This window comes from Gymnogyps californianus, chromosome 1 (genome assembly GCF_018139145.2).
Source record: "Gymnogyps californianus isolate 813 chromosome 1, ASM1813914v2, whole genome shotgun sequence".
NCBI classification, from domain to species: Eukaryota; Metazoa; Chordata; class Aves; order Accipitriformes; family Cathartidae; genus Gymnogyps; species Gymnogyps californianus.
In genome coordinates, this window is record NC_059471.1 from 160,053,336 (window position 1) to 160,121,755 (window position 68,420).

At 49.3% G+C, this 68,420-nt stretch overlaps 4 protein-coding genes across 6 annotated transcripts in view; all 4 read left to right on the plus strand.

The window, feature by feature from the left end:
• Positions 1-5,799: 5,799 nt before the first annotated feature.
• Positions 5,800-18,873, plus strand: HMGXB4 (HMG-box containing 4). 2 transcript variants are annotated; one of them, XM_050897174.1, is made up of 11 exons: positions 5,800-5,939; positions 6,532-6,680; positions 8,020-8,095; positions 9,016-9,944; positions 10,173-10,196; positions 11,415-11,496; positions 12,005-12,069; positions 12,362-12,467; positions 13,029-13,198; positions 14,425-14,547; positions 16,504-18,873. In XM_050897174.1, exons 1-11 carry the CDS (start codon positions 5,801-5,803, stop codon positions 16,546-16,548), a joined length of 1,908 nt encoding a protein of 635 aa, XP_050753131.1. In that variant the 5' UTR covers position 5,800; the 3' UTR covers positions 16,549-18,873. The 2 variants fall into 2 exon arrangements, with proteins under 2 accessions (XP_050753131.1, XP_050753122.1); XM_050897165.1 differs by having other exon boundaries at positions 6,532-6,650; positions 9,016-10,196.
• A 733-nt stretch (positions 18,874-19,606) lies between these two features.
• TOM1 (target of myb1 membrane trafficking protein) lies at positions 19,607-40,591 on the plus strand. 2 transcript variants are annotated; one of them, XM_050911005.1, is made up of 15 exons: positions 19,607-19,691; positions 27,838-27,922; positions 29,632-29,710; positions 29,846-29,995; positions 30,108-30,242; positions 30,498-30,644; positions 31,668-31,784; positions 32,242-32,375; positions 33,064-33,097; positions 33,680-33,788; positions 34,829-34,949; positions 37,372-37,447; positions 39,640-39,699; positions 40,051-40,087; positions 40,192-40,591. In XM_050911005.1, exons 1-15 carry the CDS (start codon positions 19,640-19,642, stop codon positions 40,338-40,340), a joined length of 1,485 nt encoding a protein of 494 aa, XP_050766962.1. In that variant the 5' UTR covers positions 19,607-19,639; the 3' UTR covers positions 40,341-40,591. The 2 variants fall into 2 exon arrangements, with proteins under 2 accessions (XP_050766962.1, XP_050766972.1); XM_050911015.1 differs by lacking the exon at positions 30,108-30,242.
• Positions 40,592-52,636: 12,045 nt separating this feature from the next.
• On the plus strand, positions 52,637-59,111 carry HMOX1 (heme oxygenase 1). The gene is made up of 5 exons (XM_050902795.1): positions 52,637-52,808; positions 53,133-53,253; positions 55,654-56,145; positions 56,762-56,870; positions 58,369-59,111. The coding sequence occupies exons 1-5, from the start codon at positions 52,777-52,779 to the stop codon at positions 58,503-58,505; spliced, it is 891 nt and encodes a 296-aa protein (XP_050758752.1). The 5' UTR covers positions 52,637-52,776; the 3' UTR covers positions 58,506-59,111.
• A 2,545-nt stretch (positions 59,112-61,656) lies between these two features.
• MCM5 (minichromosome maintenance complex component 5) overlaps positions 61,657-68,420 on the plus strand; it is a 10,185-nt gene continuing 3,421 nt past the window's right edge. Inside the window, exons 1-11 of the mRNA XM_050903393.1 lie at positions 61,657-61,680; positions 61,915-62,097; positions 63,005-63,131; positions 63,243-63,371; positions 63,835-64,007; positions 65,314-65,469; positions 65,566-65,732; positions 66,342-66,513; positions 66,694-66,805; positions 67,563-67,706; positions 68,017-68,082. Coding sequence (XP_050759350.1) covers positions 61,931-62,097; positions 63,005-63,131; positions 63,243-63,371; positions 63,835-64,007; positions 65,314-65,469; positions 65,566-65,732; positions 66,342-66,513; positions 66,694-66,805; positions 67,563-67,706; positions 68,017-68,082 — 1,413 coding nt within the window. The 5' untranslated portion in view covers positions 61,657-61,680; positions 61,915-61,930. The remainder of the gene's footprint in view (positions 61,681-61,914; positions 62,098-63,004; positions 63,132-63,242; positions 63,372-63,834; positions 64,008-65,313; positions 65,470-65,565; positions 65,733-66,341; positions 66,514-66,693; positions 66,806-67,562; positions 67,707-68,016; positions 68,083-68,420) is intronic.

The window sequence follows — 68,420 nt, forward strand, 5'->3', positions numbered from 1 at the left end:
GGCAGGAGTGAAAAGAGATTTGTGAGTTGCAAACTATGACAGGGAGAATTGATAATTGTTCATACAGCTCTGAGTGCTGTATTTAATTCTGTACATAATTTGGTTGTGGGCTTGTGCTCATGTTACTATTCATTCCTCTTATACTCATTGCACTTGAAACCCTACTGAACTAAGTACTAAAAAAAATTAAACAAAAAGAGGGCTACTAAATCTAGGAACTTGCACCTTAATGCAGGCAGGAGAAAACAGGCAGACAGGGATAGATGGTGGATATAATGTGGGGAAAGCAAGAGCATATTGGGTGGCTTCATGGGTGGTAAGCCCTTAGCACACAACTAATCTTGCATTAAGCATAAGAAAGTACACACACATCCTAAAACGTTCTGCACTGGCAAGAGCATTTCATACAATATATATCTCACTGCCAAGAAGACACCTGAGGGAACATACCATGTACCCTTTTGCAGTTTCTCTCCCTGGCATGTAGGCAAAAGAATGCAAGATGCTCTGAACAAAAGGAATAAGCAATATTCTCACAATAGTCTGAGACTGACTGAAGCTGCACTTCAGGTCTTAAAAACTATGGGGACTGTTTGATTTTCCGATTCCCTCACTACGACCTCTTATATTCAAGAGTACAAAGAAACAATTCTGTCAGGTGTAAGGATTTGAAGGGATTGTGACTCTTATATTTGCTATCAGCATCCTGACATTTTCCCCACCTGACCTGTATAATCTAGGTGTACACTCTAAAGGGATCCCTGGAGTTTCTAGAAAAGGGAAAGGCTAAGCCATTTGAAAGCACCCAATAAATGTCCATAGTTTGTGCTGGCTGGTTCCCTTTATTAGCTCTGAAGGATGGGAATGATTGAAATGAGTTTTTCTGAGCACTTCTGCACTGATGAAAAGTGCAGTAGGAGGGACTACATATTGTTGTTGTTACTATTACAATTACTATTATTATTATTATGATTGTTCTGTGGGAGGAAAGGAGCATGGATAGATCTCACCAGGGGAAGTCTGAATGATTGGTGCTTCAGTGGCTTTATGTGCAAGTATCCTGCTATATGCTCATTTTTGCAAATTCACCTGCAAATTCATTCTCTCTCCTCCACACACAATCACTGACACAATCTAATACCTACGAACCATCCAGTACTAAAAACATTAAACTGCAGGGGAGCTAGAATCCTTCCTCATTCTAGGGTGCAGAATATTAAACATACCATCCCTACACATTTACAAGCTATCATTATCAAATGCTTGCCATCATCAAATACCAGGCTAATTTAGGCTTTCAATTTTCACAGCAATCTGTATCCCTGTTCCTTCAGGCTGCACCTAGCCACTCCCAACAATGCTAATGGCATATTCTGACCTGCTCCCATTCTGCCTCCACCTGAGCCGTAGGCCAAGTGCTCCCAGGAGTTAACTGATGTTTCCATACAGTCCGTAATATGAGCAAGAAAGCTCAAGACTGTAAAATCCTGGTGACAGGAGCTGTGTTTTTGTTGTACTGTGCATTGCCGAATGGGGTATGGATCCATCACAGGGACCCCTAGAAACATCATCAATAATCGGAGGTAAAGAGCAGGTCTCAGTGCATTCAACTCTGGCAAGGTCCTGGTCATAAATCTGCAGAGGCACTTGTCCACCTGGGTAACTCCTCCCTGGGTTATGGGTTGGAGGGCAAGGAGTGATTTTAGAGGGAGTTTCACCAGCAGCAGGCATGCATGTGTACATGCGTCAGAACATCTGCACAGGCCTTGTGCTCAGCCTAAGGGCTGGCGGGTTTTTACTCTGATGTGTTACAACTGCTGCACTCGCAGACATTGATCTGTGCATAGAGGCTGTACCCCTCACTTTGGATCAAACTACACTTTCACACAGCATAACAGGCATAGGCCTCTATCCTCTTCTAATTCCTCTAGGCCCTACTGTACCGCAGATAATTGTTGTCATCATTAGGTACTTGTTAGGACACAAAAGCATCAGCAGGACCAGAAGGTGGATCTGTAAGTACTGGGGAACCAGCATGTCTGTGATGGGTCAGGTTTAACCTCAGGCATGGCTGGGAATTGTAGTCTGCAGACAGCATGTGACTCTGAGCAGCCTCTGACAGAGAGTCATGTGAGTGTCTGCCGGCATCTAAATAAAAAGACGACTCCTGCATCAGTGGAGATGATGGGATTTAAGGTAAGAGTTAAATGAGGTTTGTTGAACAGGGACCTCCTGAGCATCAGAGTGAAGAAAGGCTAACCTGGTGGGAAAAAGACTTGTCTTTTCTGACCAGGCTGTTTCTTGAGCTTTTTTACCTCTGTCTTGAATCCTTTGCAGTAATGAATGAGCCCTTTAGAAGATGCTGGGGTAATTCGCCTTTCTCTTTCCTGCCACCTTTGGACAGTTGATGGGAAAGGGTGTGAGGGTTGCATGATGCCTTCACAGGCAGTAGCCCCGAGTGCTGTTCAGGCGTGCTATCTCGGCTCCGGCTGGCCCTGACTCTCTACCTGTGCAGTGCATCCACTCAATTCCTCAGGCAATCAGATAGGCTTACAGGAGATGTGCCTGTTCATGTGCACGCATGACTAATCTCATGGAAGTGCTGGCTCTGTAACCGCTTAGTAACAGGATTTCGCCCTTTCCCATTGACCCACCGTGGCAGGCACAAGCAGCCAACAACTAACCCACGCTGCAAGCCCAGCCAGCTCAGAGACTTGTCTCTTAAAGAAAGGGACGACGAGAGAGGGGGAGCTGTGCCACCACAGCACAGCACACGCACACACAAAGAAGAGGTTGTGCCGAAGACAGGGGGAAGGTGGCCACGTGCTCTACACGAGCTGGTCGGCGGCAGAGCCGGGGGCAAGTGCAGGCGCCCGGCGTGTGGCCCACTCGTGGCTCCCACGCCTCTGAAGGAGCCCATGGCACCCGGGGAACCACGCTGGGGTGCCTGGGGGCACGGTGGGTGGCCCAGCCCCCAGGGCGAGCAGCAGTGCGCTACGGCCCCTCACTCTGGCCCCAGCCCTGGGACCGTGCGCTTGCACCAGCGGGGCACCGGGCGGGCGAGGAGGGGGAGGCCCCAAGCCAGGCCCCGGGGCCAAGCCGCTGGGCAGGCCCCGGCGCACAGTATTCCGAACCCCACCCGCCGTAGTTGCGGCGGGCCGTGGCGGGGAAAGCTAAATGCGTGGCGCCTGCCGCCCCAAGGCCGTGCCGCCCGCTGCGGGGCGGCGGCACCCGCGGCCCGGCTCAGACCCCGGGGAACGGCGCTCCCCGCCAGGCCCGGCCATCGATGTGCTCGGCCATCCCCCACCCCGCCTTCTCCCCCGCCCCGCGGGTGCCACATTGGAGGTGCTCGGCGCTCGGCTGGCTGCCCCTGGCCCCGGCGCCGGGCGGGTGTCCCTTGTCTCCCTCTCCAAGATGGTGGCCGCGGGCGGCGGCGGCGGCGGCGCGGCGGGAAGCGGCAGTGCAGAGTGAGGCGGCCGCGGCGCCTCCCCACCCTGCGGCTCGGCGCCGGCGGGCCGGCAGGCCCTGTCGCCGCTGGGCGGCCCCGCCGCCGGGGCGCGCTCGGGCCTGCTGCAGGGGCGGAGCCGCGGGCTGGAGTGAGGCCGCAGCCCGCTCGGGTGAGAGGGCGCGCAGGCGGGAGCGGGGCGGCCGAGCCCGCTTCAAACGGAGGCGGCGGGAGGGGCGCGGGCGGGCGGCGGGGCCCGGGCCCTGAGGGTGTTGGCGCGCATGCGCGGGACTGGGCCGCGGGGTGCCCCGGGGGGCGCGGGACAGCGCGGCGGGCCCGGCCCCGTGTCTGCGGAGGGGCCGGTGCCGATGCTTGCCCCCTCCGCCGCGCTTGGCATTCCCGGCGGGGCCCGCCTGCCCCCGCGCCCTCGCGGCTCCTCCGGGTGGCTGGGAGTGCCGGCGGGAAATGCGGCGAGGGAGCCCGGCCCGAGCCGCCGCCGCCGCCCCTCCGCTCCCACCCACCGCGGTCTGTCGCCAGTGGGGTGTGCGGCCTGCCTTGGGGGACCGAAGTGCGGAGGTCCCGGTGGAGTCCGGGGGGCTGCAGAAGAGCAACGCTTGGCCTTGATCCTGCAAGTGTGTGCGTTAAGGAACGGGAGATGTGAAGAGAGAGCTTCTCCACTGAACCTGTGCAATTACTGCTGAAACCGAAGAATTTGAAGCAGGGGAACCCAATTAGGATTTATAGAACAAGACTAGTTAAAGATATGTTTTGTATTTGCAGGGTTAGAGGTCTAGGTTGTAAGCCCCTTTGGACAGTACCTACCATCCTTTATACCTGCCAAGCAGATAAGATTTAAAAAGAGAGCAAAAGGTATGCATGTAGCTATAAACAAATCTTAGTTTCTCCAAGTCATCCATTCATGAATGACTGTGTTCAGCTTTGTTTTGCTGAGCAGTACCTAGATTAGGCCCTTGTCCTCTTGAGCACAATGCTTCAGTATCATGTCTGTTCCCGCTGAAGTCTGTATGACAGCTGAACATCATGAAATGTTGACAAGATCTGGTTCAAGATTGTGAGCCCACAAGTGGCAAGATGCTCTTTTTTATTGCAAAGTGCGGTGCTCTAGCGCGTATACATATGCAGTGCTCTCGCATGTATACATAAATTCTGCCTACAAATTGCTGTGCTTGCTACCAACAATGTATAGTGGTCAGAATACTGACTTAAAGCATTTTGTGGCAGATGGTTTCCCAAAACCTAAAGAAATAACATGTATTCCTATGAATTTAAAGAAACATCTTCTGTGTACCTGCAAGCTTGATTTAGTTGGAACTTTGTTGTTTCACTTAAGTAACCGCTATAGGATGAATATGTTGTACATTCTCAGCCTCAGCCAATTATTTATAAAATTGAGGTACATGCAGGGATGTACAAGCACTGGTTCCCTACTCTCAAGGTATTCAAATGTAACTTCAGTGTGGCAAGATTACTGTGACAGCTAGAATGAACAAGCTGCATGGTCTTTGTGGTTGAATGCTTACACGTGTGCACATACACACAAAATCAGTTAGATGCAATTGGTTTAATCGCTTATGAGCAGAAGGTCAATCTTGTCATGTTAAGCTGGTTGCTGACTGAAGAACAAAAGCTGTTTACTCTGAGAGAACCGGAGTGCAGTTATTCCATAAGGGCACTGTCCTGCTATATGCCAGCAACTGTGGAACAGAATGATTCAGAGGAGGCCTGAAACCTGGGCACTGACAGGGGTTGGGGTGCTGCGGAAGGCCTAGTGAAAAGGAGTTCCCTCTCCCAGGCTGGCATTCAGAATGGCTGCAGTGGTAGTGTTGGGAAACATATCAGAAGGATGCACACCTTCACTACAAAATATGTGATCTTTTAGTTAAAAATATTTGAAATAATTCTTTTGTAGTACAATGATTTCTGCCTGGTTCCTTCTTTTCCTTCACTTCATCTGAGATTCAAGGGTTTGAAATCTCTCTTTAAACATCCCACCCCACTCTACAGTGTCTACTGACAAAAAATTACTTTGACACAAGTTTGGGTGCAGTTTTGTGTGTCATGAAAATCAAACTCGGCTGTCTTCTCACCCTCTTTCTATTTTTGTAAATAAACTACTTCAGTGATTTGGAGATTTTACAAGGAAAAGGTGGTCTTTTATATCTTTAAAATAATAGAACAACAACTTCCAATTTAATTTTAAAAAAATACTCTGTCAAGCCTGAAGAATGAGCATGAACTGACCAGAAGGTAGACTCCTTTCCTTTCCCACTGTCTTCCAGAGAATCTTCACTTGGTTCAGAGGAAGTTTCCCATTTTACATCGTGATTCTCCTTTATGGGAGGGTTATTTTCATTCTCTGTTTCTCAGACCTTTTCCTGTAGATGGGAACGGGGGAAGGAGCCCAGACGTGGCAACACATTCTCAGGCTCCTGCAGGACCACCATGGCTTATGATGACTCCAAGAAGAAAGAAGGTATGACTGCTTCATAATCTCAGAGGGAGTTGCCAAAAAAAAAAAGGGTACCCTCTGCAGCCCTTGCCAGGCCATGCAGTCAGAGTGGGAAAGGAAGCTAGTATGCTGTGGAGCCCTTAAATTTAACCTGGCCAAGTTGCTGGAGGATCCCAAGCCCTTGATTTCCAGGTGTAAAGTACTGGGATTAGAACTTGAGAGAAATGGGTGGTATTTCCTAATGCAAACACCTTGATGGGAAACTCTGCCACTGCAGCCTTTCTTCTCCCTGCCAGGTCAATGGAATGGGAGACCAAGGATAAGGATATGTTTAGTCATGGTAACGTTTCTAGATCCAGTTGTCTTTAGAAAGAAATATACAAGGGTTAGAAATGAAATCTTGAGTGATTGTGTTACAGCATTAGAGCACTGAGCTCCATCCCTGTGGTCAGAGAGTACAGATTGTTATCTTTTAGGCCCCTGTGCTTGTTGGGTTTTGTGCATCACTCTGTGCCAACGTCCGCTGTTATCTTATTTTGTGCATAGTCCACATGTCTATCATTCCTTAATGGGGTATTTCATTTCTTCCTTTTTTCCCATTTCACGTAAATCTTAGAGTTCCTAGAGAGTAACCGAAGTGTTGATGACGTGGGGCTGGCAACTGGCAGGATACAGCGAGAGAAAAAGCGCTCTTACAAGGATCTGCTGCAAGACGAAGACGAGATAGCAACTCAGGTCAGGAAGCCCTCAGAGAAAAGGTTGAAGGTGTAAGGATATGTGTGAAGCTAGTGATGGAATGGGATGGATGGGTTTCTTGTTCTTTTTTATATAGAAATGCATGTAGAAGACAGCAAGAGCAGCTAATCGTGTCCTGTATTGTTCAGTAACTTTCCTGGGGAAAAGGAGGGGGTCAATCCCAATTACAACTGATTCTGATTTTTCTGGCCTCAGAAAACAGGGTAGTAGGATGCTGTCCTAGTCTTGATGTAGAACCTTGCAAGTCATAAGATAGCATGAATAACTTTTTACAAAAAAAAAAAAAAATTTAGAATTTATGGTTGTATAAATAGCCAGCAAAGGATGAATATAATGTTAACTGATGCGCTGTTGTCTTCCTGATTCTGCAGACAGCCTGAAACGATAGCTCGAGAGGTATGAACTTGCCCTATTCACGTCTTTGGGGCCTTAACTCTGAAATCACGTAGTGACAACTTAAGTTTCTTCAAAACTTTCCTCTTTGAGCTAAAATTTCTGCTGTTAGCTCAAAGGTGACTATCTTGTGATTATTTTTATTTTTTTTTAATCTGGAGAAGAAGTTCTAGTTTAAAATTAAAATTTTCTTCTACCATGCAGACGGAATTCTGTACAGGAGCTTCATTTTCAGACCATAAATTGGTCAAGAGACAAATAATAATTGGGTGACATGACAGATTAAGGACAATTTTTTGGCCCATCATTTTAATTGTCACCTCTCTGTACCTCCTTTCACTTTTTTTATCTTTTTCAGCTTATTAAACATGAACTGCTCACCTTCATTTTCAAGGCTTGACAGCCTATGCATGCTTTGTTATTTCTTAGCTTTATTAGGAGGTAGATGTCTGTCTTTTATCAACTCATCAGCTGATCTCCAAGTGCTGGCTTTCATTGCCCATTTCTTAACACTTTCAAATGTGCTTTTTCAAGTTTTCTTGTGTTTTGTTCCTCTCAGTTGGGGGGGAGCTCCCTACAGAGATCTGTCTTTCAATTTCCTTATAGCCCTCTTGTGCTGCAATGCCTACAGAAAGCTTGATGCCAGTTAGGTGGCTGATGTGCTGAAACCAATTCTGACTAATACGATTTTTTGTATTCTCCCACCTATCCCTACCATGCTTTTTGTCTCTTACCTTAAACCTACACTGCGGGCTCTTGGGGACAGAGTATGTTTCCTTTGCTTGTTTTAGCACCTAGAATAATGATCCTGGTTCATACCTAGGGTTCCTTGATGTTACAGTAGTACATGTAAGCTCTTGATATTGCTTACAAATTACGATCTGTGTCAATAGTCCATGTGAATCTCATATTATTTCCCTCTTGTTTGTCAGCAACTTTTTTCTTCTTATTCTAGGACACTGAGCTTTTTCCGGGGACAGAACCTCACAAAAAGAAGAGAAAGCACTCCTCCGATGAGTTCTGCTACAGAGGTAAGGTAGTAATCAAGCAGGGGAAGGGGCTAACAGATCATGACTTTGAGGAAAGGATGCTGTTAAACCAGTGTCATCAAGCTTTGTGGTTAGCACTTTATGGGGGGAGAGTACATCAACCTGTCCTAGGACAAGTAATCAGAAACCTGATGCTGATCAGCACCAGACAGCAAAAGATTAGGTAATGATACTTTCAGAGTCTAGCTTAACAAGTTGCCATTGTTGGGGGTAGAGATCTTCCACCCCCTTTTCATTGATAAGTTGTAGTTTTCTAACCCATGCTTTCCCTTTTGGCATTTGCTTTTTTTTTTCCCCTTTTGCATTACAAACTGTGATTTTACTTGCAGATAGTATTACTTTTTCTGAATTTATAAAAATAGAATGCATCAGGGTGAAAAATAAATGCTTTTGGGTTCAGTTTAAATACAGAAACATTATTCTCACAATTAATCAGCTGGCCAGAAAATGACAATTCTGTTCATAAAAGCTTAACAGGTTTAAGATTTATTTTTGGCCCAATGAAAAGAGAAAACCAAGCTGAAATTTCATCAGAATCTGTTTTCAGAATGAAAAAGCTTGTATTTTCAGTTCATTGGTCTCACCTTGGCTAAAAATGTCACAAAAACCTTGCACTTGAGATGTGATTTCAGGCTCAATAAGATACATTTTCATCAAAATATGTTATTTCACTATAGAATACAGAGTTTGACAAAACTTCAAGAACCTTCCTACTCTATCTTCCTGCCTTAAATTATTTGACCAGCTCAGGCATTACAGCTCCTGAATTGTATCAGTAAGGCTGTGCTGAGCTGGCTACAAGCTTCAGAGATCTTCTGGATTCCCACTTCACTTCTTTGGGCTAGTGTAATGCTGTCTTTAAGGGAATCATCTTGAGGTACCTTTCTCTTGATCTTTTTCAGGTGTTTCGCCTTTGGATCTACCATCAAAGAAGAAGAAAAAAGCAGTTTCTAGCCCATCCTCAGCTGATACAACCATGGATTTACTCAAGGCTATCACCTCACCTTTGGCCACAAGCTCAAAGTCTTCAAAGAAGACGTCTGAAAAATCATCTTATTCTTCCTCTGGCCATTCTGAAAGCAAAAAAGAGCACCACAAGAAGAAGCTGAGTGGGAGCAGTGGGGAGCACTCAGTGGATGACGGCAGCTTCCACAAATCTAAAAAAATGAAACCTCTCTACGTGAATACAGAGACACTTACTCTTCGTGAACCTGATGGCTTGAAGATGAAGCTCATCCTTTCACCGAAAGAGAAAAGTAGTGCAGCAGATGATGATTCTTTCTCCTATTCTTCAGCACCAGCAGCTGCAAAGAAATCTTCAAAGAAATCAGCTCGAGATGAGCAAGGCTCATTCCTGCTGGGTCATGAACTGCAGAGCTTCCTGAAGTCATCCCGGAAGAAGCACAAACCACCTCCGGACTCACATCCACCTTCTGAGAGTTTTGGTGCTGACACCTCCCTTTTTTCAGAGGGCCATGGGAGCGAGTATGAGATTTCAGGTATGGAGGCACCGCCAGAATCTGGTTCCTCTTCTGGTGGGGAGTTGGAGGCTGGAGAGCTAGTGATAGATGACTCCTACCGGGAAATCAAGAAGAAGAAGAAGTCAAAAAAAAGTAAGAAAAAAAAAGACAAGGAGAAACACAGAGAGAAGAAACACTCTAAGTCTAAAAAGAGTTCTGGGCATGCTCCTGTGGCAGTAGCAGAAGTAACAGTGTCACCTCCACCTCCTCCCAGTACCCCCTACGTTCTTCCTCCACCTCCTCCTGCTGTTTTTCACTCAGATGGTCAAGGTGAGAAGAGGAGGAAAAAGGAAGACAAGGAGAAGGACAAAGCTGAGAAATGGGAAAAGGAAAAGGAAAGAGAAAAGGAAAAGGAAAGAGAAAAGGAAAAGGAAAGAGAAAAGGAAAAGGAAGGAGAAAAAGAAAAGGAAAGAGAAAAAGAAAAGGAAAGAGAAAAGGAAAAGGAAAGAGAAAAGGAAAAAGAAAAGGAAAAGGAAAGAGAAAAGGAAAAGGAAAGAGAAAAGGAAAAGGAAAGAGAAAGAGAAAAGGAAAGAGAAAAGGAAAAAGAAAGAGAAAGAGAAAAAGTAAGGAAAAATTGGAGGGAAAATAGAAATTGGGTGGTGGGTAATGGTGAATTAGGCACTCCATTACAAAGGCATGTTAAATTGAAACAGAAGGATAACTAATACCAGGATCAATGGTTTCACTGAAGCATGTTTGGAAGGATGTGTCAGCCACTGTGATTTCTGTTTGTAGCAAAAGGAATATATATTCTCATTTTGTGGCACAGGCTGTCTTTAGCTGGCAGAGGTTCTTTGAAAAGGTTATACTTAATTTGCTTGATACAGGTTATGTGCCAAGCACAACTGCACCATTTTCTAAGATAACCGGTTCTAGCTATTGCCAGGCAGACTTTTGGACTAGTGATCTAGTCCATCATCACAGATCCTGTAAAAAAGAATTGAGCTCTAACCTGAAAAGTGAAGATATTTACCCATTTGTTCCTGTATTCAAATGAAATTCTAATTCTTACAGACTACCACATTCCCGGTTTTGTCCTGTACTCATAAATTCAGTTTTCCATGGTTAGTGTATAAAAATATGAGTAGGAGAAACGGTAGCTAGCATATGAATGAATTTACAGGTGATATAACTGTAGCTGTGTAAGTATATAAATGGGGAAAAGCAGTTTCTGTATGTTCAGATAGACAAGAGTTGCTTTGTGTGAGGAAATGGGCAAACATAGCCCAGATTTGTTCAGCCATTATTCTGTTCTATTTGGTAAGTTTTCTCTGATCATAGCTCAGCAACTGGTTATACCTCTGCTGTCAATGTACTTATACTGTCTATTTTCCTGCCAATTTGAAGTGTTTTGTAAGGATGCAAGGAATGGAACAAAATGTTATGATGAGGACTGAATTGTTTTGGCATATCTATAATAGGTACAGTGAATAGTATGACAGATACTTTTTTTATTATTATTTTAAGTTTTAATACTGAGATATATTAACAGAGTTGTATGTTGATCCTGGATTTAGAATAGCAGGTTGTTGTAACTTATGAATGAAATGCATTGATAGAGTTGTTGCAAGATAAGCCTTGTACTAAGACTGGTTCTGGCTGGTTCCTGTGCTTCCATAAACACTAAATTCAGCCAGAACATGTAAAACACTGCTTTTTCAGGTTCCTGATCTAAGCACCACATCTTTCTTTAAGTCTTCAATAAATGTCAAATTCTTATTAAATTCAAGTAGGTCTCATCATAATTAAAAATCTTTGTTTCCTTTTCTTCTTCTGACTAGCCAAAGAAGAAAAACATGTCTGCCTATCAAGTGTTCTGTAAGGAATATCGTACAACTATTGTGTCTGAGCACCCTGGAATAGGTGAGAGAATAATCTAGCCTTCTCTTCTCTTGATTATACATCAGTCAGATTAATTAGCAGAACATACTGTCTCTGTTTCATACCACCCTCTTCATTTTGACAGAATGCAAAGAATCTGCCAATTTTCTTTGAATAAGAGGTGGCAAAGGGGACAGGAATTGATTTCATGATTTGATTTCATTGCATTTTAACCAAGCTGTGAATCTGGATAAAGAAATTGCTAGCTCTTTCTCTCTTTACTTAAAGAGTTACCTTCATTGTGTCACTTTCCTGTATCTACACGTGTGACTTTATATTCCTGGTATCAGCTTTTTTCATTTTAAACAATAATGGGAATGTACACCGGCAATCATTTTCAGGACAGTGTGGAGAGTTCCAGTTGTGGAATGGGTTGCTTCCTAAATGTGTATGCATGGGCCAGTAAATTTCCTATGTTCTCTCCATGATTTTGTGATTTCATTTATTTTAAAAATTTGTTTTAAACATTTTTCTTCTTTCCTTCTGCCAGATTTTGGAGAGCTAAGTAAAAAATTGGCAGAAGTGTGGAAGCAGCTACCTGAGAAGGATAAACTGGTAAGTGTGTGAGATGTTTTTGTAAAATGATTTCTGTGAACTAGGTGCTTAGGTCAGAACATGCTGGCACCATTGCCACCATACCTTGAAAAATGCTACCTATGTCCCCAAAGTATGTAAAGATGGAAAGTATGGAAACCTTGCCCTTGCGATCATAAAAGCATCCATTTTCTTCTCATGGTATTGCTTCACCAGCTAGCTGTGTAACACCATTCTGCCTCCAGGTCCTGGCATCAGGTAACAGAATTACCTAATGTTATGAATCTCTCTTTTCATACCATGGTAACTGCAGATCTGGAAACAGAAAGCTCAGTATCTCCAACACAAGCAGAATAAAGCAGAGGCCACCACTGTGAAGAGAAAGGCATCATCTTCAGATGGTGCACCAAAAATAAAAGGTAATTGTTGCCTTTACTTGCTGTGGTCTTTTTCCTTGGACAGAGAAGATGGTGTTGCCTGTGGAATAAGGAACAAAGGTCCTTTCCTGCTTCACACCCCTACCTGCTTTCTCACAAGGCTTGACATTTAAATCATTGTATTACTCCAAAACAATTTTTCTGTGAGAGTGAGAATGATGTCAGCATTTTTCAGAAAGATTTCCTTGTCTAATTCATAGAACAGTATTGTTTTTAGCAGTTTAGGGATTGAAATGTAAAATAAGAAGAGGCAGCAGGGAAGTTCTAGTGGGATTAGTTTGCTGCTAGATGAAAAAGGGTTGTTCTTGGCTTGGCATCTCTGTTTATCAAATCTCCCAAACCAAATCTCCCAAATTGCATTTAGCTGAGGTAGGTGCTTTGTACGTGTAGAAGGAAAGTTTTGACTCCAAAGACCACAGGACCAGGTCCACAGAACTATTTAAGCATCTCATGACTTTGAGATTTGAACTTTACTAAGTAAATAGGCTTGTAGGTAAAAGAATGAAAGAAGAGAATGTGGAATTTTAATCTGTGTGTTTCCAGCTTCTCCAACAGGAGTGATTTCCCCTCATAAGAAATCCCCCACCAGCACCGTGGTGGTGTCTTCCTCACCAGCCAAAGTCCCTGAGACAGATCCTATTGATGTAGCTGCACACTTACAGTTGCTGGGTGAATCTCTGAGCCTCATTGGACACAGACTGCAAGAAACAGAGGTGAGTCTGTAACCAGCGATTTCACAGTGATGTCATGTAATCTACACACAGGATTGGGGAGGATTATTATCTTATTTTACTTAAAAGTTTAACCAATGCTTTTCTGTTAGGAAGAGAAATTAGAGATGGTGTATCGTGTTTCTTTGATGCGTTGCTGTTTGTTTTCAGTGAAATAAAAAGCCTTGTTTCTAAGTCAACAGTAGGCATCAAAGACAGACAGGTCCTTTGCAGCTCTAGGTCCTTGAAGGCAATTCTTAGTTCAGCAGGCTCTTCAGTCTTTTCTTACTATATGTTCACCTTGGATCTGGTACTTCCTTACTATCTTTGCCAGTCTCTGGTCCAGTTTCTGTTACTGTCTCAAGCCTTCTTAGAAAATCATCAGCCTTTACCAAGATGCTTTTCACATGTCCTGTTGTTTTCTGGCAGTATTGTACTGCCAGTGCTTTGGATAGGGGCTACTGTTGTTTCAACTTACCTGGTAATGTAGAAGATGTCATATTTTAATGGTTTCCTACTGTTAGATCATAGTGATTCTATGCATGCGCACGTGCGCACACACACGCACACACTTTCAGAACTCAGCCCAACCTGTAAGGAGAACACATATTTGGCTCAAATAATATAATTGAATTTTATGGCTACCGTGATCATCTCCTCCCACTATGCTTGCTTGTTTTATTAGCAGTAAAATAAATGTTCTTGCATTTTGTTTCTGGTATGACCGATTGAGGTCATTCTTCAGAGGAACAACTGGAGTAAAATCTCCCCCTTTACAGAAAGGCACACAAACAAATTCCCTTTCCTGAAAGTATATCAATGACTAAAGCATTTGTTACAGACTTAGCATTTCTTTAGACTTCAATAATAAAACAACTGTTGTCTTCAGGACTCATGTAGTTAACAAAATAGATGGTACGAAATGGCAAAGACATTACAAAAAATTATGGAATTAAGTGTTTTATGCAACTGACAACTTTCTGACCTTTTCTGTTGTTCCCTACTTTTTTCCTACACCAGTATGTTGCCTACTGAATTCTTAAATTTTTTGAGCCAGCAGTCTCTCTGTGAAGCGCATGGCATAGTTTTGTTACTGTGTAAATAATGAAAGTGGACTAGAGGAGCTCAAGAGTGAACATACTGTATCTGCATGAGAATCAATACAGTTGTGAAAGAACCATAATTTCCACTGCTCATCCCTATCCAATTTTTTCTTTCCTTACTTCCAGGGAATGGTGGCTGTTTCAGGAAGTTTGTCAGTACTTCTAGATTCAATCATCTGTGCTTTAGGCCCATTAGCATGTCTGACCACGCAACTACCCGAGTTGAATGGCTGCCCTAAGCACGTTTTGGTGAGTTACTTGTGGTGATTTCCATTCTAGCACTGTTAAATTTCAGTAGAGTCCAGCTAGAGTTTTTTGATTAATCACTCTTATGTTGTGATTATAATTCCAGTGCAATAAGAAAATTGTCTTGGTCATACACTTTTATAGAGGAATATTTCTTGAAATTCTTTCAGATTTTACTGTTGTACAATGTTGTGCAACTTTTTTTCTCCCAGTGGCAACTGACCTAATATTTGTAGCATTGATAGCAGTGTGTGTAGGTCCTGTTTTAGCGACTGAATCAATCCATCTGAATCGAATAAAAGCGCCTGTACACATACCAGTATTGTTGAAAGTTCTAATTTTCCGTAAAAGGCACCTTCTAGCTGCTCTGTATCACACAACCTGTTTTTCCTTTAGTAGCATAAAAAATAACTTGTGATCTCAGGATTCATAATGTGATTGAGCAGGGCCTTTTACATGTGGCTGTAACCTTTTCCAAGGAATGAAAAATAGTCTCTGTTTTAAGGAACTGCATAACTACAGGTTCTTTTCCACTTTAAACTACACTTAATATTGAGCCCTGATTTAGCAAGAGCTTGTGGCATCTATGTAGTGTGATGTGGACATAGATTAAGGTGGTAGCGGTGTGAAAGGAATCAGGAGTCATACCTCAAATAGGAGACATGAATAAAGCACTGAAGGAGAGGAGCAGAAATGAAAAATAAATATATAGTCTGCAAAAGTTAAGAGATTAAAAACAAATCTGGCAGAGTGAACAACAAAAATGGGATATGAATTGGCATGTTATAATAGGGCAGCCCAAACATTGATTCATTCTGAGAACGGACTGTTAACAACAACAAAGTTGACAGCTTAGGCTGTGAGCTCCTGCAAACTGGCTGTCTGCACAAAAGCTGAGTCAGCGGGGTGTTCCCGTCCTAATCCATGGAAAAACATCCTATGCTTTTTTTCCTTCTTGCTTGCCAAGTACATTCAGAGCAATGACACCACATGACTAATGGTGCGTATATTGGAAACTTGATCAACTTACTGTTACAAGGAGCACTGGAGCTTTAGGTGGACTAAGGCACTTACCCTTTACTTCTGAAAACTGGTATTCAGACTTGATAGTAAATAAATTGTTCTGATTTTTACTATCAGATACATAACGGCAGGGGTGTTCTAAGACATGGATAAAATTGTCAGTGGTCATGTTGCATGTAGAATGCAATTTATCTTTTGAGTCAGTAGGTGGCATTGTTAAATTCTAGAATCACAGCTGGTGCAGATCCAGCTCCTCTGTCTTCAGCAATTAAAAGGTGGTATTCCTAAGGCCGTCTTCAGCCATCCAGCCACAGGCTTGAGCTTACTGAAATTCTGCATTTGAAGAACATACAGATAATATAGTCCTGGTTCTTGTTTTCTGATGTGCACGAGAAGGACTCTTACTCTCAGAATTCTATTACGTTTTGCAAGGAAAACTGGAGGGCACTTCTTTTTCCCATCTGACACCCTATTAGTGGGTGTGTTTAAGGGTTTTTCTCTTTATTTTTACACTACAGAATTTCATAAAGGACTTGTGAGTGTAATTTTTTTTTTAGATGCTACAACTTTGATCACTTTGCTCAAGTCCTTCATCACTAGTCTTTCCTGTGGTTGATGTGATATGGTCGATGTGGCTTGTTTCAAATTCAGAGATGGAGTATGGGGTTCATGAGGAGGAGGTCACTTGAGGAAAGCCTCAAGCATTTTCATTGTTTCCAGGCGCTTACAAATACTGAGGCTATGTTTAGTTAACTTACATTTCAAAAAATGCGAAAATAAGCCTAGCAGTGGTGGTGATGACTAGGCAGATTTGGTTGTCTCATCATATGATCACTTGTAAGGCAAGTGAACATGCTTAGTACTCTCGTCTGTGTCATTTTTTAAGGATTTTGAGTCATTACCTGCCACTAAAAACTATTGAATTTCTTTTCCCAGTCAAACACACTAGACAACATCGCCTACATCATGCCTGGACTTTGATGGGAAAGGATCCTGGGATGTACTCAGCCTCTGCGTAACTGACTTGTGTACATACGCACTACGCCGGCACTCCCGAAGGGCTCCGTGTGTAGAGTTTTAAAGTTTTATATCTGTATAGTATATACATAGGATTGTAACTATTTGACTTCTATTTTATGAAAAGTTGTGAAGTTAAGCTGAGAAAACCCTTTTGTGTTGGTGAGTGAAATGTCCTCCAATCTGAAAGTATTTTGTATGAAGAATTCAGAAAGCTTTTGAGATACTCGCCTTAAATTCAGATCCTTTAGTGGGGGAAGCAGCCAGAGAATGGACTTCTTGATATAAAGAAAAAAACGTCACCATGAGAGGGGTCATTGAAAGAGGTGGCCCAGAAAGGTTGTTGACTCTCCATCCTTGATGATACTCAAAAACTGAATGAGCAGCCTGCTCTATTTGGACTTTCTTTAAGCAGGGGGATGGACCAGGTGACCTCCTGATATCCCTTCCAGCCTAAAGTATTCTGATAATCTGTGGGCAGGTAGAGATGATAATATATTTTGGACCAAGGAATAGAACTGAACTCTTCACCAGCCCTATTTCTAACTGTTTTTCAGTTTAAAATCTGCTGCTTGAGGGGAAAGCTGGATAGCTGATCAAGATGCGGAGGTCTTTGCCTCTTCGTCACTTCTTCCAACCCCCCCCTTCAGTCAGTAATAACTGAAAGTTGTCAGCATCAGCTGGCTGGTCTGGTCGCTGGCATTTGAAGTAAAGTGGAAGATGATAACGAATTTAATCTTTTGTTGTGGACTTGCACCCAAATCGTCATTAGCACGATATATCAACCAACTGAATTGGCTTGAGAGCATGAACCTCCTGCTGATTTTTCCAGGGCATGGTCAGCCTGCTTTGATGGAGAGGAGCGTGGAAGCAGATGGGAAAAACTTGGATTGCTTCTGCCCATCTTGCATCTGTTTTGTGAACAGACAGCTCTGGTTTCTGAGATCGCTCATCCCCCATCCCTTTCACCAGCAGTATTGAAAGAGCCACGGTGCTGCTGTGAGGCAGTGACTAATGACCAGTTTGAAGCAGTTATGGCTGAGTAAGGCACATGCGGGTCGATTGGACTGATTCCCCTTCCTTCCAGCCACATACTTGGTGTTTGGTTTTCTGCTCCTCTAGAAGAGGAGCCGCAGGAGAGCATTTGATTCTCATATAGGCTTTTGTGTGTCTGTATGTACGTGTATGTGGTGTTCATATCATATGTATTTAACTTTTACCAATATCTGTAACAGATTTTAATTTATCCTGTATATTTCTGTGTGTGTGTATATATATATATATACATAATTTAAAAGCAAAAATCCCTCCCTCCACCAAGAGTGTGTGGAAAATATGAATCGTTTGCCTCACTCCACTTCCTGCAGGAATCAGTAGTAGTAAGCATTGGCATTGTATGGGGAAACACCAGGAAGATTTTAAGTGTTTGTAGAAACAGGCTATCTTGTGAAGGCAGTTAGAACAACTGAAATATAATTTGATTCTAGCCTTTCCAGCCTTATAACGTAGAAGTTTTAAAATGACAGAAGAGCACTTTTTTACTTCCAGTCTGAAGTCTAGCTTCTGTTTTTCAGGGCAATTGGAAGCGAGCTGTCCCTCCTTGTGGCTGAGCCCCAAATCACATTTAAATTAAATCCTCAGATGTGCAGGAGGGTTTTTCTCCCCATTCCTCTTTACCATGTGTTCCCCAGCTGTGCCCGTACAAGGTAGTCTGTCTCTAATGGAGCTTTTCTCAGTGCAGTGTTAGGTTTTTGTCAGTCAGTGGAGGAGGCAGAAGGTTCTCAGACCACCGTACAAAGTTCTCAACCCAAGCCTCAGGCCAGAACATACATGTTTTAACAATATATGACTAATCCCAGTGAGCCTGGAATTGGGAAGGGCCCAGGAGGGAAGCAGTCCGATCCCGCTTCGGATCCTGGCCCGTACTAAAGCATCTGCTGTTGGGAGCGGCACAAAATCACTGGCTCTTTCCAGCCAGTTGAGAGCATTGTGGTGAAGGGGTAGATCTGCTTTCTAAGGAACAGAAGGGGATCAGCGTTAGCTTTGTCGTCTGTACAATGGAAAACTCTTGAAGAGTGAATAACACACACAACCCTGGTGTATTGTATTTTTATTAAAATTTGTACACTTTGTATAATCTGTATCTTGTGGTATTTGGTACTAGAGGGAAAACTTTGGCAAGACTTAGCAGTTTTTATATTTTTGTTATTTCCTTGCTGTTTGATCCAGATTACAATTATACAAAGAAACTTTTTTGTACTGTACTTACAATATAATTTTTTTTTAACATTTGGAGTATTGTCATTCATTTCTGGCATGCACCGTGTTCTCTGCAGCTGTTAGTACTCGTATTCAGTGTCTCCCAGCAAAACACGTCCGATTCTAAGCTGGTTGAACGCACTCCGTTTGCAGGCAAGCTATACTACCTCCAGTAGCGCGGGTCATCCAAAACATCACCCAAAAGACGGGATGTCAGGCGTGGCGGTGCTCGATCGCGATTCGCCCCGGTTATTAACACGTCCCCGTTGCCAGGGTCTGAGCGTCGGCCGATTGCAGCCGGGGCTTGGGCGGGGCGATGGCTCCGGCCGGGAGCATGCTGCAGAGCGCGGTGCCTTACCGACCGGCCCCCGTCCCCTCTGCGGCTGCGCTCCAGCACGGGGTTCTGCAGAACTAAAAACCTGTCGCCACAGGCTCTCCTGGGTTTGGGCGCAAGCCTAGGTCGGGGTTTTTTCTGCAGGAGCCCAGAAGCGCAGCGCGGCTGCAGGAAGCGGTGGAGGCTCTCGGTGGCGGGAGCCTCTCGGCTCCTGCGGGCCCGGGCTACGGGCCGGCAACAACGCCCCCCCCCGCCTCGGCTGCTGCCGCCCCTCCCCGGCCGTGCTCGGGGGCCGCGTCGCTCCGTGCCTTAACCCCACGGCGGGGCCGGGCCGGGCCGCGCACCCCGCCCGGGCGGCGGCCGCTGGCGTCACAGCGGGGCCGAGGCGGGGGCCCGCCCCGGCCTGGCACGCGGGTCACGTGAGCGGCGGCGGCGGCGTCAGCTGATCGCGGCGCGGCGGCGATGGACTTTCTCCTGGGGAACCCCTTCAGCTCCCCCGTGGGGCAGCGCATCGGTGAGCCCCGCGGCCGCGCGCCCCCGCGCCCCTCCCCGCCCGCTCGCTGACCCTCCCCCGCGCCCCCGGGGGCGCTCGCCCGTCCGCCCGCCAGACCCCTTCCTCCGGGAAGCGGCGGCCCCCGCCTCCGCGGCGGGACGGGGAGGACGTCGTCCAATGAGAGGAGAGTTCCGCTCTGACTGACGGGCGCTGCCGCCCAATAGCGGACGCGCAGCCCGAGGCGGCTCCGTCGGCGGCCCCAACAGCCAATCCGGGCGCGAGGGGGTCTTGAGGTGGCGAGGCGAAGTTTCCTCACTTAAAGGGGCCGCAGGCCGGTGGTCCGAACCACGCCCCCCGGTAGAGCTGATTGGCTCGGGGCCATTCCCGCCCGCACCTCTCTGGGGGCTTTGTGGGAGGGGCGGGGTCTTACCGGGGGGCACAGCGGGAGTTGCCGATTGGCTGGGCTCCAGCTGCAGCAGCCTATCGCATTCTGGGTGGGAAGGGGCCGCGCTCTCCCTGAGGTGACAGGGCGGCCAGGGGCAGCCATCAGTGAGCTGGAGGCTGCTGGAGGACATGGGCGTCAGGCTGGCCTGGCCCTGGGGTGTCACAGCTCACCTAGTCGGATCGGTGTTCCCCACCTGAAGGATGAGCACTCTGGGCACCCCGGGGTTGGCTGCCCGCCCTGAACTTCCCAGCACAGAGGTCTGGGACAAGCAGGGCCTGGCAGGACCATGCTCTGACTCTGTGGAGATCACCTCCCCTGCGCCGCGGGCCTTCTCACAGGGCTGAGTACCAGCGCCAGCAATGAAATCAACGGCAGGAGTGTAGCGTCCACTCTGTGACCTTGCAGGCCCGCAGACACGCAGTCTCTCTTAGTCCCTGTGCTCAGGTCAACTAGATGAACACAGGAGAAGGACGTAGTCTGAGAAAGTGGAGCAAAGAGATGCTACAGTTAGAAAGAACAAGATCGTCAACAGACACACTGATCTCAAAACAGAGATGCAGTTCTTAAAATACTTAAAGATTCTTTTCTTCCCATGTTGTATTGTCTAAGTGCCTTCAAGTTGTGCTTGAAGGTTGATGTTGCCCATTTAAACTCTCCAGCTCATGCAATGGCCGTTGGTAAATTTATGCACTTGCTCAGTCTTGCTTTTTGTCACTTGTGCAGACCTTTATTCTTCACTGTGAACATCTGGTCCCTGATTCAGTAGGTTTTGGTGTGCTTGCATGGATGAATAGGCTGTTGTGGCTGGGGTGGGAAGGGAGCAAGCAGCTACTTTAGGTAATGCTTTTATAAGTGCTGCTTATTTTAGAGGCTACCCAAAGCACTGTCCGAATTATGTAGGTTGGCGGTACTGCAACGTGCCACTCTAGTGTTGGGCAAGATAGGTGAGACACGCTACAGCAAGGTGGGAGAAGGATCACCAGGGAAGGTTTTCTGTAACAAAAACCTCCAGATGATCTTTGATGTCTCCCCAGATGAATGTCACCTGTTGCATCACACTTTCCAGGAGAAGCCGTCTCCTGCCCTTTCCAGAATGAATACTCTCAGTGAGTGCATCAGATGATAGGTTTTTGTGTTTGGGTAGAGGCAGTCTGAAGTTATCTTTAGATATCACAGATCACTTCTTGCCCTCTGGATTTTCTGATCAGTATAGTAACCAAATTGTAAGTGGGTTCCCTCTGGGCTTTGCTTTGATTAAAGAAGGGATTTTCAAGCAACAAACCAACAGCAAAGAAGAGGAAAAAAGTATTTCAAGAGTGTTGTCAAACAGGAGTTTAGAGTCCTTAATACCAGAGGTGTGACAGTAGCGAGATCTTAATGACTGGGGTTGATTGGGGTTATGGGAGTCCAAAGGGGTGGAGGAATTGCAGTGTATGAGAAAAGAACTCAGTGTGGAGGACTTGAAAGGGCTGGTGGCTGAAAATACAAATGTTTTCTCCTTTTGAACATTGCCTATCAACATCCTGGGGACATGGATAAATGGTATCTTCCCTGTTTAATTTGAGACGCGAACATGACTTACCCAAACTTGTTTGGTAGCTCCGTGGCAGCTGCATGTTGAACCCGTGAGCCTGATCACCAAACCTGCATAGCGCTGCTGCTTTGGGCTGTCTGCAGAAAGCTAATACTGTGTCCTTGTAAATTACGTGGGCAAAGTCATGTATGCCTGATACAGCTTATAAAGTCTAAAATAGCTTTAGATGAAGGCTAAGGAATAAAAAAAAATCCTCTGTCGCACACTGCAGCGACGTTCTCAAATTCCTTCATTAATCTAGTAAATCCCATTTATTTTGCTGACAAGGAAAGCAATGCTCAGATAATCTCAGTGATCTGTCACAGAATGAGTCAGTTGCAGAGGAGTAGGTTTTCTAGCTTCTTACTCCCAGTCCTGAGATTTAGTCACAAAAGTTGCCTCTGTCCTGTTTTTGGACTGTGATGTCTCTTCCCAAGTAAGATGAATACAGACTTATTTGTTTGGTTTTTTTGGTATTTGTTTTTGTTGTGTGGGGGTTTTTTTTAAACACAATACTTGTGACCAGTGGGAAAATTTCCAGAGAGTGCTGAAGCATCGTAGTTTGGATTCGCCCCTCAAAAGGGATATCCACTGCACCTCCATCTAGGAGCGAAGAGAAACTTCAAAATGGAAAATATAATTTCAAGGAGGTGCTCTGAGTGAGAGAATGGAGAGGAAACCACCAATGCTCTCTCCTGACTCTGGAAGTCTGGAATAACTAGTAATTATAGCAATACCGAAAGGGACAGAGACAGGTTATTTCAGTGAGTGAGGGCAGGCAAGGGAGAGAAGTAACGGTGTAGCACAGAGATGAAGAGGATTTTTTATGGTAGCGGGTTGGATTAAGCATGAGAACCAGGAAAAGTTGAGACTGTAAAGAGGGAGCTGGTAAGAGAGGCTCATGGGTGAGGAAGAGGGGCAGATACAACACAATATGCCAGAAAAATCCCCCCAGCCATTTGGATCCCACCTTGCGGGTGTCCCTGTACCCCTCTGTGAGTTGGGACCTTGGGAGCTGGTGGGCAGCAGTTATCAGCTGTTGTCAGTAACACTCTCCTGTCAGAGCCAGATGGGTCCCTGCAAGGTAGTGCTTCTCAAAAAGGCGTTGCCTTGTCTTCTGTGCCCGCTCTGTCTGGAGGAGAAGGGGCAAAGGCAGCAGTTGAAGAGTCGTTTGATCCCTAAGGGTTCGAGCTGATTCACAGGAAAGGAGCAGGAGAAGTTCAGAGACCCAAATACCCACAGCACTATGTCAGCACAAGTCTGTGTCCATCACCATCCTTGAATTAGGTTTGGAGCCATCTCTCTGTTCTCTCTAGAAAGCGCATTGTCCCCTCCGTCTTCAGAGGAGCAGCTAAATGGTGGAGTCCTGACTGAGCTGGCGCTGAAGTCTCCTCAAGGGAAGCAAAAGCATGAGGCTTAGCAAGGAGACTTTGTACAGGATGCTGATTTGGGCCAGGGGTTTTATGAATTGAAGGGAGACTGGGAGAAAGGACTGTTGCGTTGCTTTCTGCTGAACCTACGCTGTCTCATGCAACGAAATGCTGGTGCCCTCAAACACCTGTTGAAATGGGTGAGAAGGTGCTTGATGCTTTGCTGAGGAATTTAAAGCCAGAGTGAGCACTGTAGGGAATGCTGGTTAAGGGCTTGACTTGGAGGAGGGGCACACAGTCTCTGACGAGCTATGGCAGAGCGTCACGGGCGAAGGGTTTCTGAACGGCGCCTGGCTGGTTATGGGAGCTTCAGATCTGCGACGGGGAGCAAAGGGGACAGGAGCCTGCACAGTATCTTCTGTCCCCAGCTCCTGTACTTCCCCGTGCCATTGACTGTACTGCTGGTGTGCTGCTGCAGGAGCAGCTGATCGCCAGCCCCACAGTGTGCTCTCCCCTGTCACGAGGGCAGAGACAATAAACTTGAAAGAAGCAAAGCTGTGAAATTTATTCATAGCACGAAGCAATGTACAGCTCTGTTGTGTCAGTTATGCCAAGCTCAGAATTCTTTCTTATCTGATGATTCTAGATAATTTTTACAACCTAGTTGCAGTCAGCAGGAGCACATCCAGGCAGGAAAAGAGTCGATGCTCTGGTTCAACACATACCACGGTCCTTAGCAGTTCTGCGTCGATCCGAGCAATTTGTGAGGCAGCAGGCTGGAATCAGACAAACCCCAATGCTGTCACACCCGGGAAGCCGGACTGGCTGCCAAAACAATGTGGCTTTGAAGCGGCCTGGTGAAGGGCCTCCTGTACATTGAACAGCCGGTTGGTTTCGGGCTTGCAGGGAGACAGCATTCATACACTCGCCGATAACCTCTGCCGGGGGGAATTCTCTGCGGCAGGTCGGGCTCTGCTCGTTAGCATGCAGAAGTAGATGCTGCCTGATGAGCCCTGCAAGGCAGAGCGCTGGGCAGGCGGCCGTTCCCTGCCTCCTGTGCTTGCTGTTTTTAGGGACTTGTCGCTGTCCCCAGCCATCCCGGGCTCAGATTTCATGAGGGGCAGACAGCTCATGTGCTAATTACGGCTCGTGAAACGGGGCCAGCCATCCTGATCCTTCATGTGACTAATGAATAGACTTTGTTTTCTTCCCTTCTGCAGGCTTTAGTAAAAGGGTAAAGTTCATGATTTCAGAGGAGACTCCAAAATATCTTACTAGGCTTGGACAGTCCCTTAGTGCTTGGAAACAAGCAGGAAGGATTAAAAGGGCATTAGCTCCAGCTCTCCCAAGGCCAGCTAGGCCAGGCCTTAATCTGTACTGGGTAAATTCAAGCGCTTTGTCCTTGGAAATGCCTCAAGGTCACGTTCCTGTTTTCCATATGCCCTAATACTGCTCTTCCAGCTTTGTATTTTTTGAGCCTATGTTGCATTTATGACAGGTTTGCTGCTTTCCTGCAGCTCTTCGTTGACCAGCATGTGAACGGGGGTGATGGTAGCAGGATGACCGCAGCGTTGTGGGGTAACAGTGGGGTGTTGCATGTCACTTCTGAGGAAGCCCCATTTTCCCATAAGTGGCCAGCCAGGTGAAGGAGCATGCACGGTTTGTTTGCGTTCCTGTCTGAAAAGCAAACCTGCTGCCCGACCTTGGCAGGATTGGTGCATTTGATGGAAAAGGGGGGGGGGGGGGGGGGGGGGGGGGGGGATGGGGAGCAGGTTACAGAGTGCCACTTGTTGTCATTTAACCCCAGCCAGCAACGAAGCACCACACAGCTGCTCGCTCACTCCCCCCATGTTGGGATGGGGGAAAGAATCGGAAGAGTAAAAGTGACAAAACTCATGGGTTGAGATAAAGACAGTTTAATAGGTAGAGCAAAAGCCGCGCATGCAAGCAAAGCAAAACAAGGAATTCATTCACCACTTCCCATCGGCAGGCAGGTGTTCAGCCATCTCCAGGAAAGCAGGGCTCCATGACGCATAACGGTTACTTGGGAAGACAAACGCCATCACTCTGAACGTCCTCCCCTTCCTTCTTCTTCCGCCAGCTTTATACGCTGAGCATGACATCATATGGTATGGAATATCCCTTTGGTCAGTTGGGGTCAGCTGGCCCACCTGTGTCCCCTCCCAACTTCTTGTGCGCCCCCAGCCTCCTCGCTGGTGGGGTGGTGTGAGAAGCAGAAAAGGCCTTGACTCTGTGTAAGCACTGCTCAGCGATAACGAAAACACCTCTGTATTATCAACACTGTTTTCAGCACAAATCCAAAGCATAGCCCCTTACTAGCTACTATGAAGAAAATTAACTCTATCCCAGCCAAAACCAGCACACCACCAAACATAGGGATGCGAGGGAAGGGCGTTTGCAGACTCAGTTCATGTTTGTGTACAGTGAAAATGAGGATAAGGAGGGCTGAGGAGACTTGAACAGCAAGGACTTGATGGTTAAAGGCAGTTTTCGTTTCATCCTTGGTTTCTTCTGTAGCTCAGAGCTTCCCAGCAGGCTCGGCCGTGTTCCTGAGTTGTAGTTTTTTTCCTTCCATGTGCAGTGCATTTCTTCAGGGGTGAGAAGAGTGGATGTGGACTCCCTTTCAGTAGAGCAACCCCTACTGTGTGATTGATTTGTGTGCTTCATTGCCAGAGGCAGCAAACAGTACAAAGAAACTTCTGGCTAGGCTGGGGTTCCAACCAGGGTGTGTCATGAGCAGGGGATGCCAGAGGAGAGTGCAAGTGAAGGGTGGCTTTGTGACCATGTGTGCCAAATCCATCAGACCGACCTGAGTTGCAGTCTGCCTGCCGGCAAGGCTGGCCGTGTGGTGTCCCAGAGCAGGAGGGAACCTGGAGCTCTGCCACTGTACTGAGTCCTGATCCCAAAAGAGCCCTGATGGAAAACATTTTTCCCCATGTATTACCACAGCTTCACCCATTCATTGGTATATGCCTTGGAGCACCAGACATGCTCCCCTGTAGCCCGCTGCCCTGGATATATTCTCCACCACATCACCCAATGCAATGCTACCTCCTGTGCCTCACTGAGGAAGCTTAGATCTGCAAGAGACCAGGATTCATATATAAAATTAATACTCAGAGTGACAAAAGGTCACCTGAATCAAGGGGCCTTCAGGATATTACAGTAGTAGCCAGACCTTCAGAAAGGTGGAAGAGCATCAAGAACGTTCTGCCACTCTCCTTCCCTTGTTTGCCCTCTTCCATTTGGCTGTGGCCACAATGTAATCAGCATAATCACAGCGTAATCAATACATTCTGCAGTCAACAGAAAAGGTGGTGGCTGGTTTGCGATAAGATACGGATAGGTAGCTTCACGCTGTGGTGTGTAAATCTGTGGGAGGGACACGTGTATAAGAGGCTGCATTGCACAGTGCCGTGAATAGCTCTCTGCCTGACCCTTAAAAACGGGACATCCCAAAACATGATGGATGTGCTTACCCAGGCAGGAGTTAAAAAATCTTCTTTTTCCTGTGTTATGGCCCTATCCCATTACTGTGTGAACAGGCATTTCATTTCATTTCATTCCCACAGAGGGATCATTAGCTGCTGGGTCAAAAGCAGAAAAAGGCAGCTCTGCAGAGGAAGGGCCTCTCCAAAGGGGTAGAGGACCCACAGCAGCAAGGGCCAGCTCCAGAATTTGCAAGGACAGCAATTTTGAAAATGCAGTCACTTCTCTAAGTACCTTGTTGGGTCTGAGGTCTCCTGAAGAGCACCTGGTAGGTGCTAAACCGGTCTGGCTAGTTTTAATTCTCTTGCCCCAGTGCTAAGTCAGGTGTTTTATAGGATGGGAGAGCTGGGAAGGATGATTCTTGTCCTCTGCTTGCCATCTGCTGCGTCTCTGTCTTTCCCTGTGGTCTGGAGAGTGCCTGGGTCCTGCCTGCCCCACTGGCGCTTCTCTTTCCCCTAGCCGCTGGTGGTGTCCCTGAAGGCATCAGTCAGTTGGCGCGGCTAGGACCAAGACATGGCTGATTATAGGGTGGAGACACTGGTGCTCTCAGTAATAGCTGCTCATTTCCCAAATCTCTGCCTTGAATAACATCAAGGCTGACTGAGGAATTCCTAATTAAAGGGGACACAATCAAAGCTGAAACAATATTGCTTCGACTTCAGCCTGCAGTCCACTTCTGTCCGTACTCCCCAGAGGCCAGAAGTTCAGGGGAGAGGTGTAAATGTTAAACAAGAGAGAGCCCTGCTTTGGCTGTTTATGTTTGCTTGTTTGTTTTTGTAGGACCCATGTAAAAAGAAGGGGGTTGATTCTTTTGTCTCCTTAATTTGGTGCAAACCAAGAGTGGTGCCATTGACATTAGATCCGTGTCAGTGTAAGCAGACCAAACTCATGGTTTCTGGCCCTGCAGCAACAAAGCAAGCCCCCTTTTCTCCAGCTGTGGAGCTGAAGTCACGCTGAGCCCTTTCCCTTCGTGTGCAGGACACCAGAGATCACACAGGGTGTGTTTGTGCGTTGGTAGCATGGGTGGCGTGGGCAAAGTTGAGCAACAACCCGTCCCAGCGCCAGCCAGCCATGTGCTTTGCCATGGTGACACCTAGCGGGGAGCACTTGGTGGCCTGGACTTTGCAGCGGGATTCGCCTCCTTGTGTGTTGTGGTGGAAGCCAGAGAGAAGGTGGCTGGCCTCTGGGCTGTCCTGACAGCTGAACAGCAGCCCATGAGAGTGCCAGGGCCGCTCTTAGCCTTGCCATGTCTTGGTTTTTGTTTTCCAGAGAGAGCTACCGATGGGTCCCTGCGGAGCGAGGATTGGGCTCTCAACATGGAGATCTGCGACATCATTAACGAGACTGAAGAAGGGTAAGGGAGCTGGCAAGGGTACACATCCAGCGGCAGGTCCCAGCACACCCTGTAACACTACATCCCTAGACTGCAGTGGTAGCATGCACTGGTGGAGGTAATAAGCTAGGCTTCCCAACAGTCCCTTAGACAAGACTCTGTAGGAGACCTAGAGACACAGCAAAGCTGTCAGAGCATCTGTTAGATGCTTCCCTGTAATCTGCGTGAGCGCTGGGAGCCATTCAAACGGGCCTTCAGGGTCCCCAGAGAAACCTCAATTCAAGTCAGGCTGCCTCCCATCTCCCAAAGGCATATTTGCAATTCTTCCACTTTGGTTTATTCCTTCTTCATACCCCTCCTTTCTCTCCTCTGGGAATGTAAAAATCTGCAGGCTGGTGACTGAGGAGAGAGGAAAATCTCAGGCTGCTATTCAGTCCTCTGACTGTGCAAGTCCTGCTGGGGTTCGCTTCTCAGGTATTTTCATGTACGGTCACTGAGACATGCGCAAAGTGGGTGGGGGAGCCCTTGTCTCCCTCTCCCTGCGGGGAGATGTTCAGAAATCTGCCAGACTTGTTAACTCTGAACCTGGGGATTTGCCAGTGAATTCAAGGGGGACTCCTCCTTCTCACAGTGGAGATGTCAAGAGCAGCATGTAAAAAAGAAGGTGCTACATGGAATAAAAAATGTAAATTTCACTCCTGCTGTCCTACCCCACAGGGATGCTGACAGAGGATTAGCAAGCCCAGTTTGCAGCTTCACAGTTGTATGAAAACAGTCAAACATCTCTACTCACAGATCTGTCACCACTTCTTTTCCATGCTATCCCCACGGTGCAAATACACCTGTCTCTGCCCACAGTTCTCACTCCCGAGCTGTGGCCACTTGGTGTTTCAGTTCTGGGCACCTGATAACTGTACTCTCGGCATGGCAGGCTCTCCCATTGCCCTGCTAATGCCCATCCGTTGCAGCCATGCTGCCCCACAGGCCAATACACTTCTGCCCTCCTCATTGCCTCAGTGTCTCCACCCTACTCTTCTCCTCCAGCACTGCTGCTCTTCCAGCCCAGCCTCTCTTCCTGTGCTCTGCCAGAGCATGTTGGTTCATTTGTGCCCTCTCACAAGACCACAGTGCGCTGAGACTGCAGTGCTTCCCCCCTCTGAGAATGGTTAAGGAGACCCTGCTATGCTGCTGCTCTCTTGCCCACCGGCAATATAGGCAAGATTTTTCCACTATATCTCCCCTGCTGCTTTTTAGCCTCTTTCCTCCAGGGAAATGTTGTTAAACAGCCTCTCTCTGAGCTAGGGCTGCTACACAAGATTTGCTACAGCTTGCTCTCTCCTTCCTGTTTCTAACCCATGCCAAGCTTTTTTGTGATCTCCTCCTCTTCAGCCTCTCTGCCATGGGATTTTGCTCTACCCCCAAGAAGTGCATTTCTAGCATTGCTTTTAGCCTGCTCTCTGTTGTGTCCTGTACACCTTGAGTTGTTGCAGACATCAGCACAGAGGCCTCCAATTTCAGTAACAGCATTCATGAGCAGGGGCCCGCTCCTTTTGCAGAACCACAGGAAGAAGCTGCTTTACCAGTCATTGCTTCAAGCCTCCCTGAAAACATGGTGGGGAAGGTCACCTGCTGAGTATGAGGCATCCAGAGCCAGTAGCTGTTTTGCTTTGCCTCTCTGTAGGTGGGTCTCAATCTTCTGATGATCTTTCTTCATCTGATTTCTCCTGCAGGCCCAAAGATGCCTTCCGAGCCATTAAGAAGAGAATTGTAGGGAATAAGAACTTCCATGAAGTTATGCTGGCTTTGACGGTGAGTGGTCAGGGCTCTTTCTCAGCTCTGTGATATCCTGCTGTAAAGCTTAGTCCCTCTGAAAAGACACGGGTACCTAAAGCCAATAAGGCAAAGGCAGAGAAAGCTATAGCTAATGCTTCATTGCCTTTGAAGGTCCTGGAGACGTGCGTCAAAAACTGCGGCCATCGCTTCCATGTCCTTGTGTCCAGTCAGGACTTTGTAGAAGGTGTCCTGGTGAGAACGATCCTGCCGAAGAACAATCCACCTGCCATAGTGCATGACAAGGTGCTGACCCTCATCCAGGTGAGCCAATAAGCGTGAGCATCTGCGCCAGTTCAGAGAGTGTTTGTCTTTAGGTGTTTGTACAGAAGACTACTGTAAATGATGATGGGCTGTACTGTCTCCTTCTCCCCAGTCCTGGGCGGACGCCTTCCGCAGCTCACCGGACTTGACTGGTGTCGTCGCTGTCTATGAAGACCTGAGACGGAAGGGCCTGGAGTTCCCCATGACTGATCTGGACATGCTGTCACCCATCCACACACCACAGAGGGTATGGGAGCATTGCTGAGTAGAAGGGTGTTGGGCAGCTGTCATTCTGCAGCTACGAGGAGACTTCAGGAACTCTAGCTTGCATTTAGAGGGCTTTTGGGGAGTGAGAAGCTCCAGGACAGCCTCTTTGCCAGAAGAGCTATTGAAAGCAGATGGGGAGTTGCCATCAACATTTCTCTCCTAATTGTACTGCCCTGTCAGCTGTGAGTGTCTAACATCTCCTTCTCTCTGTCACTTTTCTCACCTCTGTCTGTAGACTGTGTATAGCTCCGACTCCCAATCCGGACAGAATTCACCTGCGGTCAGCTCCCCTCAGCAGATAGAGTCCATCCTCCACCCTGTCACCCTGCCCACCGGGAGACGCACATCCAGCGACGCGCCCATCACACCCACACCAGAGCAGGTGAGTTGGACGCGAGCCCCGTGGTGCTGCTGACTCTCCCTGCGTTTGGGGGCAGTTTCACAAACACTGTTCTAGGACTGCTGTCCTGGTCCTTCCCCAGCCTCTGTCCTCAAGGAGCCGTTCCTCCAAAGCATAGTCCCTCGAAAACTCCCCAGAGCTCCGTTGTGGTCACAGTGATGAGCTGGGATACCACAAACACAGAGTGGTTGTGTTTTCCTAAGGCAGGGCTGCTTGCAGATAGAGGGAAGATGTCCTGGCTATAGGGAAGTGGGGAACTGAGACACAGAGGTTTTGAGTGAGGTCTTTGTAGCGCAGTACAGCAAAAGCTTGCTCAGTAGATGCCTCCTTATCATCTTTGTTTATCTTGCCTTGCTGGTGACTTTATATGAATCAACCCTGTCTGGCTATGTGGTTTCCAAAGGCCAGGTCTTTCTCACTTGTTTCCCCATCCTTTCTCCTTCCTCACCCTTACTTCATCTGACACCATGTTCAGCACCAATCCTCCAGCTGTCGGTAGGTTGCATCCCCTTGCAGAACAGAGGCTAGAAACTGTTCTCAGGAGGCTCGTTAGCAGCTTATGAAACCAGAGGGATAAAGCTTCAACTGCACACTTAGCCCAGGCTCGCCTTTTGAATGGGAATTCATTTTTTTCCCTCTCTTAAACTGCTTTGGAAATGAAACAATTTGAGTGGCTGCCACACAGGAGCTGCTAGCTGGGGAGAGATTTGAATCATAACAGCAGCCTGTGCTGGCTATTAAAAATCAAGGCTAGGCTAGTGGCCAAAGATCTCAGGTGAGGGCCTGGCATCTGTTACCAGCAAATGAACTTGATGGTAAGTAATAGAGCTTCCTTCTGCTGGGAGCTCCCGAGAGCCGAACTGAGCAGTGACAAATGAGCTCCTCAGTGGCTGTTCCCTTTGGCTCTGTGAACGCACACACACGCAATGCACTGCCATTCAGAGCTACCTCAGCTGTCTCCCCAGTCTTCCCAGGTGGAGCTGTCACTTCCCCTCCCTTTTGCAGATCGGGAAGCTGCGCAGTGAGCTGGAAGTGGTGAATGGGAACATGAAGGTCATGTCGGAGATGTTGACGGAGCTGGTGCCGACCCAGGCCGAGCCTTCCGACCTGGAGCTGCTGCAAGTAAGGAACACTGGCGGGGCGGAGGGCTGGCACACACAGCTCGATTTAGCAATGACTTGATGGACTGATGCATGACGCATGCGAGGTGTGGGGAGCAATTGTACTGGACAGTTTAGTGTGGGGCCTATCAGGGAGTGATGGGATAAGGGAGGCACAGGGAAGGTGGAGTTTCAACAGCCAAGGGAAGTTGCACTATTGAGGCTGGAATCATCTCACATGGGGACTTGTAGTCCCTGAGGGTCTTTCTTTCTGGGTGATGTGTTACACAAGAGGCATAAAATTATTGTCTGTAAAGCTCAGACTCAGTTTACCTCTCACACCAATATCTGTGGCCCATCAACCCTTGCTGAAAGACCCCAGTAGCCTCTGGGGTCTGTCTGTCCCAGTCAGACTTCCAAATCTGTGAGTGCTCAGCCTTAGCCTGACCTTTGTGGTAACTTCCCATTGCTGTGAGTAGGAGCTGAATCGGACATGCAGAGCAATGCAGCAGCGTGTGCTGGAGCTGATTCCCCGTGTCCTCCATGAGCAACTCACCGAGGAGCTGCTCCTCATCAATGACAACCTCAACAATGTGTTTCTGCGCCATGAGAGGTACCTCTCTCCTCCCTTCTCCGCCCTGCTCTTCCACAAGAGTTTACTGCCCCTTGAAGGCCTTCTGTCCCACCCTTTTGATCTGCCCATGAGTGTAATGCTCAAGAAGTATCAGCCTGTATCATCCATCTTTGAAAACAAAGCCAGTTCTCAGTTCTTGCTGATTTATTCCTGTCCCTTCAAAACTGCTGTGTACTGATGGAATATAAAGATGTCCCTGTGGCATAACCCAGAAGAAGAAGAAGGAGGGAACTGCATGGAAAGAGCTGGTTTTCTAGCTCTGAGGCAGATGGGGATAGAAAGGACTTGCCCAGGTGGGGTCAGCACCCCTTTTTTTTTTCTTCCATTTCATCAAACCCATCTCTTAAGCTAGGATGAAGTCTGGAGAATTTAGTCCCTGTGTCTGTACAGAAAGCTGGGTTTGAACCATTTGGGTTAGAAGTAGCTCTGGAGGATCACAAGAAGTTTCCTCACACCACCTCTCAGGAGACATCAGTTCTGTGGGCCTTGTTGTGGTGTCTTTGGTCTTGAGGGGGAATTGGGCCCTGAGCCATGGTCCCCCTTTCCTAGTATGTAGGAAAGGGCAGACTGTGCCAAGCCTTATAAGAAACCTCTTGGGCTGTGGGTGACGCTACTGAAATTTTTTGGGCACACACTACTGAAATGCATCCTGTCATCTTTCTTGCAGGTTCGAGCGTCTTCGGACGGGACAGCCTGTTAAGGTAACTCAGAGCTATTGCCCCTCTGTGCAGCTCAGTTTGCATCCTGCAGGTCCGGCAGTGTCCTGCTGAATTGGAGAGAGGTTCAGTCTGCCCCACTTACAAGCTGTAGGCTTTGCTCTCCCAGCCCAGCTGCACCAGGCCATGCTGGTGTGCAGGACACTCCAGTTCCCACTGCTAGCCTCTCCCTCCCTGCCAGTGGGAGCCTTCCACTCACGCAAAGAGCAAGAGTAGACCAGCAGCAGTTATGGTTTTCCGGTAATGAACATTTAGAGGACCAATTCCCATATGAGCCTCCCTTTGTCCTCTGAGCACTGCCCTGTCCTCTGAACCAGCACCTGCCCTACTTACTGACATCCAGCAGAGCTGGGAGGCTGGCTACCAAGGTGTATTCTGCCCTGAGACACTATTCCCAGCCAGTTCTCTGATCACTGTCCCCCTTCTCACAAGGAGAAGCTTCACAACTGATATCTTTCGATGGGTACAGAAGGACTTCCCTCCCCAGTGTTAATGAGCTAGGACTGAAGAATCAGGGTGTCCGGGCTTCAGAAACTCTTCACCATCTTCCTTTTTTTTCCTCCAAAGGCACCAAATGAGGCAGAGAACAGTTTGATTGACCTGGGACCCAGTACTCCTTCTGCAGTGAGACAGCCTGAAGTCACCAACAACCTCTCCTCTCAGCTGGCTGGAATGAGTATGTTGCCATGCAGTTTTCCCCTCAGTCCTTCTCCTGTGCTGCTCTGGGAATCCTTTCATGCCCTTGAATCACCTCCCAAAATTATTTAGTCACATTCATAAAGTAACCTAGACAAATAGGATGTATTGTCAACTAATAAACTCATGAAGAAACTTGTATATGCGCCAAGGCACACAAGCATATGTCTCAGCATCTACACCTCACGTTGTGCAGGAGGCGAACATGACTTAAGAAGGACCTCAGCATTAGGCTGTAGCTAAGGACTGGGCCTCCCAGCAGGGTAGGGGAGAAAGTTGCTTCCTCTGCAATGCCTAGCAGCAGTGCAGTTGCTTCTCTTGCTGTGTGGTGTCAGGCTGACCACTGAGGTCTGGGACAAGAAAAGCAGCTGAGCTGTCCTGCAAAGGCAGCCACGAGCATCTTGGGCTCAGGACCCAGGATTTGACAGGTTGTTTACTCAGAAAGCCTGAGAGGTCCTGAGGGTTCTTCAAGACATACCAACAGCCTACACAGCACTGCCTGAAGCTCTCGCTAGCTGTGAGCACATGCAGAACAGCTTGGATGCAGCTACAGAAAACTGGCAAGACTGTTTTTACAGACAAGCCAGTTGAGATATTTTTCAAGTCAGTGTTTTTCAGATGATGCCTGAGTCATGAAAATCCACTCATCTGTCTCAGAGGTGCTTGCCCAGAAGCACAGGTTATCCTCTTCCACAGGTTATGGAGTAATTCCCTCTGAGTTGTCTTAAATGGTCAGGAACATCTAGCCTTCAGCATCAGTGCAGTAAATTGATGCTGATGCTGCTGCCTGAGACTGAGCTAAAAATATCTGCTGAGCAGGCGAAGAAACCACTTCTGTTACTTCACCCACACCACTGCACACACGCATAGACTGTGCTGCAGCTGAGGGGCAGGATAGAGGAGTGGGCCTAGAGCAGTTTACCCTGTTCTGATGCTAGCTTTCCACCTAGCACCCTCCAAGCCCACGGCCCTCTGTTTACTGCGCTGTGCTGCCTGCTCACCCTGCTCTCTCTCTCACAGACCTGGGCTCGAGCAGCGTAAGCGCGGGGCTGCACTCCCTCGACACCTCTGGCAAGCTGGAAGAAGAGTTTGACATGTTTGCCCTGACCCGTGGCAGCTCGCTGGCTGAGCAGCGCCGAGAGTGAGTGTAGCAGCCCACTCTGTCCTGTCCTGCCTTCTTGCAAAGGGGGAGGGCTCAGGGCAACTGAGGCTGTGACCCCAGCCAGCAGCAGTTCCTGGGAGACAGTAGGATGCAATAGAAATGCACTCTTGTGATGCACAGTGTTTTTAGGATGACCTCTGTGTTCCCAGTCCTTCTTCCTGCTGCCGTCGTCTCCCCTTCATAGTGTCCTCCTGGGCATGGGGAGAAGGAAGTGGTCTCTGCGTGTGGGGACTGCAGTGCTGCATGTGCTGGGGAGACTCAGTTTCTGGAGATGAAGGTGTGGAGTGGGACTGACAGAGTTTTCTTGTCTGTCTCTGAACTCATGTGCCCTGGCTGGGGTGATGTTGAATTTGGGAATTGCTGAATATCGATGCAGCCTAATGGACAGAGTATTGAACTGGAGTGCAGGTAGTATGCAGTCAGTTGTGGCTTGCAAGGCAGGGCACTGCTCTGTGCCTCAGCTTCCCTGTTGGTAAGTGGGACTGATGTTTCTTCCTCCATAGTGTGTTTGAGACCTCCTGGTGTAAAGCACTAATTGTTGGGCCTCCATAGTACTCGCTGAACTGAAGAGGTCTCTTCTCTACTGCAAAGAGTGAATTCCTGAATCCTTGTTCTGGGAGGAGCCCGCAAGAGCTGTGCTGACCAGGCCCCTTTGGCTTGAGAGACTGTGGCTGATCTCACGCTGTTTTGCCAGTCAGAGTCATCCACTGCTCTCCATTGGTTACCAAGCAGTAGAGCCCACAGGCACATGGCTGCCGCCAGCCCTCAAAGACCTGTGCTCCTGACCTCCATCCACTGGAGTGCCTTGTTCTTCAGCTGGGCAGTAGCAAGTTAAGGTCTCTTAAGGATGTCTCCTTTCATTCCTCTGCCTCAGACTGCTTCTGGTAAAAGTGGTAGGGAAACCCATGGCCTACACACAACTTCATGTGTTTTGCCCATGGGTTTCCCCACCACTTTTACTGTGGGGTGTGCTGCCTGAGGACAGATGCAGTCCAGGACAAAAACAGTGGTGCTGAAATCTGAGCCACTGGTATGTGCTCAGTGCTGGAGGCTGGGGGAGATCTGGGCAGGGATGGAATCGTATCCTCTCCGCTGTGGCGCAATGCTTAACAGGCTGAGGCTTGTGATCTCTGCACAAGTAACGAGACATCTTCTATTTATTCCTCACTGCCCTCCATCTGCCTGCACTTGCACTCCTGCCAAGTAGCCTCTACTCTCACTGTCTCAGGCTTCACATTTCACTCACCAGCCTCTGCTCTCAGTGTCTCCCTCCGTCTGAACAGACCCATTGCCCTGCTGCTCCCAGACGGGACGTGCTGGCAGGAGACACAGGCAGGTCCACTGGGGTTTGTTCCTGACCTCCCCATGCTTCATGTGTGTCTCAGCGAAGCAGTGCTTGAAACACCTCAAGCCTTTTCTGCCGTTCTTCCTCATCAGTGGCATGATAGCAGCGTTGTACTTCATCCTTGATGCCATTGTCCACAGTGGCCCCTTCACTGATGAGCACTTCTTCGAGAAGTTTGAGCGCCAGTGGCCCAAGCCCCTGGCCCCCAACAAAAACAGCTCCACTTGATGGTCTGCTGGATCTGCGAAAAGGGGCCTGGGAGCAGCTGAAGAGGAGACTTGCAGAGAATTTCTGGGAGAGGCTTCATTCTCCCAGCATGGATGGACTGTTTTCCCCACTCTGCATGGATCAAATGGTGACGTGTGGCACTAGCATGTGTGGTAGCAGCCTAGAGGGGACACAGAAATGGGATGAGGGAGATTATGGGTGAGACGTGTCTGTGTGTGGAAAGAGGTTGCTGTAATGGAGCATTTGGAGACCTTGAAGCAATACTAGGCTCTTCTGATCATCCAGTCTCACCTCATATGTAGCATAGACCAGTGAGTCTCTGCCACCATCAGTTCTTGAGTGGTATCGGTTAAAGAGATGTTTTTGAGCAGTGTTTGTGTCTGTGAAGGTAGGTGAGTATGCAGGGGCATGTTGCTCGAATCCTTTCTAAAGTAGCTGTAATCTTCTGGTCAGTCTGTATTAGTTATCTCTCTTCTGTAGTCAGCCCCAGAGAAGATGAGTGTCATGGTTGATGCACCTAGCTCTGCAAGTCTGCGTATTGGTCTGTTGGATAGTTGTTTTCATATTATGGCTTGTCATCCTCCTGCCATGTGCCAGGGCTGTCCTGTGGTATCCCACAGTGATGCTGCAGTGAGGAGATTAGTCTGTTTTGTGGTGGGCTACACCTTTAGTAGGGGTTTTGCACACCTTTCTAGAAGCTTTTGGGAGCAGAATGACGAGAGATAAAAAGTTGTGCAGTCAGAAGCACTGAATATATGTTTAGGAGTTCCTGCTCTTCACTCTCAGGCATCTCATCAGCCTGTGTGTTATCTAACTTCATGCTTTCAGGGTAAAGTACGAGGATTCCCAAGCCTCCAAAGGACTCGCTGGTGCCCTGGATGCCCGGCAGCAGAACACAGGAACGGTAAGTGGCCACAGAGCTTTTAGTGCATCACCAGGAATAAGAGTATCCTCCTTGCTCACCAATGCAATAAATGTGCTGTCTGTTTGGAAAAAATCAAGTATTTAACATGACTGATGATAACTTCCAGTCTCCACCAACCTGCATTTCCTACCTGGGCTATATACCTCATTCTTTAAACCCCAGAGGTGGAGAACTATGGAAAATCTGGGGTTGACTCAGTCAGTAACAGGATGGCCTCCTTATATCTGCAGGGAAACTTCCACCTAGAAATGTATGTTTTATTCCTCTTTAGCAGGTTTCCAAGTCCAGTTGCCTTCTCTCTGCAACCAGAGAAGTAGGCCACCAGTACTAGTGTGTTCTTTCCCCCACCCTAAACCCACTGCCTCCCCTCTCCCTCACCCTCTGCAATAGCAGCTTTCAGTGCAGACTTTCTCTCGACCAGGGGGAGTCTGGTGCCTCCAGTGATGGAGCCCAACTGACTAAGTGGATGATGCGGCAAGGAATGGTGAGATTGTGGAGCACCAGCAGGGAGGAAGGAGGCTGGGGCTGCTGAACTAGAGGTGGCACTGGAACGTGAGGATGCACAGCAGACATCAGCAGAGACTGCAAATTGAAATGGAGCAACCCTGGTCTGGGGCCAGTAGTGGAGACCAGGGTTGGGAAGGAGGCAGGCAGAGTGTCAGTCCTTCCTCAAGTAAACATGTCTGTAGGAAGAAATCCGAGGAGCTCTGAGGCCAAGAGAGCATGTAGCACTCTATGAGCTAGAGGGTGGCCTGTTTTGGGGTGGGTGTCTGGGGCAGAGGCACTAGCTGGTGGCATCATGAGGAAGGCTGCCGCCATTCATTCCACCTGCAGCCTCTCCTGCTCAGCATGAGCTGCCCCATTTGGAGGAAAACACATTTCGGCTTTTACCCTGTTCAAGGCCTCCTCCTCTGGCTAAAGTGTTTGAGCCTTCAGGCTGTTGAATTTGGTCTTTTGGCAGCAGGAATTCCTGCAATTACATCCCCTCAGGCACACTGAGGCTGTGACACACTCCCAGGTCTGAAGCTTGTTAGCCTGTCTTCCTGAAATGGGCACTGCCCAGACTGATGTCTGCTCTAGGAAGTTTCCCCACATGCTGTCCAGTTGGCTTGAATGCAATTCTACCCAAAGAGTTCCTCTCTGGGTAGACAAAGCCAGTTCACTTTGAAACTTGCCTAATCTCACACATCCTCTTCCATCCCCATTCATCCATCTGCCAGCTGTGGTAACTATCTGCACTTGCTCTCTGGTTTGGGGAAATCTGCCTGTCCTTGGTAAGAAGGGGTTGCTCTTTTTCTTGGTCTTGCTTTTTCCTGAGAGCAAGGGAGCTATACATATTAGGAGACTAATAAATAAGTTCCCACAAGTACTCTCTCGCCCTTCTGCTTGTGGAGCCTCCAGCAAGGGCTGCTCCTTGCTCAGCTTTGTTCAGGAGCTCGTGACTGGAGAAAAGGATCTGGGGTTTTGAATCAGGCTTGGTTTCCTTCAAGGTTATCCCTGTCCACTAGGAAGGTGTCTCTTTGCTGCTTAAATTGGCCAGGGACATGAAGTCTTCTGAGCTAGCCTCATCCCTACTGGAAGTAAAATTTACTTTAATTGTAGAGGACTTTCTCTTTGATGGGTCTGTTTCTGTAGTTTGGTGAGATGTCAGATCCTCCTGTGCTCCATGATCCTACCAGGTAATCACTTCTTGGCAGGTGTCTTTCCTTCTTAATGTGGTGCCAAACCTGGCATATCTGATATCTTCAGCATCGCAGACTTTGACATCAGACCATCACTGGTTTGTAGGAGGAGAGAAAAGCACGTCTCTTGTTCTCTGGCTGCCTAACACAAGCAGCCAATTTCCACCTAGTGAGTCCTCACCAAAATGGAAAGCCTGGTCCAGTCCTAATACCCCAAAGCCAACCACCAAACCCCAGATGCTTTTAATGGCACGTATGCTGGAAACTATGCATGTCTGGCTGTGGATGGGGCAGAGTAAGCAGGTGAGTGGTGGCAATGGTAGCTGGGAGAGCTTTGCAGTGGCACTGACTGGATTTGGAAGGGCCTGAGCTGACTGAATGGTGGGGTGAGAGGGTTAGCTTTTGGGCTGGGCTTTCCTTTTGCAGAGTGGGCTTCCTGGAACATCTTCTCTTTTCTTGGCCTCATCCCTCTCTTTCCTTCCGTTCCAGGTGCCGGTTCCCCAAGCCAATTTCATGGAAGACATAGAAAAGTGGCTCTCCACTGATGTGGTAAGTGAGGGGCTGCTTTCCTGGAGCCAGCAGTCCTGCCAGAGTTGCCTGCGGGGCTGGATTTTAGGCAGTGTACAACAGCGCTGGCACTGCTGAATGTGTGGCACAGGCTGCTCGGAGGGAGCAGGGGAGGAAAAGCCAAGGACGCAGGGTTTGAGATACCACACCAGTATAATTAGCCTTCTGGGAGGCATAGCTAATGAACTGAGGCTCAGGGCCACTCTAACATGTCTGTACTGCAGAAGTGGGGGGAGCCCTATCCTGTCTCTCTCCGTGCAGACAAAGAATCACATCTGTGGAGGTGCCTTTGTCTACCTTGCTTCTAACTATGCCCTTCTCCTCCTTCCCTAGGGAGAGTCAGAGGATGCAAAAGGTGTCACCAGCGAAGGTAAGACTTGCCAGCCAACCCCTTTCTCCAGCTGTTCCTGGCAGCACTTTGGCTCTTACACAAACCTCCCTCCTTGCTAATGCTCTGCTCTTCTCTTGCCCCAGAGTTTGACAAGTTTCTGGAAGAGCGAGCAAAAGTTGCAGACCGGCTACCCACTTTGTCCAGCTCCTCAGCAGGGACGTCCGTCTCCCCTCCTGCTGCCAGCCATCATCGGAAGCAAGCAAAGGAAGATGATGCTATGTTTGCCTTGTGAATGCTATGGACTGGCATGCTGTCGAGCAAGAGGCTGTGTGTGCTGTTTTGCTTGCCTCCAGCCAGGGGCCAGCAGGGGAAGGACTCTGTCCCCTTCCTCCACTCTCTTCCTGTTTTCCCTTTGAGTTGTTCTTATTTTTAAGCTGCTTTCAGATTTCAGATAATCTTTGTTGTGTTTAGGGATGTCACACAATAGACTTGTGAAGGGGGTTTTCAAAGCTGCTAGAGAATGTGGGAGTTCAGTGGGCTTTTTTTTTTTTTGTGGTACAGTGTGGGCAAAGCGGAAGAAGCTCCCCATCCTCCTCTCCAGTGAGGTAGTTAGAGATCTTGCCCAAGAAACAGGAGAGGCTGCAGTTTGCTGCTGAAATCATTCCTGCCTGCCTCTTTCCTCGCCCCATCCCTAGAATGGATCTTCAGCCCTCTGCTTGCCAGTGTTAGACTGGAAAGCATGGGGATGCGAAGCGTTACGGGTGGCAGAGGAGGAACACTAATGGTAGAGGGGCCCTGTTGCTCTAGTCTCTCTCGCACAAGTGCTTGTGGCATGCAACACCTTCCCACTCACAACCCCTTCTCTTCCTCTTCCGTTCCTCCCCCTCCCCATCAGTTTATCCAGAATCCTACCCACAGCCCAAATGTTTCCGTTGCATGACAGCCAGTTACCAAAGCCCTTGGCTGCACACAGGGCTTCAGCTGCGAGCGGTACCCCAGGCTGAAGGGGCTGTCTGCTATGGGGTAGGATGTGCCTTCAGCAAACTCTTTGCAGTTAATTTAATTCTCCCATTATTATACTTTTCTCCCTTCTTTCCCCGATGCAATCCCACCTCCCTGTCTCACTTCCACTGATGCCTTCCACCACATCGTGCCGCAGTGTGGGGAGTCTCTCTGAGCCTCTGATCAGGCCAACGCTATAGACTCCCTCAGGGTAGCTGTGTGTGCTGGGGCCGAAGAGCCGTGTTCCCTAAAGCAGGAGGCCATTACATCGACATCGTTATACCAGCGAGAACATGATGTTGCTGGGGTAGCTTGTTCAGCTGGTGAGCACAGAGGTGAAGCGAGACATCAGTCATCTCATGCCAGCAAAGCAGCCCTGCAGCAGCCAGGAGCTCCTTTGCACATGGGGAGAAAAACCCTTCTGAGCAAACTGCGCATGCTGCCCAATTGTAAAAGGCAGCCAGGGAGGAGGGTGCCAAGCCTGGGGCTCCTGCTCGTGGGATTTCTTGTTAAGTGTGGGAGAGTTGCCTTTTTTTTATTGCACATTAAAGGAGCAAAGTCTTGAGCCTCCCTTGAAGATATGTGTGTGCTGGCATGTGGAGTGGAGGACCCTGGGGGGGAGAAGAGGGGTGCAACCGTGCAGCCACATTTGCTCTCCATGAGAAGGCAAGGGCACTGTGGTGCTGAGATGAGGCACAGCATGGGGGCTGAGGGTGCTGCGAGCCAAGGCAGGTGCTCGCTGCTTTTTAGCACAGTCTCCTGGGGAGGTGACTACAGCCCATCTCAAAATAGCAAGAGGGCAAGCTACCTCCTCTCCTTTCCCTCTCTGCCTTGTGACCAGATCCGAATACCCACCTCGCAGCCCATAAATCACTTAAAGACATGCAAGAAATACCGTTGCTACGAAGGGGCTCTCTGGTATCCACAGGACGTCCTCAGTTGTCCCCATGCCATCCCCTGGCGTCCAGCTGAGTGGGACCTGGGGGAAGGATTCTTAAAAGGAGGTTGAACAGGTTGAAAGTGTCATCTGAGCCCTAGACGTGTAGGATGGAGTTAAATTAGCTGAAGTTGTCCAAACTTCAGCACCTCCCTCTCCCTGTGCCTGCACTGCAGTCTCAGCTGTACCAAGCTCAGGCAGAGGCCTGGGGATTGAGAGCTGTGAGCAAAGATGGTCTGTAGCTGGTGGCAGCGGGGCTGGAAAAAGCAGGGTGCTGGGTTTCCTCCTCTGTAAGTAGTTGTGGGACAGGAGGAGGTTTTGTGTCTTCTTCAGTTTTCCAAGACGGACAGCACATACTATCCTTGGACAGTTTGTCCCTTGGAAAAATGAATCGCCATTTCCAATTCCATTGCATTCCCAATGCCTCTGGGAGGAGCTGGGGGAGACCCCCCTCCTTTCTGAACCAGGTGGTATTATATATTTAATATAACCCTCTTTGACCAGCAGTCCTCAAATCAGTGTGTGCATGCTATCTTCTGGAGGTGGTGGGGAGGGTAAAGCCCAGCCTAATGAGCCTAAAAGCTGCCCGTCTTGCCCCATCTTGCTGATAAGCCCGGTGGCTCTGCTGGAGGTTGCCTGAAGCTAAACGGTCGTGGCTTCATCTCTGAGCTACTCCCCCTCCCACAGCCAGTTCTGCAGCAGGACTTCACTGTGCCACAGGACCCCACGCTCCTCACGCAAGAAGGGCTTAGATCGAACGAAGCGTGCAAAGCACTTTCTCTCTGAAGAGCGCAGCCCAAGAGCTGCGGATTTCTGCCTTTACCAACGGCGTGAGCGTTTCATGCAGCAAATACAGGTAAAAGCTGGGGAGTGGCACAGCTACAGACCTCTATCAGAAGTCCATTTTCACCACACTCACAGCTTCCTGAAATCTCCTTCTTGGTTTTTTTTTAATCTCCAAAGCATCCTTGTCCCAGCAGATGCTAGAAGTGAAACCTGGGTGGAGAGGCTGGATTTGCCCACACAGCGCTGGCTTTGGCCTCTGCTGTCACCCCTGCAGCAAGCCCAGAGCCGAACTCAGCTCCCTGGCGAGCAACTCCCCCCCACCCCAGCCAGAGCACGCAGAGCTTGCACCAAAGGCTCTGTGCTGGGAGCGTGGCCTGCCGGAGGACACTCGAAGTCAAGGGACCCTGAGGGCCCATGAGCTACACACCAGTGCAGCATCCCCCCAGTGCTGCAGACCTGCAAGGGCAGGTCCCTCCAGCAAGACAGGACTCTGAGCTGAGATGCGAGGGTCTGAGAGCCCCGGCAGCTTCCCTCCTGCGAGCCTCAACAGAAAAACAGAACAAGGAGGAAAGGCAAAAGGGCCAAATGCTGAGCTTCCCCTCCTGGAGCTCCTGCAGGAGAGGAAGCAAGAGCAGAGGCATGATGGAGCCCAGGCTGGCGGGTTTTGCAACTGTGGAGCCAGAAGGGCCTCTGGAGCAAGGGGCCTGATGCCCAATCCCTCTTGCCAGTGCCTGCACTCAGGCTGCCTGGCTCTGCCAGGAAGGGAGGGCTTCTGGTGCCCAGTCAGCATTTGTGAAGGGCACCAGCCTGTTCACACCCGTGATGTTTTGAACACCGGTTTGTCCCTCAGTGAGCACTTAAAGCTCTCAGTGCCTCCAGATCCCTTGGTGTATTGCCTGCGGCTTCCCCTGAAAGAGAAATGAAGCCGTTCCCGAATGTATACGCCAAGCATGGGGAGTTCAAGCTCCTCCTTGCTGCCCCTGGGATGCCCTGAGCCCACCTCAGGGTAAGGACCCCTTCTCCACCTTCACCTTGTTTTCTTCCTCCCCAGACAGCCAGCACAGGAGCTGGCAAAGCCGAGAGGGGACCGTCCCCGAGGCAGACTTGAGTGCAGGGGAATTGGCTTGCCGCTATTTTTGTCATGGGGCGAACAGGTGGGAAGGGGTTTTGGTGGCTGACAAGTGGAGTCAGTTTGAAGCGATGACCAACAGGTGAAAATTTAGAGTGCTGCTTGTGGCCATCCAGGCGAGCCTGTCCCCTCCCCACCATGCAGCCAGCCGTGGTCACGGTGCTCTTCACTACAGGCCTCCCAGCACAGAGATTTATTCTACAGGGATGACGTATCTTTTTTTCAAGCAACTAAAAATACAAAGAATGGGGACGAGGGCATGGAATCTTTCCATGCCCAAATTAGTACTGTCGTACCTGTTATAGATTATACCAGTAACAGCTTGAATAATTTTGCAAGGTTTCTTTTGAGGAGGAACTTGGAAAAAAAACCTGCCAGGTCTGCAAGGGATCATTTTAAGTAGAGGCCAGGTGTTTTGCATTGGCAAAAACTGCTTTATGATTGTGAAAAAAAAAATGACACCACTATAAAGAATTCCTTTAAATGCCTTTCCCTTTTTAAAAGTGTTTTCTAATGTTGCTATTTTAAAAAGAAATAACGCTGCCTGCTTGCTTCTGACCACCAGATGGCTGTGGTCCCTCGCACACTCAGCCTGAGCTCCACCAACTGCAGAGGACAACCTCTCGCTTCGCAGTGACCTGCTTAGCAAGCTATGCAACCACTGGAAACAAAACAAAACAAAGTTTTTCCTTATTCTACGTATTATGCTGCAACCATTAGCCCAGCGCAGACTCACACAGTGACCACTCCAGAGCATGCATCCAGGCGTTGCGACTGCACGGGGGCTGGGAAGGAGCGCTTGCACTGTGTCTAAGCACCCATTAATAACCACACTGGGAACAGGATCCTGTCCTGGACAGGTATTTTGCATGACCCAGAACAGTTGTTTCTATGTAAGCTGAAGAAAGGCATAACTTCCTTGTACTGGGTTAGAGTTGCTCCACAGCTCTAAAAAACAAATATATGCTAAAAGTTAATGAGAATTGCCATGATGTTGGGTTGTGTGGTTCTTTGCATACCAGCGTCGCATTCATAGAGGCAAAAAAATACATGCTTCTCTTTTACCTACTACTAACCTCCAAATAGCATACGATTTTTTTTTTTTTAAGAGCAGTAACAAAAATATCTCCTGATTTCCCACAACATTGTCTCACAAATCAGCACAGAAGTGTTCTCCATCCCACAGGACTTTCATGTTGCTCTGCCATGTCAAAACTTCCTCAAAGCTTATTTTGGATAACAAAATTCCCCCTTCCTTCAATGAAAATAAAGCCACTTCCCCTTCCCTTCAGATCACTGTTAGTGGTGCTGCTTAGGGCAGATGGAGATGCTGGGAAGGGACGTACAGCGGGACCCGGTGGACAGCAGAGAGGGAGGTTGTGAGGAAGGGAAACATTTCTGTAGGTAACTCATTTTTATCTGTGTGGAGGCATAAGCAAATGGAAGCACATGAAGGAGGAAAGAGACAAAAAAAAGGAAGGAGGATACGAAAATGTACAAACACATGAGAGGAAAAGTAGGTGCCCCAATGCTCAGGAGCAAGGAAATGGAGGCGGCTGGTGGTCACGGGTGCAACACAAGGAGTTGTACTGGCAGCCAGTCTGGGTTTTTTTCTATTTCTCCTGAAGATATTTCACAAACCACACAGACAGAGGTGACTTCTTGCACCAGGGTGATGCCAAGGTGGTTGGTAGCCCTGAGGAGATTTCTCTTTCATTGACTTGCCTGCTCTCCCCTGGCTTTTAGGGCACCCAGAGCATCCCGCATGGCACCCGGCAGCTCTGCCGCGTGTTGGGTGAACAAGTGTCCCTGTTGCTTTGTGTCAGGGACTGGCGAAACCTGAGTGAGGGAACGGGGACTCAGGGGCATGGGCTCACAAGCAAAAGCTTCCTCTTCCCTATTTGGCATCGTCCTTGCAAAATGTTGTGTGTGTGAGGGTGCACAGGAACCGCAGCAGGTTCGAACTGCACAAGCAGGCAGATTCGCTTCCCCCTCCCGGGGGGTCGCCAGCAGTCAGAGGGATGGAGATGGGTGAAGGGGGGACAGGATTGCTCCCCATGAGTAGGAGAAGTTTGGTGCAGTACTGTCTCCAGCAGCATTTCTGCAGGGCTGGACCTTGGTCCTTGCCAGGAGCCGCTGGCTGGGGGGTGCAGGGGTGTTTGACTCTGCAACAGCGAGGCTGAGGGGCTCAGCCCTGGCGAGGAGACCCCCGGGGAGACGGGCTCTGCAGCACGGATTTTGTTGGGGGGGATCAGTAATTCCGTCCTGGCACAGAAAAGCCACATGTGCCAGTCTCCAGGCACTGTGTTTTCGTGGCTGATCTTGGCAGAAAAGCGTGGATCAGGCACAAGGTGAATTTGACGGTGGGGTGAGGCAAGGACACAGCTTTCCTGCAGCTTTATGGGAAGCTCTTTTACGAGCATAGAGCGGCAGGAAAATCTGTGTTAAGAAAAATTGCTGCGAGGCACTTCAGTGGTATTTTTAGCTCCTTGACCAAAAAAAAAAGGCCTTAAATACCAGACCAGTCTCAGTGGGAGATAGGTGCCAATTTCTCTGAGCTCCTTTGCACAATTTCAGTCCAAATAAAAAAAAAAAAAGAGAAAAAGAGCCAGAGTGTGGGTGATCTGCTGCCAGCAGTGCCCCTCTGCCCATCCCCGCTGCCTCCAGGCAGGGACACGTTTTGTGCAGCGATTCACACCATCAGCCACCAGCTCCAGCAGAGCAATAAGGGGGTGGCTCACCCCGTGCCAAGCACCTTTGGTCCCTCTCACCTCTGCCACACCGCACCCGACAACTGAACACTTTAATTCAAATCTCATGTTGCCCAGGTGCTCTTGTTAATGATTATTTAGCTTAAGAGCCGCAGCCACAGCCCCGAGGTCCTGCTGTGCTAGGCGCTGCACAGGGGAAGGGGGTCTCTGCCACACAGAGCCCACAGCCGCGGTGCCTGGGATGCTAGGGAAGGCCTCCCCAAAAAGGGGGATGTTCTTGCTCTTTTGCACTAGCAGCTGCAGTCCATAAGCATGGTGGTGCATGGGGCTCTCCAACGCTGAGCCCACTCTGCCCCTAAACGAAGGGCTTTGAAGAAATATCTGCCCTTGCTAACCCCTCTTTGGCTTATTTCTTCTTGTGAGCATGTAGCTGTCCCCCTTTCAAAACAGATAACAGCTTGGTGGGGTAAATAGAGTCTTGCCTGCCTGCCCTGGAGCGATCTTTGGTAATGAGTGAAGAAAAAGGGAGGGGGAAGGGGGGGGCACAGGCTATGCCACAGACACCCTGTGTAGCCTTGGGTAAAAGTCGCTTAAACTTGGCACGCCCCGCATGCCAGCCTCTAACATAAACTCATTCCCAGACCCCGTATCTCCTGGGTTTGGTGTTTTCCACTAGCACAGGCGAAGCCGCGTGCCCATCCAGCACCCCAGAGAGCAGTGTTCCCATGCCTTGATTCCCCCCATATGGAGCGGGGATTGTCCCAGTCCCAGGGCAGATGGACACAGCGTCCTCCGTGTCCCCGGGTCAGCGAGGTGTGCAGCTTTCCCAGCCTGGGACACCAGCTTTTCTGACCTTTCCCAGCCCACCCGGTGCAGCTGCAGAGGGCTGGGAAGCACAGCTCGAGGGGGAGCATTTCGTGGCTGCCAGTGAAGCCGCACGTCCTGCCGGGACTCCCCACTCTTGCGTGAGCCCCAAAACCCCGCAGCCTGCCTCCCACTAATGCTGACTCGCCCTTTCCCCAGCGTGGGCGTCTTGCTGAGTCAGGGTCAGGCCGGGCCGTCCTGTATTGCTGAGTAAAGGTTTCGGGCTGTGGTGGAGGGGCTCTTTTGCTGAGTCACGGTAGAGCAGAGTCCACGTGAGGCTGTTTATTAAGGGGCGGTTTCCTGTGCGCCGCCCTGAGATTGCAGCTGCTGCTCTTGGCCCCAGTCCCGCTTCTCGGGACAATCGGAGAAATCTCCAGAAACAGCCCCGTCTGCCTGCAGCCCATCGCCCCGCACAGGAGGACGACATGTGTCTCCTGTACCCAAGGGGCAGGGAACCACACAGGGGTGGTCTGGAAACCTTGAGGGGGGGTGTCTGGGTCTCACTCTCTTTGCAAAACTTGGTTTCCAGCTCCATCTCCTCCCCTCCCCTGAGAAAGGGATGTGAGCTGTGGCACAAGGTCCTCCTTGTTGCCTATGTGTGATTTCCAAATCCAGATTTTCACAGTTTGTCCTGTCTCACAGTCAGGGCACACTTTGTTTTTCACAGTTGTAGCACCGAAACAAAGGAGGCGCAGGGACTGAAATATTTGCACAAATGGGATTTTTATTTGCTAACTCTGCCCTGCTCCCTTCCACACCTCCCCTTTGCTCCCAAAGCAAAACCCCAGCAGGGCACAGGTCGATCCCCACCAGCACCAAGACTCTAAGGAGTATGGTCGGCTCTATGCACCCTCCCCCAAAATTTCAGCCCAGTGTACCCATAACCTGAAGACCTGCTTCACGCTTTAGGTCGCTGCCTGACCCTGGGTCTCTGGTCACAAAGCAGGCACATGCGTTGCAGGGTGCTTGTTCTGTTCTCTCTCCTCCTCCCTGCTCTGTTCCCAGGCAGCCCAGAGCTCTCTCCTTGCTCGTAGCCATGTGCTGGAGACGCCCATGCGCTGCAGCACACATATATCCATACATCTATAAAAATATGTATTGTAATCTGCATTTCCTATTTTTGTCATGCTGGTTCATTTATGTCTGAGAGATCTGCCTGCACCTCCGTCTCCCACCACATCGGTCTCCAGCATTCCTGTGTGTGGGGTTTGCCCAGTACAGCCATGTCCATCTATAGGACCCTCCCAAAGGTACTAGCAGTGCCAGTCCGGAGGACAGCTGCAGTGCCTGTGCTCCCCATGGGGATTTCCAGTGCATTGCACTCCTGACCTCCCTTTTTCTGCCTGTATCTTTGATCTAGACTTGGATTGTTCGATGCTGACGGTAGGGAGCACAGTCAGTTCTGCCAGGGCTGGGCTGGGCAGGGCAATCTCCCTTTGGTAAACACGAATTAACCCACAGAGTATCCCTGTATACTCCAGCACTGACTCCCTTCTTCACCAAGTCATTTTAAGTGGTTATCGCAACTTCTTTTTTTTTTTTCCCCTGCCATTACACAGCAAGTCCTGGTTACTGAGTCAGCTTTCGGGTGCAAACCAGGCATCTGCGTTTTGCTGTGTCATGGTCTGAGAGAGCCCATTAACCCCTCCAAGCTGGCAAAGGCTGGCTTTCACTGGGTGGTGCCTTCCAAGCCAAGCCGAGCTGAGCCGAGCTGCCGGGAGCTGCCTGCCAGAGCCCAGCATGGAACAGCGCTTCCCACACGGGTTCAGGAGAGCTTTTTTGCACTTCATGACTGCCTGTGTAACTAAACATTGCTGACCATAAATCTATTGAGATAACAGGCTGTTAAGTGTATAAAGAGGAGAAAATCCCCCACTTCCCTATCCCTGATGAAAACACCGACCCCTCAATAACTTTCTGTTGTTAACCATTCACCTAACCCATCTCTTGACTAAGCATTTTCTCAGGGGCTGGGCTGTGCAGACGGAGGCTTTTAAGCCCAGCAGGAACTATTACAAATGTCTTGCCTGAGGCTACTTGATTCATCTTTGCTAGAAGTCTCACGGGCCGTTTCACTGGTGCCCATGCACATCACCCTCACAGCAAGTAGCTCTGGCACCACCCAGCCGCTGCTCACTGGAAGAGTAGGAGACGACAGGACTTCTGGCAGGCATGGTGGAGACCACAGCTCTGACACTGTGATGAGGCCCAAGCAAAATCTCCTAGTGACCTGGCTGCGGGCCTGCCTCTGCTTTCCTGTGGCCCACTATGCCCAGACTGAGTTGCTCTGGGGGCCAGTTTGTTTCTTCTGCTAAAAGCACGCACCTCCTTCCTCGTGCATCACTCTCAAGTGTTGACTTCCCAAATTCTCTTCTAGGAAGAGATGGCCTCTCGTAGATTTCTGCCAGCGCATTGTCACACTCGGTGTCATTAACCTCCCCACACTGCATAGCAACAGCACAGCAGAATCCAAGTCCTCGCTGCAGAGCACGGGATGGGGCCAGAAATGCCCCAGGCCAGCGACTGCAAAGATGATGACACCCCACTTTCAGTTCTCCTTCCATCTTGCTGCAGGGCATCTGGGCCTTTCTGGAGAGCTGGGCCCGGTCTCACAGCTGCTCCATCCCAAATAACCCTGATCAGCTAGAGATCAGACAGCATAAATCAGTTATGGGGCATGGCTTGCTTGCCTGCACCTATGGAAAAGCTCACAGCGGAAGTGAACTGCAGTAGGGACCTTATCTCTTGTGACCAGCCCAGGAGAAGGTCAAGCCCCAAGATCCAGAAGGAGGTACACTGGCTCCATGTCCTGGGGCAGTGTGGTTGCGAGCCCAGACTTCTTCCTGGGAAGAAGTATCCTACCTGGAATGGCAGCGACATGACTAGACACCCTCTCTCTTCCTCCCAGTCTCACATCCACATCTACCACAACCCTGGATGAAAAGGAAGGAGGAGGACCTTTTGGATACATCCTTTAGAGTGCCTCCAAGCATGCAACCTCTTGGAAGAAGGCAAGCAGGCAGGGGACAAAAGCACTGGCCTGAAAGCAACCAGAAAGTCCTTGAGGAGGAACTGGGTGCATTACCAGAGCTGCAGAACAGAGGTGATAGGAGGGGCAGGGCTTGAGGGTTGGATTTTTTCCATATTATTTCATAAAATGAATAATATATTCATTTTCATATTCTCATATCTTTCCTACTTCCCTCCACCAGAACTACAGGTTCAATCTGTGCTCCAGCTTCCTGTGTCAGAATAGGACTCACTGAAAAGGACGGAAAATGTGAGCTTTAAGGAGCAATGCCAGAGGGAAATGCTCATTTCAGGGCCATCCCTGTGGCAAAATGGCATCAATGTTTTCAGGAGGGACTGGCTGTGCACCCTATGCTCCCATGGACTCTGCACAGGAGCCCTCTCTCAGGGGATGTTTGGGGCTTTGTCACACTTGCTTCAAAGATTCAGACATCCTGATACAGATATTTTACCTTACAGAAAAACAAGCAAGCCAGCAGCAAGTTGTCTGCAATGGCACAGGGGTAAGAGTGGAACGTGACAGCGTTTGCTAGCATGCACTGTTGCTTTAAAAGACAAAAGCAAGACAGGAAAAGTCTGGCTGAGTCAGGGTGGAAGCGCTGAGTAATCCTTCCTGAGCGCTGCGCAGCATGCCAGATGTCTGCCCAAGTCAAAAAACAAGCGTGGAAGCATATTTCCTCCAGGACATCTTTCTAACCTACAGCACCAAACCCAGCTGTGGCCAGGTGTAGGTGCAGTGACAAGGAGACATGCGAGGCAGGTGGCTTGGACAGCAGCACCTACCAGCAAAGCCCAGAGTGGAGTCACTAGAAGGAACAGACGGACACAAGATACCACAGTCCTTCCCCCTCCTCGCCAGGCTCTGCCTCCCTACCACCCTGCACACGACTGCAGCACAGGGCTTTCTCACCGCCACAGCAGCAGGGGAACGGTGGCTTTAAGTGCCCTGCTCTTTGGGTTGCGCACAAAATGTGTGCTTTTCCGAAGTACAGCTGGCTGATGCATCGTCTGTCCTGGCCAGCCCTGCTTCCAGCACAGCTACAGTTGGAAAAGAAGGGCCCCACTTCATCTGTTGGCTGCCTCATTGACCACTTCACCAGACAAAACAGCAGAGCAGCCAGCTACTGGCAGAAGCACCTTGTCCAACTCTCTTTTCCCAAATCAGAGAAACTGTTTGCCTTTGAAAGTCTCTGCAGACTTCCTCAGTTTCCCCCAAGTCTTGTATCACATCTTTTCAGTCCACCAGCTACCCTAGCCTTCTGGGCATCTAGGAGATAAGAGTGCTATTCTCCTAAATTGCCCTGCACACAGCTGTGGTAACAGCAGGGGCCAGTTGCCACACAAATCAGAATTTTTTCCATGCACAAGGGAGCGTGGAAAGGATTTCTCTGTGCATCACTGCAGGCACACCTGTGCTGGCTCTGTGCAAAGAGACAGGGTTTATTCCCCAGTGCCCAGCACTGTGCAAGGGCAGTTCTGGCGCTTGCAGACCAGAGCTGGTATATGCACGGGCCACAGCAGCTGGATTACCCCTGGTGACCAGGACTGGTACATACCCTAGGGTCCCTGCTGTGCTCCCTGCTGTGAAGGGGGTATGCTCCTAACCTGTAGTGCTGAGCTCCCCATCCCATGGCCCACAAGTACTGTGTTACCTGAAAGACTCTCTGAAGATGTGCACAGTCATGGGAAATAAAGAGTTTATACCTGAGTCGTGCTAGAGCAGATGAGGGCGGGTGCTGTATTAGCTCCCCAGGCAGGGTGCAGCCAGGACACAGACTGCAGTGTAGGGAGAGGAGGCTGCCCACCCTGCCCCAGGCACTAGCCCTGTAAATCTACCCCTCCTTGTCCAACCCCGCTGCCCCTAGCACAATGAGCACCTCTTGCAGCACCTGGGCTCTGCCTGCCATGGGCACTGCGCTGAAAGGGTTACAGAGCCAGGCACCCTTGAAGGAGAAGTTGCTGGACATCCTCTTGTTTGTGCTGAGTTATCAAGAAACATCAGGTGACTTCCTTCTGGTCCCTTCAGGCTGCAGGCGAGGAGAGGGTGACTGCCACACTGGGAAAGGAAGTGCAGTTGTGTTGCAAGAAGTTTGTACTCACACTGAGGTCAGCGGTTTGGCTGCTCACGTGGCCTGGCAATATAAAGCTGGATGCGGGAGCCGGGCTGCCCAGCTCAGAGCTTCACTGTCCTGGGAGCAGAAGGGAAGGAGGAAAGCACGAGCAAGAAAAAACAACAGGGAAGCGGAGGGGTGAAACGACGAGGAGAAACATGGAAACTTCCCAGACACACAGCTCCGAAAGGTGAGAGCAGGACGGGAACGAGAGGGAAATATTTTGCCAGGAGAGTATTGTGTTTCTCCCCTTGCTTTTAGGCATGCTGTTCCTGTTTCTGCTCTGCAGGGAACGGCATGCTCCTGCTTTCACTTCTGGATGGAGTCTGTCAGTCTTCCTCGCTCTGGACAGCATTTGGGATCCTGGTGCTCCCCAGTTCCCATCCGTGGCTCTCGGGAATGCTCTGCTCGTTTTCCTGCCATCCCAGGCTCCCCCTTTTTTCCTAGAGAGCTAAGATCCATTTTGCCAGAGAAGAGTGACAGCACTGACATTTGTTTTGCTGCTCTTCCCCAGCATGTCCAAGGACCTGTCAGAACTGATGAAGGAAGCTACCAAGGAGGTGCACGAGCAGGCAGAGAACACACCGTTCATGAAGAATTTCCAGAAGGGGCAGGTGTCGCTCCACGAGTTTAAGGTACTTCGTAGCAGCATTGCTTGGGGATGGGATTTCCTTGCCAGGAAATACACTGTTAGATCAGATGGGCTGCGTGGGGACTAAAGGGGGGAGGATGGGGACGGCACAAGGAAGGAGGTCCTTTGCATTACAGCTGTCTGGTATCAGCATCTCCTGTGCAAAACATGCTCTTCATCAAACTCCAGCACCCTAAGATCTTACCGGCTCCTCTTGCAGAAGGCAGGGCAGGACTGTGCATATCAGGATGGGCAGCCAAGCTTAAACAGGATAAAAAGACAAAGAGGTTGATGGGATTAATGCAATTGCTTTTCTCTTTCTTCATAAATGCCTGCATGTTAATAATTGGCAATGATAGTTAATGGAGATATGACTATGTGCAGACACTTGAGTGGCTGAAATGCCACTTAGAGTACTAAATTTACAACACTCTAAGCAGCTACAGCTAGAAATAATGATGGAATAGTGAGAAATTGAGGATGTGGGATCATCTCTGGCACTGAACTTTGCAATGTTTCAGTTGTTACTTGGGTTATACCAGAGCTGAGATCGTGAACAATAATAACTCAAAGGCAGACTGAGTTTGAGGAAGCCATGTCTGCCGCTAACAGGTAGGAGCCTGTTGCTTTTCTTAAGATAAAAGAGAAACATTTGCAGGTATTAGTCTGTACCTAACGTGGCTAGATACATGATTCCTGGGATCTGAGCCATGTAACAAAGCCATGAGCAAAAACAAAGCACACACCTGGGCCAGAAATTCCTGGGAGGCTACAGGATGTGACGCATGGGCTTGCAAATAACAGCTAGTGATCCAACCTGTGGTTTAATTACTTTGTTGTTGAATTGTTCCTTGGCAAATAAATCCACAAAAGTAGGAAAAAGACTACTTATTTCTGACAGGTTGCATTCAGGATACTTAGTGAAGCATAAATGTAATTTCAGGTGCTGACTTCGTGCTGTTAGAAATGCGGCACTGGTTAGGCAGTGAACTTTGAGACAGGCTGGCAATAACGTAAAAAGTCAGGCCTTCAGGAATACAGCTCAGTTTCTTAGAAGATATTTATGTGCTGTCAGGGGGAGTGAGATGTGACATGGGTTTTAAAAAGTAACGACAGTTTTGAAAAGCCACGTTTCCCATTAAACCACTACCTGCCTCTGAAAACAATCAATCAGTCAAGTTATATTTTCTTAATTTGTTAGGCAATGTTCCTGTATTTTGTTTCTTTTCCAGTAAGCTGGATAACAGGTTATTGTTTAAAAACCTCTATTTTTGTTTACTCTCTTGGCAAACCTATGTATCTGCCCTGACACGTAACTCCCCAGAATCTGAATATTTGTTTCCACGTCAAGCCACTGCACATGTGCTTATCAAAGTCCTATTTGCTGGCACAGTGGGGAAAAGTTGAAACGGCAACTCCTTTACTGCAGAACTGATTGCTTTGTGGGAGAGTAAACTGCTTTCTCTCCTGTCATCAGCGTAATGCCCCCTGCCCAAACCTGACTCACCTGCACTGCAATACCTTGATGTTTTACCCTTTGCTGCTGATAAGGGATTCCAGGGTAGGGAAGAGGTGGTGTAGGTGTAAATATGAATACAGCCTCTGAAAACAGAACGCCCGGGGAAGGAAAGAACACAGCTAGATTGTCTTACACCACGTGGAAAAGCTGGCAAATAGAAGAAAGTATCGCGTAAGCTGGGAAAAAGAACAATAACAATGGTTTCAAAATAGAGAGGAGAACACACAGCCTCGCAGCGCTCCTTCACAAAGGCATCTTTCAGAGGCAGGCTGTGCCTCCAGCCTCCTTTTATCTTGTCTCCTCGGGGCAACCAAGGAGGCAACCCCACTTGTAAGTCTGAATGAGGAGAGCAGTGGTGCCTCAGTTCCCAGGATGGTGGGATGCCAACAGAACGAATATGTTGAAAAATAAACAGGGTGTGTCATTGTCTCACAAGGCCCCACAAAGGGAAGCCACATCTTGAAGCATTCAGATTTGAACAATGCACCAGAAAATATACCTTTGGGAATACCCTCTCTATTGACCAAAGGAATGAGGAGAATAGACCAGGCATGATTTAATAGGGCTCCAGTTTCCATTACATCAAGCTGCAAGACCTTTAACTTGAAGGTGAAGGCAGCAGGTTTTAAGGGCAAGTAAGACCAATATCTGCTGGAAAGGGCTTAGGTCCTACCTGATGGTGCCTCAAGCAGAAGGGGAAGGGCTAAACGGTGTCTCACTGCACCTTGCAGCTGTTTTCCACATGGGAAACGTGCAGCATCACAGATGTGCATGACTCATACTGAGTGTGCCCATGAGTAACTTTTTCGTTAGTAGGATTTGTCCCCAAAACCTGAAGAAGACAGACAGATGCACCTGTAGCTCATCCTCTTCCTTCTCTTTCAGCTGGTTACGGCATCCTTGTACTTCATCTACTCTGCTCTGGAAGAAGAGATTGAACGTAACAAGTACAACCCAGTTTATGCTCCTGTGTATTTTCCGCTGGAGCTGCACCGGAAAGCTGCCCTGGAGGAAGACTTGGAGTACTTCTACGGCAGCAACTGGAGGGAAGAGATCCCATATCCTGAGGCTACTCAGAAATATGTTGAGAGGCTCCACTACGTAGGCAAGAACCACCCAGAGCTCCTGGTGGCCCATGCCTACACTCGGTATTTGGGAGACCTGTCTGGGGGGCAGGTGCTGAAGAAAATTGCCCAAAAGGCCCTCCAGCTGCCCAGCACTGGAGAAGGGCTGGCTTTCTTCACCTTCAATGGAGTCTCCAACGCCACCAAGTTCAAGCAGCTCTATCGCTCCCGCATGAATGCCCTCGAGATGGATCTTGCCACTAAGAAAAGAGTCTTGGAGGAGGCCAAGAAAGCATTCCAGCTAAATATACAGGTGAGTAACAACCAGACAGCCCTGCCTGCCCACACCCTCTCTGAAACAAGGTAACAGGTCCAGGGGAAAGGCAAAGCCGGTATTTCTGCTGTGGAGTTTATGGGAAGTTGTGGATTAGGGCAAGCTAGTCAGAGTTGGATGGCTACACTTGTCCAACCTGGGAGCCTAGTAAAAGGCTGGTCTCCGAAAAGCTCTTCTCCCTCCCTTAGGGTTTGAATTCAGTCTCTTCCGTGTGCCATTATTCAGATATGAATGAGGGCTTATACTGGGAGTGGGGATCACCACCTATCTGTCCCACCTCTGTAGTACAGCTCCACAGGTCCTCTGTGGATGCTGACTAGATGCACAGGTACGTTGCTTTCCTTCCGATCAGAAGATGGGAAATAGCCTTCTCCTGAGCTGGAAGCTTCAGGGAGAACCTGTAAAGTGAACATGGAGTTTGAAAAACATGCTCTTGACACCACAGGCAGATTATGTTCTGTGCAAAAAGTGCCAGGAGACTTGGACTGGAGGCTTGTGTCTTCCTCTAGTTCCTAAAGCGCCTGGGGCAGGGCCAAGGGGTCCAGTGAAAGAAGAAGAGGAGGCCGCATAACGAGACAGTGTTCACTCTTCTCAGGTGTTTGAGGCGCTGCAGGAGCTGGTGTCTAAGGACCAGGAGAATAGTCACCCTGTGCAGGCAAAGGCAGAGCTTCGCACAAGGAACGTTAACAAATCATATGAGCACGGTAAGACACTTCTAAGGGCAGGTGTTTAACATTGCCCCTTGTGGTTTTGTTCTCCTCCCTCTGTTCTTGTTTGTAAAAGTCACTGAGAGATGAGCATGAGGTGCTTGCCCCATCTCTTCTCCAGCCATGAGCAGGTAGTGCAAGAAGAGGCACTGGTGTGTGCAAAGCTTCTTCTAGACATGACAGAGCAAGGATGACACATGTGGGCTCTCCAGAAATAGTGTCAATGAGGGAGCTTTACAAGAAGAGACTCCCCTCTCCTCCTCTTAGGTTTTAACAAGTGTAAGGTTCGTTCACCACATGAGTTTCAACAACAGGGAAAACTGGCCTTAAGTTCACAGAAGCAAAGGTGGCAGTTTTAGGCCCAGCAGATCAGCCGTGGTGCTGATGCTGACAGGAGGTTCTTCCAGACACACAGCCCTATCCAACAGCCTGTCCTTTCGGACTAAATCTCCCTCTCGTCATTTTCCTGCCTTCCAGAAGTATTTACTGAAAACACTCCTGAAAGTGTGCTGGGTTTATAGTGGGCATTGCTCTGGATGGTGAAATGTAACCAGCTGGCAAGTGGGGATGCACAGGCTGCCCATCAGCGCCCATTGCACTACTGGCAAGCGCCGATCCCGAACTGGGCAAAGGCCGAGCAGCGGCTGCAAGCAGAGCAATCCCTTTTCACAGAGTCAGGCTTGTAACTCAGTGAGGAGCGGGCTCAGATGTTTACAGAGGAGAGTGGTTTCCCTGATCACGTGTGATTCAAATAAAAAAGCCCTTATGACCTACCCATTCTGAAACCAAAAGGGAGATTTTTCAGTGCATACTGGATTGAACCACAGTTTTCCCATGGCAAAGAATGAAAAGCAAACCTCATTTTGTGCATCTCTAGACAATGAAGCTTAAAGCAACTTCTTTGGGAAAGGCAGAAAAAGTTCTCTGTGAAACTTTGCCGCTCCTTTCCCAATACGCCCATAAAAGTAGGATTTTCAGAAAAGTTTGGTGTTGGATGAGGAATCCCATCCTGAAGTTGTACTGGGAAAATTACTTGTCTGGAGTGCTAACGACTACCTGTTTAAGGTCGTTAGATGCCTAACCAATTAAATCAATGAGAAGTAGGAGACAAAATGCCTTTTAAAATTCTGGCTTAAGTATTTGGCTGTCTTCTGCACACATCGGGGGTTTGATGGAGCTGGGCAGTGCATTTATAAGCCTGTAAGGAGACAAGGAAAGAGGCCGGTACTCATGTACAGGCAGAGGGGTTGTGAGCCTTTGTGATTCCCAGGTCCAGTCTGCTGCTTCCCTTCTTCACCTACCCCAGGAGAGCAGAACCTGCTGTCGCTGCTTCCCCTAGCCCAACTGGGCTGTGGCCTTCCTCCTTCTCCCCTTGACAACTCCAGCAGGGTCTGCTCTGGCACTGGGGAGAGCAAGCATGGCATACTGGCAGCTTCTTGCCTCAACCTCTTCTCACCTGCCTGTTTTTTTTTTTTTTTCCTCCCTATTTATCTAGGTCCAGCGCCTGGGAAAGAAAGTGAGAGGACAAACAGAAGACACACAGACATGATGCCCACTACTCCTCTGGTGCGGTGGATCCTGGCGCTCAGCTTCCTAGCCACGACAGTTGCCGTGGGCTTATTTGTCATGTGAAAGAGCAGGACCTTCACCTTCTCTTCGTGCCTTCCCTCACCCTGAACTAATCCACCTTCCCCAGTCCTTGTGAGAGAAATTTCCCCCAACTGGGTACTGTGATCTTGGCTCTGCCACTAATATTAGGAGACTTTTCTCCCCAGAAATCAGAGAGAGTGCTGTAAGGGGGTTCAGGCAAAGTCTCTCCCATGCTTGGTGTGAGCTCTTCTCAGAGACTAACTTTATCACCAAAACCAAAGGGTAGAAAAGGCTAAAAACAATGGCCAAGAATTGTTGTTGCTTTACAGAGTGCCTGCAAAAACCCTACAGGATCAGAAACGCAGCTTTGACATCTGTCTCTTGTCAGAAATATGAAGCTCCCCGGAGCTCTGTTTGCTCTATTTTTTATACTGCGAGATAATACTGTGATCACTTTTTCTGTGGAGCCACATGGCTCCTGCGGATTATAGACTGTTTTATATGACACTAGTAGGTCTTTGTTAATTCTTTTTCCCAATCATTTTTGTTTTTTAAAAAGCAGAAGACGGTTGTTGAAGATACAGTGTCATTCTCTTGTCTGGTTATATAATTTATACACATAATAAACTTCAATGTAAAGTCTTCAGGCCTGGTGTTTCCTATTATTAAAGCCTTACTTGGGAAGAAAGGAGGTGTCTTTCTTCCTCCCAGTTTTATGTCTTTTGGAGCTGCTGCCTCCACAGACATGACAATAGACGAAAGTGGGAGCTATCATCAGAGCCAGACTCTGCTCCAACTCAGTGCCAACAATAATCTGTTACAAGCTGGGGCAGGTTTCTTCAGCTCCTACACGCTGGTCTCTATTTCTAGAAATGGCACGAAATTCTGTGAGCGTACAGAGGGTGGAAGCCATACATAAGAGCTGATTGCTATTCTATTAAAAGCAAAAGGTGATGGGACCCTCAGCCAGTCAAAACCAGGACAGCTCGCTCTGACCGCTACCAGCTAAGGGCTCCATTACCAGACTGCCTTTGTGAGAACTTCAGCATGAATCAGAAAAGCAAGTATGTTTTCACCACCCAGAAATGAAATGCACACTAGGTTTTGATTCTGCGAGGCAGGTAAATGGGAGATATCAAGCATGCAACTGCATGCCCTCGCCTAGGTCACAAACCAACCCAACTTACTCCCAGGACTCAGCACACACAAGGCATCGCTAAAGACACTCCAAACACACGGCACTGCTGGAGCTGCCCATGCACACAGCTTTCTTTCCCCTGCTTTTGCTGAGGCAGATATGGAGGGCTGGCTTTGTGGCCAGCCACTGTTATGGCCATAGGCCTTATCTGCTTTGGAGGGTCTTCTAACACAGGAGTCACTGCAGGAGGGGCTGCAGTCCAGGTATGGCACAGCAGGTACTGACAAGGCCATTATCTATCACCTCAGAGTCCTTTCCTCTCTTTCTACCAGAAAGCCTCTGTGATCAACCTGTCTCCGTGATGCTGCCTGTTCTGGCTGTGACTTTAATCCCAAAGATATGCTTTCCTACTGATCTCTTTTAACGACCAGCACTGAACCTGCTCAAAAAGCAAGAATCAGAAGGCAGGTCCTGCTGAGAATAAGCAGTGGGAAAGAGAGACTGTCATTATTCTCAGGCTCTTATCTACCCTATATCCCTTCCGAAATCCCCTTTAATACTTCTCTATTTGGACCCATTTGCCAACCCCTGGTAGAAAAAATAGTTAATTCTTAAAAAAGATAGTCAGATGTTTGAAAAGCAGGGATATGAGGCTTGATAGCTATTCAAATACAAGAACTTATTCATTCAAATTTATATTAGGTTCTACCTATTCAGTCCCTCTAACCCAGCGCAACTAAATCATTATGTTCATTCAACCATGCTGAATAACTAAACATCCCAAACATGCAAACAAATGCTCATGAGCTCAGAAATGCACTCTTCCACACTCAGCCCCTCTCCACTGACCAAAGAGATCGTAACTGTGACGTTAAAATTAGGAAATCTGGATTCAGACCGACATCATCCCCTTCCCGCTCATGGCAGAAGAGGTATAGTGCTTGGAGTATCTCACAGCTATTGTGCTATCGCACACTGAAGGACTCCAGACTGAGCCTAAAGAAGTCTTCAGAGGTGAAGATGAAAGCTTTGCTACAAGCTACTCGTCTATCATCTTTACGAATATATCTGGTTTCTCTGCAACATATGAGATGGTTTCTCTGCAACGAGACTGTCTTTATTTTCCACCCGCTGCAGTTAAACCTCCCTTGTAACGCACCACGCTTCCCAGCTTTGTTTTCCTTTCGGATGCACACTACCACATTTTTGAAGGGCCAAAATGCTTACCCAACAACCTGCCAGCCTTCCCCCAAAATTCACTACTGATGAGGAGAAGCGTCCTGGAGAACACACATCCTGAGGCAGCAGCCTGTTTGCAGGCCATCAGGCTTGTGGCACAGCCACTGCCATCCCTGTGGGGCCCCAGCCAGACCACTTGCCTGCCATTTCCCCACAGTACGTCCCACCACATCCAGCGGGTTTCTCCTCTGCCCTGCCCTCCATGGCCGTGGGCCTGCTGCACCACAGCCAGCCAGACCAGGCCTAAGTGTAGGCCTAGGCCTAAGACTAAGCCTAGGCCTAGGCCTAGGCCCAGGCCCCTCCTGCCCACAGGCACACCCTGCTCAGGCCCTACCACCCCACCAAGCCCTGCAGCAACAGGCTCCATCTGCCCCTTCAGCAGTAATTTATTTTATTCTCGGTAACTAACGCCTCCGCCTCCCCCCCGGCGTGCGGCGGCCACGCTTCTCTCGCCGTGGCCGGGCCTCGCACCCACCGCCTGAGGGCAACTAACGCCCCCGCCGCCCGCAATGGTTTCACCCGTTCCCCCCTCCCCGCACCGCCACAATGGTCCCGCCCGACCGCCATTTCGCCTCCCCCCGCCCTTCTCTCCCAGATTTCGCGCCAAACTGCGCCCGGCCGGCAGGGGGCGGAGCGCCCGGGCCAATCGGCGGCAGAGGTGAGGCCGCGCCCTTCCTCTTGGGGCGGGGGCGGGAGGGCGGCCGGGGCCCAATCCGCGGCGGCGCGCTGCGGGCAGGCCAATCGGAGTGGGCGGCGGCGCGCGCCGCGCAGCAGTTTGGTTTCCGCCGCGCGCCGTTTTTGCCGCGAAAAAGTTGGTGGTGGCTTCCCGCGGGCAGCGAGGTGCGGAGCGGGATGGGATGGGATGGGATGGGATGGGATGGGATGGGATGGGATGGTGGGGGTCGCGCGTGGGGTGTTTGGGGTGGGAGATCCCCTGGGGCATTGGGGGAGCAGGACGGGGGCAGTGCGTGGGGTGCAGTGCAGCCGGGGGTGGGGGGGGCAGCATCTCGTGGGGCGTTTGTTGCGGGGGAGGAAGAGGTGTTTGGGGCTGACCGTGCGCTCTCGCCCCCGCAGGGGAGCAGCAGTCGCCATGTCCGGCTTTGACGACCCCGGCATTTACTACAGCGACAGTTTTGGGGGCGATGCGTCGGTGGACGAGGGGCAGGTTCGGAAGTCGCAGCTGCAGAAGCGGTTCAAGGAGTTTCTGCGGCAGTACCGGGTGGGCACGGACCGGACGGGCTTCACCTTCAAATACAGGTGCTGCTGTGACCCCTTTTCTCCTTTTGTGCCTTACCCACTCCTCTTTGCACATCCAATCTGCTGTTAGCCTCCCTCCTGCTATGCACGCCCCAGATATACGATAGCACGTCAGCTTTTCTCTTCCCGTAGACCGTAAAGAGCTCTTTGTCAGTATAAGAAATGTTGTTGTTCCCATTTAACCTTATAGGAAAACTGAGGTCTGGTGTTCTCCCAAGTTTTTAGGCAGCCAGCCAGTGGCAGAGGTAGGAATAGAGAGATCCACACTACCAAGATTGCACCTAGTTCTGAAATTCAAGGTCTGTGTCCAAGTTCTAGTGGTTTCTGGTCTGGAGTTTTGTCTGTATCCATTAAAATCTGTGCAGCACTGTCCATGTGTGCCTTCTGAGGGTATGAAGGTCCTTTGGCCATCCGTTTGCCTGTGCAGCTCGGAGACACAACTGTGAGAGAACATGGAGACGAATCATGCAAGGGCTGCGGCAGTCTTTCACCTTTCATCTCTGAATTTCATGCACTCTCCCTTTTTTAAGGAGAACATTGTCTGCTATGCTATTACTTCCTTTTTTTTAAATCATATTTTAGGTATAATAGGTATTATCCTGTGTAGAAGTTTTCTAATTGCCTATCTGGTCGTGTAACTCTAGTAAGCAATTAGTACTGTACTTTACATTGTCACTGCAAGCACTGGTGTCCCTGGTCTTAGGTCACCTTTCAAAGTGGTTTTAGGTGAAAGGTTTGCCCAGGTCCCCCTAGGCTTCTTTTGGCGCTCTCCTGATTTTCCCTGTTTGCTTTCCAAGCCAAGGATTCTCTGCAGAACCTGCCTTCTCTGCTCCCTGCTTGTCATAAGGTCGCTGTGGGTGACTGCTGCTTTCTGCCCTGCAAACCTTTACCACTTACTGCCTTCCAGGGATGAGCTTAAACGGCACTATAACCTGAGTCAGTACTGGGTGGAGGTGGAGATGGAAGACTTGGCTAGCTTTGATGAAGATCTTGCTGACTATCTTTACAAGCAGCCAGCGGAGCACCTGCAGCTGGTAAGGATGGAGGAGGCTGGCAGCCTGGCACACTGACATTGTCACATCGTGAGAGCAGCCCTGACGATACACTGCAATATACCCATAATAGCTTAGTTCTTCCCTTTGTAGTTGGAAGAAGCAGCAAAAGAAGTCGCAGATGAGGTCACCCGTCCTCGTCCTTCAGGGGAGGAAACTCTCCAAGACATCCAGGTGATGTTGAGATCGGATGCCAATGCAGCCAACATCCGCAGCCTGAAGGTGAGGTGAATCCGCTGCCGCGCTGAGCAGCGGGTGGCAGGGCTTGCTCGTGTGTGGGTGTGATTGCAGGGAAGCTTTTGATACTTGATCTCATAGTTCAGGACGTGGGTTGTACACTAATTTACAAGCAGGGATACTCTGCAACTTAAATCTGACTGCAAAGGACTGTTATTACTGATTGCTGCTGTGGGGACGTTATTGCTGTTAGTGATGTTCTGCATGGAGTGTTTTGTCCTTTTCTCTTTTGTTTTGAAATCAGCATGGCTTAAGTCATGCAACCTTCCCCTACCACTCTAGAGCAAGAGAGTGACATTGGCAAGAAATGCAGGCTTTTTTGTTCTGGTACCTTAGTCCCACGAATGTGGGAAGTGTAGCTAAGAACTGTGTTTCTTTAACGTCTTTAGTTTCCAATCCATCCTCCAGTGACGGCTTTCTCACCTTCCCTTCGCCTTTTCCCTTTCAGTCTGACCAGATGTCCCACCTTGTGAAGATCCCTGGGATCGTAATTGCAGCAACCCCTGTGAGAGCCAAAGCCACCAGAATAGCCATCCAGTGCCGCAGCTGCCGTAATACCATCAGCAACATTGCGGTGCGCCCAGGCCTGGAGGGTTACGCTCTCCCCAGGAAATGCAACACGTAAGGACTGACATGGGGATGCATGCGGCAGGCTGGTGGGGGAAAAAAGGCTGCGTCCCCCCCTCCTGCTGCCTCTCCATCCCATGCTAGCTGCCTAGAGCCAACTCCCTGTCACACAAGGCAATCATCTGTGCTGCTCTCTGCCTCTTCCCTTCATGTTGCCCTTGTGCCTGCATGCACCCATGGCTGGCAGGTTTTAGCTCCATCTGTCTGTGGTCACATTGGTTGTGGTGCTGCATGACCAGTGCCGCATGCAGTGTTGAGCAGCCGTGTCCAGGGAGTTCATTGTATCTATAGCGTGCTTTGCCTGTTGTACCTAAAGGTTCATTCCTGCCTCCAGCTGTCCCATAATGCTGCATTAAGCTGCTGTCCTAACTTCCTATTAAGTTGTTACCTTTTTCATACAAACTTCTTGCTTCTATGTTCCCCCTCCCCAGGGGTCTGTTTTGTGTTACCTTCTGTAGGGATGCTTTGCTGCTAACTTTCCAATCACGCTTTACAGCTCATGATGCCCATGTGTACGGTGAGCATTAGGCTGCTGCTGTGCTGCAGCTCTCGCTCCGACTGATCCTGGTGGGTTGTGTCTTCAAGCTCATGCCTGCCAGTATTTATTTTCTGCGCCTTATCTCTAATGCAGCTTGAGAGGCCTTTGGGATAGGGATCGTTCTTCCACGTGGTCTGTACAGCACCTTGCTCCTGATCCTTGACTGCATGAGTGCATCTGCACTCTCGTGTTACCCTCCCCAAAAGCCGTGCGTGGAGTCAGGCATTGGTAGTGATGTACTGAGACGGCAGCGGGATGTAGAGGTGCTCCTTGTCTCGGAGAGCTTGTAGTCTAGCAAGGCAGATACGTCTCGAGAGACTGGGAGGTTGATGGCAGCCTTGTCACATTGCTAATTGCTTTCTCACCAGAAACCACTTAACATTTGCTTTGTGCATGAGGTTATAAAGAAAAATGCCCTGCCATGTGGCTGAGTCTATACTGTTACCTTCTGTGTAATTAATTAATTACCTTCCTCCCTGCTTTTAGCTAGCAGGGGAGAGGGGGGAGGCAGGGAGGGTACTCAGACAAGTATCACCCTGTCTTTGGCTTGTTCTCATACCTGCTTTTGGCAGCTGTTGAAGACAAGACAGAGGGCGTGGTGAGCCTTTGGTTCGGCCCTATGTGAGTGCCCGTCTCACCTGCTGGGCACTGCTCAGAGAGGTGGCTGTTCTGGGCTCTGTCACTGCTGTCCCCTCTACAGGGTGGCTCCCAGGCATGGCTCTTCAGTGCCAGCAGCCTTCCCTGATTGATCTCTCTGCACAGAGAACAAGCCGGCCGCCCAAAGTGCCCGCTGGACCCCTATTTCATCATGCCAGATAAGTGCAAGTGTGTGGACTTCCAGGTCCTGAAGCTGCAGGAGTCCCCGGACGCTGTGCCGCACGGGGAGATGCCCCGGCACTTGCAGCTGTACTGCGACAGGTACCAGCGCGGTCTCCCCACCCTGACCCCGCTGGGTGTTGCTGGTGCCATCCTTTCCCCCGCTACCATCGTCTGCTTTCCCCTTCCTCCTCTTAGGTACCTGTGTGACAAAGTTGTCCCAGGGAACAGAGTCACTATCATGGGCATCTACTCCATCAAGAAATCTGCCCAGAGCAAGAATAGAAGCCGTGACAACGTGGGCGTGGGCATCCGAAGTGCTTACATCCGCGTGGTGGGCATCCAGGTGGATGTGGAGGGCTCAGGTGAGGGCTGCTTTTGGTGCCCATGTGGTCTGTGTTGGTAGCCTGGTGTTGGGAGAGCACCCTTCCTGAACAAGGTGGTCCCTCAGCAAGGACTGTATGAAGTCACAGCCTGGGTCCTTCTCTGCTGCTTATATAGCAGACGGTTCAAGCCAGTCCAGGGGTCTGACTTGCCCTGGATGCTCTATAGTCGTGTCCTGTATGACTTTTTCTCAGTGATATTAAATGAGGACGCTTCAGCCTGAGTCCTCCAGGGTATTTAAGTGCTTGTATCTTATTGATCTTAGTGGGAATCTGCTAAGCCATCCCTGAGGATCTGGGCTGAAGTCAATGGTTAAAATTGAGCTATGTATTTAAAACATGGTCCTGACTGTAATTCTCCCTCTGGTTCCTCCAGAGCTGCTTTGCCCAAGATCCTTGCTTTTTCCTGCCAGCCTCTAAGGACGCAGCCTGCCTTGCTGGGGTAGCAAATGCCTGCCCTCTCCACCCTTCCCACCTTGGCATGATCTTCAAGAAGGGATTTTGGTGGCGGCAGCTGTGGGGGGAGTAGTGTCATTTACTTTAAAACATCCATTTGTTCGCTGTTAAGTCATTTGCCTCATCCCTGTACAGGACACAGTTTTGCTGGCTCGGTGACCCCTCAAGAAGAGGAGGAGCTTCGTCGCCTTGCTGCCATGACCAACATCTACGAGACCATTGCCAAAAGCATCGCACCCTCCATCTATGGCAGCACCGACATCAAGAAGGCCATTGCCTGCCTCTTATTTGGAGGCTCTCGCAAGAGGTGGGGAAAAGTCAGCCTGGTGGAGAGAGGGTGGTGGCAGAGGTGTCATTCATGGCACAAAGCCCTCGTACAGTCTTCTGGTGGTGCTGCCAGCCGCCTGCCACTTGTCAGCAATGCTCAGTTATCAAAGTAAAGGCTTACCATCTCTCCTCCCTCTCTTCTTTCCACCTGTCACTCCAGGCTCCCAGATGGGCTGACCCGCAGAGGAGACATCAACTTACTGATGCTGGGTGACCCCGGCACAGCCAAATCCCAGCTGCTGAAGTTCGTCGAGAAGTGTTCGCCCATTGGGGTAGGTGGTTTGAGGTGCCCACATGTAGTGCGGCTCGTTTCTTCCTTCTGCTCCTTGCATAGCACTGAAGACCAGACCGTGGTCACAGCAGATACCTGCCTGTGCATCCACTAGACTGGCTGGCAGAGGTGCGAACTGCCATTTCTGGTGCTAGCCTGGAAAAGATGGGGTGCAGGACGGGGGACGAGGGAGGGAAGGGGAAGCAGGTAATGCCTTTCATTATGGTATGAGCCAGGCTATTTGCAGACATGACTGGTGCTGTTGTTTATTGTTGAGATTTGATCAGCGGAGAGGCTGGCTGGTCAGGACAAATGAAGTTGACTGCATCTCAGGCACGGACCTCCAGGCTGAGCCCAGGCATGAAATTATATTTTCAGCTGTGTTTTCTTGTAGTCTCTATTAAACTCAGCCTCTGACTGTGTTGTTCCCTTGGGGAGAAAACAAAGCTAATGCAGCACCCCACCAAACAATGAATCACTCCCTGTTCTGTACTTAATACCTGTATTTGTGTGTCTGCAAGCCCTCCGGTGTGTCACAGCTTAGTCCAAGGCCTGGGACTAGGCAATAGTCTTGCTCTGTACCCAGCAGGACTGCTTTTGGCATGTGCTGAGGGGTTTTCCTGGAGGTCCTTGTGTTTCCTCCAGCAGCTCTGGGTTTTGCAGTGCCGGGGGTGCTTTGTCCTCCAGCTGGAGCAGTGGGGTCCTGGGTCCCATGGCGGCTGATGTGCTGTCCCCTTCCTTGTCCCACATGCCGTTAGGTGTACACCTCGGGGAAAGGCAGCAGCGCTGCTGGCTTGACGGCCTCGGTGATCCGCGACCCTTCCTCCAGGAGTTTCTTCATGGAGGGAGGAGCCATGGTGCTGGCAGACGGGGGAGTGGTGTGCATCGATGAGTTCGACAAGGTACCTGTGGGGCTGCCTCTGTGGGAGCTGGGAAGAGAGCCCTTGGGCTGCCAGCTTCTTCCAGGAGAGCCCAGAGGTGCAGGAGAAAGGGCGACTCTGCTGAGGCTGCCTCACTTTCTTTTGGGGAAGGTCAGGGGATGGGGCTGCAGGGAAATTCTGGTTACGTCCTGCGCTCTTGGGCAGAGGTCCTTGCAGAGCTTTACCTCGGGAGTCAGTGTCGGTGGGTGTGTAGCTGAGGTCTAGTGGAGGTGACTGATGATGACTTTTTTTTTTTTCTCCTCACCTCATTTCTCCCACCTTGAATGAGAAGATGCGGGAGGATGACCGCGTGGCCATTCATGAGGCCATGGAGCAGCAGACCATCTCCATTGCTAAGGTGAGCTGTGGGTGTGTGTCACCCCGGGGCGGGAGCCTGACTTGCCACTGGGTTTCTGAGAGCCCAGCAACCAGTGGTCATGCATCTTTCACCAGAATTGCCCATTTTAGAGTCCAGGCAGTGGTTCTGATGGTTACTGGTTTCTCTGATTTGAGACTGGTCAGCCCTGCCTGTAGGCTTTGGGTTGTCTTCTCTCAGGCAGCCTGAACTTCAGCAGGACTGAAACGAGCTCCCTCTGCTCTGCCTGTCCTCTACTCCTCTACATACAGTAGTTCTGCTGATGTCTCTGCGTCACAGCCTGACGTCACTTCTTTTTCTTCCTTCCCACTGCTCTCCAC

Coding starts and splice junctions, on each gene's coding strand:
- HMGXB4 (XM_050897165.1), top strand. CDS start 5,801: ATGGGAGGGTTATTTTCATTCTCTGTTTCTCAGACCTTTTCCTGTAGA. Junction 8,096..9,015: donor CGATGAGTTCTGCTACAGAG/GTAAGGTAGTAA, acceptor GATCTTTTTCAG/GTGTTTCGCCTTTGGATCTA. Junction 14,548..16,503: donor GCTGCCCTAAGCACGTTTTG/GTGAGTTACTTG, acceptor TTCTTTTCCCAG/TCAAACACACTAGACAACAT.
- TOM1 (XM_050911005.1), top strand. CDS start 19,640: ATGGACTTTCTCCTGGGGAACCCCTTCAGCTCCCCCGTGGGGCAGCGC. Junction 33,789..34,828: donor CTCTCAGCTGGCTGGAATGA/GTATGTTGCCAT, acceptor TCTCTCTCACAG/ACCTGGGCTCGAGCAGCGTA. Junction 40,088..40,191: donor AAAAGGTGTCACCAGCGAAG/GTAAGACTTGCC, acceptor CTCTTGCCCCAG/AGTTTGACAAGTTTCTGGAA.
- HMOX1 (XM_050902795.1), top strand. CDS start 52,777: ATGGAAACTTCCCAGACACACAGCTCCGAAAG. Junction 53,254..55,653: donor TGTCGCTCCACGAGTTTAAG/GTACTTCGTAGC, acceptor CTTCTCTTTCAG/CTGGTTACGGCATCCTTGTA. Junction 56,146..56,761: donor CATTCCAGCTAAATATACAG/GTGAGTAACAAC, acceptor CACTCTTCTCAG/GTGTTTGAGGCGCTGCAGGA.